Genomic DNA, 72089 nt, shown 5'->3' with positions numbered 1-72089 from the left:
AGATTAAACATAAATTTGTGGGAACACAATTAGGACCATAACAATAAATAAAATTGCCACATATGAGTTCAGGGGAAAACATGGCTGAATAATGAGTCATCAAACATTTTCCCAAAGAATCTGTTCATTCAATGAAATGCAGTTCTTGAAGACAAATACACTTAATGCAGCTCCTAATAAGTGAATGCCTAGTATAGAAATATACAGTATGAGGATAATTCTTAGTGAAAATAATCCTGTCATTCTAAAAGGCATTTTATAGAAAAGATGTTTATTTTATAAGATAAAATGGAAAGCATGCTTATTACATGCTTATGAGTTAAACTATGAATGCCAAGGCAAAATGACTACAGAATGGTCTGTAGAGCCTGTCTGAGCTTTGCATGAATATGTTAACTTTACCAGGTGATTCTGCTGCACTAGTCATTGAATGCAATGAAAAATAGAAAAATCAACCAAATCAGGAATTTGACATTTAAAAATTGATATAAATAAGCAGGAAGCCTATTCATTGATCTGGCAACAGAATGAGTTGACAAATAATTGAATCAAGTAATTGATTTAAGCCTTTGTAATTCCAGCACCTAAGAAAAGGGTAAAGCTTCCAAGGTCAAGTTGGTGAAAGAAATGCATGGGTTGCAGATGGAAGGTCTTGCTTGCTGAATCCTATTTGATTAGCAGAATACCAACCAAGAGCTAGCCACTCTTTAGGCACTTTTCACATGGAATTGCTTTTGATGTAACTACAAATTGAAGAGGCAGGTATCATTGGACGAGGACTCTGGGCAAAAGATTGTTGCTCGCCAGGCTCTTCTCAGCCACATTTCATGTAGAATAGATGAAACTGAGCCCAAGATCTTGCTATTTCTACTAAAGCACACACTGTGCTGGGGTGTAAGTGTAAGCTACAATGGCATCTGTTGACATGTGTAGTTAACAGTAAGGGAGAAAAACTGATAGGTCAGATCCCATGATGACTAGATGAGGCCAGGATCCCATGCCCAGGGTCTATTAGTTTTCTTTTGTTTTAGAAAATACACATGGAAATACATGGCCTTTACTTGTTTACTTTTGCTATTTTTAAATTTTTGTTATTCTCTTGGTTTGTAAAAGCAAAACATCCAAAAATCCTCATTGTATAGAAACAAAAATAGCAATTATCTGCTTCATTTCTGGCCAGTCCTTTGTCCCACTCCCCAGAGGTAATAATTCCCTTCACTTTTAACTTTCACTTTTCGTCTGTTATTTCAAAACAATTTCTAAGTAATATGTTTATGACACTATTTTTTGATTTAATTATTTAGACATCAATTTACACCTTATAATGTTGTATGAGGATTTTTAGCTCTCTTTAAACTCCCCATCTATCCCACTTCTTCTATATATAAGTAATTAATTATTTTTTAAAGTATTTTTTATTTTTTTTAGTTTTATTGCTTCAAGTATTACAAAGGGTATTACATATGTCTAGTATTTTCTTTTTTAAAAATATGTATTTTAATGTTTTTTACAGAGAGGAAGGGAGGCATAGAGAGTTAGAAACATCGATGAGAGAGTAACATGGATCAGCAGCCTTCTGCACACCCCCTACTGGGGATATGCCCACAACCAAAGTACATGCCCTTGGTGGAGTCCAACCTGGGACCCTTCAGTCCGCAGGCTGACACTCTATCCACTGAGCCAAACCGGTGAGGGCTAAGTAATTAATTCTTAATCAATATGATGACTAGATGAGTACGCAGCTGTTTCATTCTTGAGCCAGGTAGTGCATAGTGAATACATTTTCCTTCCTGTACAGTTCTTGTTTTATTTTGTTTTGCTTCATTTCAACCTCTGAATTGTTTTCTTTAATTCTGTGAAAGTTAGTCAGGTGCTAGATTCCCCACTTTGTGCTGGTGTGTATCCTGCAAGAGGCCCTCTCCCCACTGCTGTGGTCAGGACTGGGGGGCGCTGTCCTGGCATTTCTTTGCTTTTCCCTGGGTCAAATGCCATTTTTTATGAACACAGGTGTTTATTTTGCTGTAACAGACCTACCAACAGCTCTTGGGGGAAGAGGGAAATGGTACGAATATAAGAGATACATTATTTGAGGCCAGGGAAATCTGAAAAATATCTCTACTGTATCTTCATCCTTAATTGGTAATAATCAAGTTATAAACTTCCAGAATGAAAAAAAAAAAAAGCATCTCCTTTCAGAATTTTGGAAGTGATATTTCACTGTATTGTTACTTCCAGTACCTTATTTGAGAGTTTTGTTGCCATTTTTATTTCAGCTCCTTATGTGATATTTGGTATTTTCCCCAAATTCCATAATAATTTGGGATTTTTGTCTCTGGTCATTTGAAGTTATGTGATTATGACCTTAGAGTTATTTTTTAATGTATTGGATGAGTCCTTGATGGACCCCCTTAATCTAGAAACACATGTCTGTTTGGGAAAATTTCTTTTTCTACTATACTATAACATTTCCCTTGCCTCTGTTTCTAGAGGCATGGCATTTATGAACTACTATTAAACATGGAATTTATTAACTGCTAGTAGGTGGATGATGTACTTTCTAAATCAACCCAACAATTGTCTTATCTTTTCCACTTATAACATCGACCTGTTAGTTTTTAGGTCTCAGGAAAGTCAAGGAATGTAGGTATTTACCTACCAAATCTTTTACTTTTTAAAATGTTATCATGGTTTTACTTCACAAGAACTATTTCTTATTTTCTGATTTTAGTAGCATTCCATTATCATGGTATAAATGATATATATATATATATATATATATATATATATATATATATATATTTTTTTTTTTTTTTTTCTTTCAAAGAGTATCAATGACAGTATATGGAACTTTTCTTCTGTTCTCTACATTGTCTCTACATACAATTCTGTTTCTTTTATTGACCTCTGATTTCTTGCTAGAGCCTATCTTCAAAAACCTTGCTATTCTTATTGTCCATTCATATTTTTGAGTGTTAAACAAAATTTCAGAATATGTTAAAACTTTTGAATAGTAGGATAGTCAGGTGGTTGGCTGGATTATGTTGTAAATTGCAAAATATTATATTATTACTTTATACAATCCATCATATTTAGAGTCCCATGGGTAATGCAGATCTTATACCACGAAGGGTGGAAAATCTTGGGGGCCATTTTAGGATTGTGTCTACCACAAGGAATAATGCAAAAATCACATCTTATTCATTTTTATTAAACATATATTTGGAGCTATTTTTAAACTTATAGAAAACACCCCCAAATATCCTATATTCCACATGTCACTCATCAAACCTCCCCAAATTTGGCATCTTACAGAACTATAATAGAATCATTAGAACCAAGAAATTAACCTTGGAAAATACCTTGGTCACCCCTTTATGTCACAAAGAGCTTGCAATGTCATCTCCATACTTTCCTTCCTTTTAAAATTCTTACTACTCTTAAGCATTATCACAAAATTTTCCTGCCGGGAAGGCTCATTCTCCATCCTCTGAATACTGCATGCCTCTCTTCAAATGCTTGTATTCTAGCACTTACACAAATAATGACAGAATGATATATACATTTATTTAAGTATCTATAATGTGCATTTATTCATCATATATTTATTAAGGTTCAACATGCCACACAGGGAGCCACCAAAGAGAAAAAAAATACAAATTTTTCACTCTCTCTTTATCTAGTTGTAACTCTTGAACATTATATGCTATTCATTAATATTTGGTTGAATAAATAAGGTGTAAGATTAGAATATTGTGAAAACTGTGATTAAAAGTCCTTTGGGCCTCAATATTTATTGAAATAACATATTTGTATATTAATATACACAGTATATATTTTTTTAAAAGAGCTTTGGGTGTTATTTATTTTTTCATATATATATATGGTGTGCACATTTTATTTGTCTGATATGGGTAATAAATAGCAATTTATATAGTTATGTGCCTTTTTAGCCCATGCATATTCTCACAGACCCTTTTATAAAATTAATGAAGCCTTTTCTTTTTTATTTCTATATTCTAAAAATGGTTCTCTTGATAATAATGTTTTTAAATTCATTGACTAGGCCCTCGAAAGTCAAAGCCTGGCAGATATCTCTGGGTAGTAAATGAAAATGCACGACTGCAGGATGAGGACATAATTCCATGACATTCCACTCTTCTGTGCATAAACAAAACGATGGAATGATGCTGGTCTCTGCCAAAGACAGAGCAGGGAAAGGGGTGCCCATTAGACCTCCGTCCTGTAAGGCAGGAATGCTCATCAGGAAAGATGTAGGAGCTGAAGGGCACTTTCTTGAGTAGCATATGGAGAACATCACATAGCCAGCAGGACAAATTAATGACCCCACAATAAAATATGTTTCACATGCTATTAAAGCTGTTGTCACACTTCATTGCACCGATGACTGGAAGCTCATGGTGATGGAAGGTGAGGTCAGCTTCCTAAGCCTGCCTGAGTTATGAGTGGCAGTTCTTTCCCGTAAAGTCCCCTGGAACTTGGGGAGTTCTCTGCATTCAGTTTGGCCACTTTTTTGTTAACAGGAAGTAGGTAATTGCCCTTCCACACATAGACTTGGAAATAGAGGTGCCAGATGGTCCTTCTGGGTAGGCACTGGTAACTGGGGTTCCATCTAGATGACATAAACAGAAAGGTGACGAAATCCCCTGTAGCAAGATTCCTTGCTTACTTATGGAGTGTCTGGATTATGGAAGATGGCTTAAAGTTTCTGTGAAAGAGAGAATGAATTGACACTCTAGACACTAATGGCCTCCAATATATATTGCATTAGTATTCCTTGCAAAAGTAATCTACATGGTAGACCACTAAAGCATTTCAGCAAAGGGTTCAACTTGTTCTGTGCAATGATTACTTAGTAACTTAGTTAGCTAGCAGCATATTTTCCACTACCTGATGATGTTTGGTTGTAGAGGTTACACATTTCGGGAGAGTCAAACAATAAAAATAAGATGGTGCCTTACTCAACTTTTTTTTTTTTTTTTTTTACTACATAATAGTTACTTAGTAATATTGGATATTTTTATGTGGGGATGGCAGAAACAAGGACATCTGAAAGGGTAGTAATGACTGTCTTGGGAATCAGAAATCTTTGATGCCAACACTGGGTCTGCATCTACCTTTCCGTGTCACCCTAGACAATCATCTCATCTTTCAGAATCATGCTTATTTCATATTTTGAAACGAGAGGACTACACACGGTAAACTCTCAACTTCCTTCCATCTCAAAAATTCCATGATCTTTCCAGGACATGAGCTGATAGAGTTCCAATATACTAAAAGTGTCATAAATAATAAAGTGACAATTATAAATACGGACATTATCATTATAAACAGTATCTCATCACCGCTTTATCGTCTGTCCTTGATTTCAGGATTCTTTACTCTGCTTTTGATAAAGTGCAGACCCGTGAGTCCCCAAGCTTGTCTGGTTCCAGGGCTAAATTCTTGTCTTGTCTGACATAGATCACAACAACTGCAGTTGGCCCAGCACACAATTAATCACTGTAAAAGGAGGAGGTAAACCCACAGGGAAGAGAGGGAAGCTCCCCTATGCATTCCAAGCATTAACAGCTTTTGCTCTTTGCATCTGCTTTCTGACAGTAAAGCCTCTTCTCTCTTTTACTCATCTAAGACTCCATTTCCTGAACCTAATCTTATAGATGTCTGCATTCACCTGTGACGAGATTGTGAAAGTATTACAAGGTCGCGTTATCAGCGGTCAAAGTATAAGATGACAGGCTGAAAAATCCGAGTGGGTTCGCAGACCGATGTGTAGTTAATGGCACCATTACTGTGGACCCTGCACGGTTGTCCAACACAAGGACATAAAAACCAAAGGAACAATAAGAAAAGTGTTTAGATTTTATTAGGCTGCGGTAATGTTTTCTTACAATACAAGTGGAATGCAGTGTTTATTTCTGCACACACAAATGTCATGCATTTGAAGGCACAAGGTCATGCTCCCCAACCTTAAATTTTGTAGCATTCTATAGGTTCTCAAATTAAATAAGAAAATCTTCTATTTTTCCTATTTCAAAAAGTCTAATAGTCATGAATATAAAATAAAGAACACAGATGGCCAAACAAATAAAATTCCTACTGGTGCTTAAAGACCTGCAAATTAAAATAACCTAGAAATTATAAGGTTTGGGTCTTGGACAATATGGCAATATGGCATTCAAATACACAATGTTGAGGATATAGCAAATGGGCACATCTCTACTTTCTCATCCTCAAACATTATTCCACTAATGGTAATGGATTTGGAAACATGTTGATTTTATTAAGAAGACCTATAAAATCAAAAACATATGTAACATATAAACATTCATAAAAACAAGTATATACAAAAGTCACATCATTGATAATTTCTTAATGACATGCAGCTCGTTAGATAAACAGAACATAAAAGAAAAATGCACTCAGAATGTTCAGAAGTAAGAAGGATCAAATCATGAATCTAAGAAGAAAATTCAAAAGCAACCTAAGAGAAGGTCAGTTATCACAAATTAAATTATCATTTTCTCTGTGTAAGTTCTGCCTTCTGCCCCTCTGTTCTGGTGAAATGGGCTAGTCTCATCTCCTTTGTTACTCTCTGTACCCCAAACCTCTATCCTAGCTCCAGATATAATCTAGAAAATATCCTTTATATGTCTAGCTCTCCAAATTAAGTGGGATCTTCCAAGGGTTGGATCAAAACTTATTTGTCTGTTTCCCAGTACTTGGCAGAGTGCATCCCAACTTCTGTAGTCAAAGGAATCCTCTGAATTGCGTGTTAAAAATACATATTTGAAGTTGATGCAGCCTGCATCTGAATCCCTGGGAAGGCATCCAGGGATCTGTATTATATCAAGCATCCCAGGTAATTCTTAAGTTCAGGTTAATTGGAAAAATAGTATCATATTAGGCCAGAGGTATACACATTGAGTGAAATGTCATGCAATGTAAATTTGAGACAAATAAAGCACTTTCAGGAGAATTGATCTTTAAGTGACTTGGCATCAGTTTACTTGATAGCAAGATGGATCAGCTTTTAGGTACAGTATATTGTTTATTCTGTTTTTTATTTTTAATGATTTCACAGAAGAAGGGAAAGGGAGAGAGAGTTACAAACATCAATGATGAGAGAGAATCATTGATCAGCTACCTCCTGTATGCCCACAATCTGAGCATGTGCCTTGACCAGGAATCGAACCGTGACCTCCTGATCATAGGTCAATGCTCAACCACGGAGCCATGCAGGCCAGGCTAGGTGCATTATATTGTATCCAAATGTCTTTAGGAGAAGTGATTTGGTGGAAGAGGACTGCTCTGACATTCTGTCCCCCCAAGCTATGTTCCGTGTCGTTGTTGATATGCTGGGACAGTTTTTGGTGGGTGGCTATCTCTGGGTTACATTCCTCTCTTGTTCACCCATTTTTGTCAGAGTGAGTACAGAGGCTGATAGCACCCTCTGGATCCCAGCTTCTGGAGTAGCATTTCAGATGGGATCAATGCTGCCCTCTGATGTGGTTTGGTGCCAGTCAGCCGCTGATAGCAAAAGAGATATCCTCTGTCCATGATGGCGAGTCTGCCTCTGATAAAGTGCCTCCAAGGAGTGAGCATGTCCCTCTCCGCTCCGTGAAAGGAGCAGCTCCAATCCCACCTATCTCCTTTCTTGTTTTTAAGCCATTACATTTTCTTGACTTTACACAACTGATTTTGGAGCCTTTTCTTTGTAAAAGAATTCCATTGCACTGGCTCTTTGCTGAAATGCTCTGCACAACTAGAGAGGCACCAGAATCCTTGCTTGATGAGTTATTCTGGGAGTAGCTCCCTGCATAATTCCCATCTGTTATTCTGTATTAGGACCTTTAGCAAATTAAAACCTGTAGATTTTAAGCATTGATCTTAATTAATTTTTCATTTGAGTTACTGGGAAATAGAGGTTTGGGTTAAGTATGAGACTACTGAGGGAAAAGAAAATTAACTGATTTTCTTTTCAGAAAGAAACTTAACTAAAGAATGAGTTCTTTTTTAAAAAATATATTTTATTGATTTTTTTACAGAGAGGAAGGGAGAGGGATAGAGAGTTAGAGACATCGATGAGAGAGAGAAACATCAATCAGCTGCCTCCTGCACACCCCCTACTGGGGATATGCCCGCAACCAAGGTACATGCCCTTGACCAGAATCAAACCTGGGACCTTTCAGTCTGCAGGCCGATGCTCTATCCACTGAGCAAAACCAGCTAGGGCAAGAATGAGTTCTTTAATTCACGACATCACATAAACAGTTACACATTTTTTGTTTGCTCATATTTTCTATAGTTCATATGAATAATTGTTTTTTCTGAAGTCTCTTTCTCCTGTTAAATCTTACAGAAGAAAAAAAAAACTTGATTTCTTTGAAAAATACTCCTTTTATTAGCATTATTATTCAATATATAAAGTATTTTTTACTCAGATGATTCCCATCACATATCAGAACCCAGTGACCATATAATTATATGTTCCAGTTGTCTTTTCTTACAAAAAATTCAACATTAGGTTAGTGCTTATATAAATATATTTTAATTTGCCAACTGATAATTGAGTATCTCCAGTACTTAAGATCATGAATTCCAAGGGACATTCTTCCCAGCAGAATTTTACACAATTTCAGCCAAAAATACCACAAATGCATTGGCAAAATAATGCCTTTCCCAAGCACATATTCCTGTAATTGCTGTCACTTCCACACTTTGCTCATCCTGCTATTAAACAAAGTTCAGGTTGTGCTTCTCAGCCCTCTCTGATGCCACCCACCATTCCGTAGAAAAAATTATAAGGGGAATTAAATCAAATATTTGCACACACCCCAATCATTATGGGTGATTAATTTTCTTCTCCAGACTCTATTAAAGGCCTTCAATGATATTCTTACCAGAGGCTGCGGTCTCTAATTTATTTCTCTTCCCCCTCCTCACAACACCCCCTTTTAATGGTTCAGGATCGTGCTGGGATGCTCATTAGTTCAGCCAAGCAGCTTCTGAGGCCTCAGTGTCATCTCAGACATCATTAACGTAACTGGCGCTGCAATCTTCACCTGCCAAGCACAGAGTAATCATTTAGAGACCGAAATCTGTTCCTCCATAAATGAGCATTTGGGGGGACAGAGAAGTAGAGAGGGAAAGCTTGTGGGTTGCATTTATTTTCTCTGAATAAATGGAATTTCAATAACTGAGATGAGAAGCCAGATGTTCACAAGCATCCCGGTCATTGGGAAACAGAAATGGTTGGGTGTGGAGGGGGTATGACGTCCTTGTGGCTAAGGAAAAAGACATTATGAGACACTGAGGGCCACGGGATGTCTGGTCACATTGGTGATTTTCGAGGGCTGCCCTTCATTTCCAATGTGTTCATACATGATGGTAGCATCTATTTTCTGCTGTTTTGCGATGATGCTGTTCTTAGTAAGGACATGGAAAACCCATTCAACTTCCAATCAAAGAAGAATGCTCATGCATCTATGCCTATATGGTTTGTAGGTGTTATGGTTAAAGACCTAACTGCTGGCTTTGTTTCTAAGCCATCATTCAAAATTGTCTTCTGTGCTCAGGATATATATGAGGATTGCTGACCTTAAAATACAGATTTTCTAAGAGAAAACAACAACAACCACAAAAGGGTCAGCCAACACAGAGTGACTGCCTTATTAAATGCATAGAAAGTATAAATCTTGAATGAAAAAAACAACAGATGCTCTGCTCTGTGTACAGGTGTTTCTGTGGACAAGAGCTCTCCCCTCTCCCCACCTCTGTGAACATCAGGAGCATTTAATCTGCCCTGTGTGGTCAGCCTGGTTTAGTTCTTCTGCCCATGGCATTGAGGATCCTGGTGTGGTGGAGCCAAGGGGGCTCTGTGTGTCAGAGGCCAAGACAGAAGCTGTAATGCTTAGTTCCTAAAAATATGGACTGCAGGGTCCCATGCATCAAAGATGAGGGTTCATTCAATAACTGGGTATCTTACTGTATCTAGCATGTTTCTTTATTCATGAAATTTGGCTAATCATAGTTTTTCAACAAAGTTATTATAATGGTTGAATGCTGTTGTTAATTCATATAAGCATTTAACACTGTTACTTGGCATATACTAAGCAATCAGTGAATAGTAACCAGAGCCGGCTACCTTGCTAGGCCTAGTGCAATTTGAAAATGTGGAGTCTCTTTTCCAAACACAGAGGGAAATATGGTGCTTAAACCATTATTTTTTTTAAGTTTGTCTTTATTTCTGGGGTTTCTGCAACATAGGTTGATGTTCACTTGCTATTTAATGTCATACTCTCAATCACCAGGACACTCACCAAGCAAGTGCAACACCTCCTAGGGGCCCGAGAGTGCTCCCGACCACTGAGGAGCAAAGCACAGGTTCAGGATCTCCCAGGATGCCCCTTTCCAACAGCTGACACACCAAATCATCTCTTCTCAGAGATCTGCTGCCCCAGTGCGTGCGGGCAGGCCTGTGAACATCTAGAGGTTGCAATTCCTGCATTGGGGTGAGCGTGGGGGTGGGCAAGAGGCCTGTCCCTGCTGAGTTGCCTGTTAAATACAATAAGGCTCTGCCAGCCCTGCCTGGTTTGGCTCAATGGATAGCGTGTCAGCCTGCAGAATGAAGGGTCCCAGGTTCAATTCCAGTCAAGAGCACATGCCCAGGTTGCGGACTTGATTCCCAGTAGGGGGTGTGCAGGAGGAAGCTGATCAATAATTCTCTCTCATCATTGATGTTTCTATTTCTCCCTCTCTCTCTATCCCTCTCCCTTCCTCTCTGAAATCAATAAAAATATTTTTAAAAAATAAGGCTCTGCCAACCTGGGGTGGAGAAGGTAGCCCCCATACCCAGGCCAGAAGCACAGTATGGGATATACACATTTCCTTGACCCTTATCCTGTCCCCACCCAGCTCCCTTCCAGGATTGAAGTGCAAGGGAAGAACTATACAGGGGAAGGGACAGGCAGGAGGGAGGCTGGTTCCCATAGTCCCCTGGGGGCAGGCAATTGGCAGCTGAGAATAAATCGAAGGAAAGTGAGGTCTGTTTCTAACCATAGCACAGGCTCCCTTGTCCCCTAGGATTTCACTACAAAACACCATTTAAAGATAAATTGTTAAGTATTTGAAGACATCAGTCACGGGGCATCAAATCCCAAATGTGGGGTCCTGAGAGCAGCGCCCTCTGCACTGGTCACACACCCATGATGCTGAGGGTAGCCTATGACCACCACCACCCTTATTGCCAGCTGCTGACCCTGTTTTGCCAAAAAGGAGTCAGAGGAGTTCGGGGAAGGCATGTGGTTGTTCTGGTTGGAGCCTCAGTCTTACTGAGATACAATTGACTTGTAACATTGTGTAAATTTAAGGCGATGTTTTGATAAACATATATTGTGTAATAATTACCACAATAAGATTAGTTAACACATCCATAACCTCACATAGTAACCACTTTGTGTGTGTGTGTGTGTGTGTGTGTGTGTGTGTGTGTGTGTGGTGAGAACAATGAAGTTGTAATCTCCTCGCAAATTTCAAGTATGCAATACCAGAGTATTCCCTATAGTCTCCATGCTGTGCATTAGATCTTCAGAACTTACTCATTTCCATATTGAAAATTTGACTGACATCACCCCCAACTCACAACCCCTGCCCCTGGAAACCACCAGTCTACTCTCTATCTCTATGAGTTCAACTTTTGTAAATTCCACCTATAAGTGATGCCATACAGTATTTGTCTTTCTGTGTCTGACTTATTTCAGTTAGCATAAACTCCGCAAGGTTCATCCCCAGTGCTGCAAATGGCAGGGTTTCCTTTTTATGACTGAATAATATTCCATAGTGGCTGCACCAGTTTATATTCCCACCAGTGGTGTGCAAGGATTTCCTTTATCTTTGTCCTCATTGACATTTATTTATTATCCTGTACTTTGGGTGATAGACATCCTAACACGTGTGAGGTGATTTTTTTCATTGTGGATTGGATTTTAAGAAGGTTTACTTAAGGGCAGAGACTATCCTGTAATTATTCTTATAAACCTCATAGTCTGATCGCAATAAAGATATGCAGCAAATGCATGCTGATTTATGCTGTTATAGCTCTTATTTCTGTAGCAAGATCTTAACTTCTGTGAGAGAAAAGCCACGACTTAAATACCTCTTCAGGGAGGCAGTTTTATGTAACAATAAGAAAAGGACCCTGGAATTCACTAATATGAGTATGTCCTTGTCTATTACCCACTAGCTGAGTGATTTAGAAACAAAACTCTGAGCTTCTATTTTCTGCATTTGTAAAATAATAATAATAATAATAATAATAATAATAATAATAATAATAAAATGCCTATTATATAGAGCCGTTTACAGATTTAACAAGTTAATACATATTAGGTATTTTTATGTTGTCAGGTGAGTGTTTCAAAAATAGCTATTCTCTTGTTAAAGCCTAGCTACTGTATAGAAATTGACTTCATCTGAGTTAACAACGACATAAACCTTGATATTATTGTCTCAGCTATTTTATTTGTATAACTGGCTTAACCATTGTGTTCCTGTTCAGATAACTTGGATGGAGCCTGAATAAAAGGACTTTGTTACTAAATTCACTCTGGTATCCTTGGCAGCCACTTGGGGTTTAGTTCAGTGTCAAGTTCTAAAGCTGTTTCATGTCCTGTTGATGTCAAACGGTGGGTATTTCTGAGACTTCATGCACAGGTAGGATTGAAAATCACATAAGGAAAGCTTGGCCAGATGCCTTTGTGTGATCACTCATCTGGCCTTGTAGTTTCTTCCCACACTCTTTGACCAAAGTTTCTTTAAGAAGTCCTTCCCCATGCACGTCACAGAGAGCCATTATCCTGAAACTCCAAGGAGTTCTTCAGGTCAAGGAAGGGCCAAGCCAATAATTGACAAACCACTCTCTCCTACGTCTTTTCTTCTCATCTCGGATCAGATGCTGGCTACTCAGTAAAACAGTTATCCCCATAGTGACATACCTGACAGCAACATGGCCTGGGTGATGGATGGAGAAGCTAGATGAGGGTTTCCAGATCTGCAGGCGGTGATGTCTATGAAGTTATTTTCTGGCTGTGCAGGTGCTAAGGTGTTCAGGCCACCAGCGTTGTGTGAAGAATGCTTGCGGACCTTCCTCTTAACCTTGCCATTTACTGTCTGCTTTGGCTCACAAGAGCACCAGGCTGTTTGCACACCCCCCCTGCAATGATATATTATTGACTTCTCCCGCAGTCTCATTAGAGAGGAAGCCACAGGGAAGCCAAGCCCTGTCTATAGAGTCCCTCATTTATGACATTCTTATTGATTAATTTAGTCCCTGGCACAAGACATTTAGGAAGGAAGGAGTGAAGGATGGTGGAGAAGAATATGAAGTTTTTCATTCATCTTTCAAGAGACTCAACTGTGGTTTTTATGAAGCAGATGGACTTTGTCTAAAGCTAGGAATAGGTTTGACTACTTTCTCTATTTAGTATAGTAAATGCAGTTGATGCCTATGAAAAAAGTACTGTACAAAAAGCGGCGATGCCCTACTCCCGATGCCCTTTACAAATGAATTGCAACACAGCCATATGGACAGATAAACTTCATCACTTTGTTCAAAATCCAGGTCGAATGTTGTGTGGATGCCATGTTGGATATAAAAAGCACAGTTGAAGACTCGAGGGACTTTTAGTTTATTGCAGAATCCTTGCTTGTGAAAAATTAACTATGGCTTAACTGTGCTTTATCGTCTTCTTCTGCAAGTATATTGGTAGTTAGCAAGCAAGTATTGAGCTGGGGGAGGTACAAGGAACTAGACTGAACACAAAGGGAGAAGGCAAAGTAACAAGAAGGAAAAAAATGATTGTAAAGAGCTTTCTAGATGGATGTAAGTAAAGGTTGATGAAATGATAAGCATTTTTGGTACAGAAAAGAAATAATGCCAGCCAGGCTGGATTCTTATCTCTCAGGTATCAATATGTTCCTTTTGGCCATGCATACATGATGAGTGGTGTATGTGCTTGTGTGTGTGTGGGGGGGGGGCACACACGCACACGCCATATAAGCTTAATGACTCAACTGGACAGGTTTTTACCATTATTGGGTTTGAATATGGGAAAGTCACGAGGTGGCAGGAATCCTTCTACATTGGGAATGGATATCCCTTAGGCTCAGTGATATTATGCAATAGTAAGAAAAAACGCTGCTGTAAATAATGAACAGATTATTTTCTTAAGAGCATTAGGTAAGTGTTCTGCCAGCCTCTGGGGCAGGATCCCTTGGATAGCTTTTGCATTCTGCTGAGTCTGCAGGCAGCACGTGGCCCTGTGGTTATGTTGAGGTTATTCCGTGGGCAATGACATTGGGTTGTCAGAGATGGAAATACAGGGAATCAGATCAAAACATTGAGACCACAAATTAAGTGCCTCATCTACACATTTATGAAGACTGTGAAAAGAGTGAAAATCCTCACAGGCTTGCTCTTTTTCTGAGGGTGGTTTCTGCTGTTTTTATCCTTTATCTTTTATTTTTTTCCTCCCGGAAGGCAATGAATAACGCTCCAGGAATGTGTGTCCCTCTTCTCCCTAGCGTGAATCAGTGGAGCTAACTGCTATTCTGTTACTATTAAGCAATTCCCACCATGGCTAATAGAAGGGCACTCCAACACAGTAAACATTAAAGCAGGAAATGCTATGCAACTAAAATGCATGAAGTTAAGTTGAAATGCTTTTGGTAATACAGAATCCAGACAAGAGTATGAGATCTAAAAATATCTGTAAATACCTGTATGGTAAGTTATATATATATATATATATATATATATATATATATATATATATATATATATATATATATGCTAATCACATAAAAAGGAATTCTAAAAAAATTTAAAGAAAATTGGAAAATGACTTCCCCCTTCAATTTGAGAGATGATAAGACACAAACCCTTTTACCACAGATCTTGATAACTTCCTTTCTTCCTTCCGTCCTTCCTTTCTCCATTCCTTTTTTTCTTTCTTTGCATCTGACTACCCATCATGACATATTAATCTAAATCTATTATGGATCAGTCACTTGACTAGGTCCTTAAGACACAAATATTAATAAACCCAAAATCCTTACACTTGAGGATCTCAGAGTCTCTGCTAGATATCATGAAATCACTGTCTGTTTCTTTATTGTTCAGTATTTTTAAGCTTATGACTGAATTGTTCAAGAGCAAAGCCTTTTCTGTAATTTCGCTACCTGTTCATAGATGTACCAGGGAGTTTAACAAAGGTCCTGGAAAAGCTCAATTAGGTTAACCTGAGCTGAAGATACGGGGACAATTGATTGTCTGAGAACCAGTCTACTGGAAGATGTATTTATGCCTAGTCCAAAGCCATGTGACACCCTCAGTCCTTGTCCTTTAATTCTGAATATTAATCCATCCCAAGATAGGCCAAGTGCGTAATTGGATAGCCCTTCTGGAGAGACAACCCTGGCATCCACCAGCAGAGGACCTAGTTATCCATCTGAGAGGCAGTATATACCATGACTTGGCCACTCCACAACTACTTAATTTATTTCTTGCAGGCCTCAGTTTCTTCATGTGCCAAATTGTTATGGTCGTATTAATATCTACCTTATTTTGAGAATTATTCAAGCAAAAATTAATAAAATCAATAGAACAGTGTCTGACTTATAATAAACCCTATGTAAGTGTTTGTGTTAAATATCGTCCACCACATAAGAGAATAGTCACCTGGATATATTTCAAGAGCACTTTACTCTTCTTGTTGGTCTGTATTTTTTCAATAATGGTTAAATCAATTACTGAATCCAAAAAGTAAATACCAACTGAACTATTTGAGGGGGAAAAAGTTTGCCTGATAACTCTAGCTGAATCATATTTAGAATGTGTTATAGAGAGGTAAGATGGACATAGTATTAAAAAAAAAATCTAACAATATCAGCATCCTAGCAGAACTGACTGTATTTGATGAAAAGCATCCCAATATATTTCTTAGAAAAAACTAAGGTTCAGATTAAGAGACTGTGCTTTAAAGACAATGCTTGGATATGGTTTCACACATAAATTCTGGACCCAGTTTACCTACTTTGAATATACTAGGATAGTTGAAGAAAGAAAAAGGAGGAGAGGGAAGAGGAGATGGAAGGAGAGGAAGAGGAAGAAAAACCATATATATATATATATATATATATATATATATATATATATATATGGCATATATATATGTAATATTAACAATATTTTATTTTAAAACTATACCTTGCCTCATTTACCTTCTCAGTTACCTGAAGTCTTTATTTTTCCAGATTAGTCTTCTAGATATAATTTAAAGATGAAGTTATTTAAAGAACTAGAATTAGAAATAGCCAAGTAAGTACAAATGACTTTTTAAGTCTAAAAATAATATATGATAGATATTGTAAATATTATGACCTTTTTTTGAAATCTTTGTTGTGTAAGAAGAAGGTAGGTTAAACATGTATTGCAGAAGAAAAGAATTTACCTATAAATCTTTGAAGAATTCACTTAGAATAAATGGCCCTACAGACTTGCAGTGAAATAAACCTAATTATTTATTGAAATAATAGAAAAATAATGAATAAAGTCATAATTCAGAAAGAAGATAATGGTATCATAGAAAACAAGTAGCATGAGACTATAGCTAATAAATCATGTTATAGCAAGTTCACAATGCTGCCGAAATTAATAAGATAATAAATACAAAAAGAGCAGTGTTAATATTGCATGTGATTTTTGCATTTAAGAAAGCATTTTGCATTGTAAGAAAGCAATTGAGGATGCCCAAGTGTGTTCTAATTGTAGCATATTATTTGGAACAAGTTATTAGTTTTTACCTTATTGATAACAGGTTTATGTGATACATATAGGAATGGAATGAAATAATAAATACAACACATTGATGAAAATAGTCACACTCTAATGCATTCACATGCAAATTGGGAACTAGAACATGAATGACTTGGGTTCCTTCTGGGCTGTACACTCAAGAGATATGTAAAGATGATTATATGGAAGCTTTTTTCTGAATCTAATAATGCTATATAGTTTATAATTCACTCATCCCTTAAGTTCTAGCACCTATCTCCACTTTTTCATTATCAGTCCCATTTTATAGTCCATGGTGAATGCAGATAAGAAAATTGGCCCTTCATGATGTGAGGTTTGAGTCCATCAGATATATTCAACTCAATTCACCAATCATCCTTCTTAAAAATCTCTTTTTTTCTTGTTCATCATTCTTATGAGATTAATACTTATTTTATACTAGTGGCCTGATGCAGGAAATTTGTGCACTGGGGGGTGTCCCTCAGCCAAGTCTATATCCTCTCCAATCTGGGACCCCTTGGGGGATGTCCGACTGCTAGTTTAGGCCAAATCCCTGTGGGTGACCGGGCCTAAACCGGCAGTCAGACATCCCTCTAGCAATCCAGGACTGCTGGCTCCTAACTGCTCACTTGCCTGCCTACCTGATCACCCTTAACTGCCCCTGCCTGCTTGCCTGATTGCCCCTAACTCCTCTGCCTGCCTGCCTGATCGCCCCCAAACTGACCCCCCGCCGGCCTGCTTGCCCCAAAATTGCGTCCCCCCTGCTGGCCTGCTCTCCCCCAACTGGCCCCCCCTGTCGGCCTGATTACCCCCAACTGCCCTCCCCTCCTGGCCTGATCACCCCTAACCGCCTCTGCCTTGGCCCCACCACCATGGCTTTGTCTCCCGGTGTAATTAGCATATTACCCTTTTATTAGTATAGATTAATTTTATTGTAGTTCTGTACCATAAAATTCATTTCTTAATCTGTAAACTTCAGTGTTTCTCTTACATTCACAAATTTGTGCAACCATCATAACTACCTAATTTAAAACATTTTCATCACTCCAAAAGGAGACCCTATACTCATTAGAGTCACTCCCCATTAGCCTCTGCCCCAAGTTCCCTGCAAACACTATTTTTTTCTCTTTCTGTATTGTTTTGCCTATTATGAATATTTCATACAAATGAAATAATACAATGTGATCTTTTCTGAATGGCTCCTTTTACTTAGCATAATATTTTCTAGGTTCATTCATATTATAGCACGTATCCTTTATTTTTTTCTCATTACTTAATAATATTCCATTAAATGAATATACCTTATCATATTCAATTTGCCCATTCATCAAGTTTACATACTGCTATGAACATTAATGTATAATTTTATGGAAATACGTTTTTATTCTCATGGATATGTATGTAGGAGTCTAGTTTCTGGGTCATATGATAAATATATGTTTAACAGTTTTAGGAACCATCAAACTATTCTCCATTGTTGCTGAAACATTTTACAATCCCACCTGCTACAAGGTTCTAATTACTTCACATCCTCCACACCACTTGTTATAGTCTAGCCGTTCTAGAGGGTGTGATGTGGTATCTCATAGTTTTAATTTGCATTTCCCTAATGATTATTAAGGCATTTCAGGTGCTTACTGGTCACTTGAAAAAAATTTTTGGAGAAGTATCTATTTAAATCTTTTGTTTTTTTAAAAAATCAGGTTGTTTTTTTATTGTTGAGTAATGTGTTCTTTATATATTCTGGTGCTAGTTTTCTGCTAAGATATGAGATTTGAAAAATTGTTTTTTATTTTTATAAGTTATTTCATTTTGTAAAGTTGTGTCTTTAGAAGCACACAATTTTAAAATTTTGATGGATTCTAATGTACTAATTTTTGTTGTTGCTGATTGCACTTTTGTTGTCACAGAAACCATTGCTGAACCAGTATCACAAAGATTTACTCCGATGCTTTGTCCTCGGAGTGTTATAGTTGTATTGTCTATATTTAGATCTATGATCCATTTTGAGTTAGCTATTGATTTTAGGTAGGGGTCCAACTGCATTCTTTTACTTTTGGATATCAGTTTTTCTGGCAATATTTGTTTAAAAGTCCATTTATTCATTGAATTGTCTCAGCACCCATGCCAAAAATCATTTAATCATAAATATAGGGTTTACATACTAGTATGTGTTGCCAATTGGAGTCCAATGATCTTTTGCTTATATGTATGCCAGTGCTGCACTGTCTTGTTCACTGTATATCTGTAATAAGTTTTAAAATCAGGAAGTTTGAATCATCCAACTTTTTTTTAAGATTATTAGGCTATTTTGAACTCATTTCATTTCTGTTTGAAATTTTATAATGTTAGTAAATTCCTAAAAAAAACAACCAGGATTTTGACATGGATTGTGTTGTATCTATTGATCAATTTAGGGAGTCTTGCTGTCCTAACAATATTAAATATCCTGATGTATGAACATGAGGTGCATTTTCCATTTATTTCCTTAATGCTTTAATTTCCTTCAGTAATGATTTGTGCTTTTCAGTGTACAAGTCCTATACATCCATCTGTTGTTTAAATCTTTTAATATTTTGGTGCTAATAGAATTGTGTTCTTGATTTGCTTTTCAAGTTGTAAATTAACTTAATATGAATACTGTGCTCAGTCCTAAAATATCGAAGTAGTTAGAAGCATATAATTCACAATATTTCTTAATTTGAATATAATAGTTAACAACTTGTGTATCATTTATTATGTGTCTGGCATTGTTCTAAATATGTCACATATATTCATTAATGTTACTTTTATAGACACAGTATAAGGCATCATTTTACAAATGTGACATAAAGAGGTTAAGTGATAGTTTCTTATTAAAACAGCAATATAGTCCTTTATATCTCTCAGAATACCAATTATAGTTTTATAATTGTTTTCTGCTCCCTGTAGTCTCTGTTTCCCATGAGGTCACTTTTTCTTCTTCGCCAATGTTAGATTTTGCTTTTCATGTCTTATGAGGCCTGTCTCTTGATTGGAACTCTTTGTGCAAGTGTAGGACGTGCTAGCTGGTGGACTTCAGTGTAGGGAGATGCTGGCTTTTCATGGGGAAGCCCCCTCACCCCAGACAAAGCTGCCTATGGTTTTTCTCCTTTGGTTCCTCAGCCTCTTCAAGGACAGATCTGTTGCTCTCCTGTTGGAGGGTGTGTGAGGACAGACTAGGAGAAAAGGATATGAGCTGTCATTGTTTTATGAATAATAGATTTTCACTGGGTACTCATTTTCTGTGTAAAGCTTCACCTGAACCCCCTGTTTTGCTTGAGTCCCTGAATTTGAAAGCTTTAGAATGCTTTTTATTAAGTGAAGAAATGAATTCACTAAATGGGAGGAAATGGGGGCAAAATGAAAGTTACCTGAGTTACTTTGTGGAGCATCTTTTTCTTATAGATTTTAACATCGTCCTCTGATGTTATCATGATGTATCTTCCTCAAATTCTAAAGTCCTTGTACTTTCAAATTCTAAGCCTTCCTGCTCTATTGACATAAATCAATATGTATGACTGAGAGTCCACGCTGTTCGGGGAGTTAACTTTCAGCCTTTTCAGATGTGTTGTAAGTTATTTGGCTTCCACATGTTTATCACTCCTCCAAAAATAAATTCACACTTCTCATTCACAGTGCTTCCCCCTTCCATTCTTTACATCCTAGTGGGCTTGCATAGTTTACTCTTAAGCACTCTCATTTTAGTAGTGTTTAAAGAGATCGTAGAGGTCAATACATGTAATCCATCCACTACAAGTGATCCATCCACTGCCATCATGATGAAACCATCACAATGCTTGGCACATAGCAGGTGATTAATAAAATATTGACAAAAGCAATTGAATCAAAGAGAATTGAATGGGACATAGTTGGGCAAATAATATGCAATTAAAGTAACAAAACATTAGTATTTAGTACAATTACTATAGAATCACTTGTAAAGTACATATTTTTGCCCAAATTATATAAATTAACTGCTAATATAGCCAAAATATTTGGAGTAAGAAAGCCCCTGGAAATACTCTAGTCAATAAAATCTAGAAACTTATGACAGTAATCACTAGATATTCATGTTGCCTTCCTTGTGGTACGACTGTTAATAGCTTGAAAGCCACAGTCCAGATTGAATAGATTTCAATGTTCGTGTATCCCAGTTGAGACATTGAGACCCAGTACTAAACAATAGCGTATAGAGTGAATCAATATATAGTACAGCCAATCTTGGCCCATAAAATAAATACATCACTTCTTTTAAGTATATTTTAAGGTCCAGGAAAAGTACATGTTGAAATTTGGGGAGCCTATGTCAGGCTTGGTCCATAAGGAGAGCAAGGAAGAGAATGCCCTCATCCCTGACTTCTGTATCCATTAGTTGTCATAGCAATAAGAAGTTAACCTATGTTATATATGACACTAGGGTGTGAGAGTTTATTTGTTACTAGCATTGTATCCTATATAATAAAAGGCTAATATGCAAATGGTCATCATGCCCTCACATGTAATGGCTGATCTGCAGGAGGCTGCGTGTACAGCAGGCGCGCATGGGTGGGCGGGGCTGTATGCTTGACTGGTCACCAGAAGATCCATGGAGCACCTCTAGGTGCCTCCCTCCACCCCGCCGCTCCAAGGGTGGTGGCAGCGGCTCCCTCCCGCCTCCCTCCCGTGAAAGCAGTGTGGGTCCCACCAGCTCCTGCAAGCACGCTGCAGCTCCCACCAGCTTCCGTGGAAGTGACGGGTGGTCTAGTGTGTGCCATTTCACATGCTGGGCCACTAGTTAATAATAAAAGAGCAAAGAAATATAAAGCCACCACTCTGTTATTAATAGGAAACAAATAAGAATTGTGTTTTACAATATAACATGAGCCCTAGCTTGTTTGGCTCAGTGGATAGAGTGTAGGCCAGCAGCCTGGGCCCTGGCCAGGGCCTGTGCAGGAGGCAACCAATTGATGTGCTTCTCTCACATCGATATTTCTCTCTGTCTTTCCTTCTCTCTTCTACTCTCTCTAAAACTCAATGAAAAAATATCCTCAAGTGAGGATTAAAAAAAATAAAAATAAAATATAACATGATTTTTGGATATTCAGTAAAGCCCATCCACCTTTACTAATAATTATTGTATTAAGAAATTCTTTACAGTGAATCATTTTTATATCATATTTAAAATACATATTTGTGTTTACTTCCCTATGTGTGTATGTGTGTTCTTTCCATAATGTAGTTTTCTTTTTTTCATCTAAAAAGACAAGTTCTTTACTCAATGATTAAGTCTTTCCATAAGGTAAAGTCACAAGTTATTGGCCCCAAATACAGATATAGACTCTAGTTATTGTTTAATTGAGTAAAATTGAAAAACAAGTAACTTCACATAGAAATGGAATTTTCTTCTGCTGACCATCAGAAGATCAGAGGGGCCATTTTCAGCTGGGGCATTTTCAGGCTTCTGCTTTGATGAGGTGTCTGTTCTCAATCCCCCTTAGTTGCAATCACTCTCCCACTCTATACATGCTTCCTTCTACCCACCTCATTTATGTTACCTGTCTGGTCTCAATAGGAATTTGGATCAACACCATTTTGGCAGTGATACAAAAAGACTGGATCGTTTACTCATAAAACTAAATATATTGAGTTTGTTTTGTGGCATTTGAATTTTGTAAGTTTTACACAGATTCAGCATCATGTAAAGTGCTTGAATCCGTGATTATCTTTGCTGAGTCTCAGACAGGTAGATTACTATGATTACCTTACCTTCACATGTGACTTTATTTTTTAAAGATATGTTAGTTACATTTGGTCCTATCTACTTATTTGCTAGGAGGAAAGATGAAGCAGTGGTTGTGTTTCATCTTGAAACAGAGAGTAATTTAAGAAATATAAACTGTTATCCATATGTTAACCTACGTGAGTCTAATAGGAAGAATGTGTATCTTACGGATCAGACTTCCAAAGGTATTTGGAAGAAGTTGTCATCAACTCACACACCATAGACCCAGATTTCCAAATAGTCTTAATAACAATTTCAGATGTAAACTTGGGTAAATCAGTGTTCTCTTAAAATGTTTTAGTGCTTAAAATAGAAATGCCATTTATTTATGCATTTATTAATTTATTTATTGGCTGCCCGGGACTTGAGGCATTCTCCATTGTATTAGTAAGAATGTGTGAAGTTTCATGTAATAAAAAACTTGAATTCAAACAGGGGTTTCTTTTTCCTACATCACAGAAGTCTGTACCTTGTTTTTGCTGGCATGGGGACAATAGCTAGAGTGTTATCAGTGTTTGCATCTCTGCAATTCTCCCTTCTCCTAAGAGTCAAAGGTGACGGATGGGCCTCCCATCCTCAGGCCCACATACAAAGCAGAGGAAGGGGGCCAGAGGAGAGATGACATCAAGTTAAAACCTAGATCATTAGGAAAAGCAAAAATATCCCCAGAAACTCAGCAACATAATTCAACATATGTCTCATTGGCCAGAAGGATTTCAGATGGCCACTTTTAACTCAAAAAGAAGCTTGGGTTGAAAATATTTAGAGGAGATGGTCAAGGGAAAAGGGACAGAAATGAGTGTCAGTTAGCCAACCATCTGTGTATGCCCATTAACCATATGGGTAATGACAGGGAATCACATATTCTCTTCTACTACAGAATTGAAAAACACCAGACACTAACTTACTCAGACACTCTCTCTAAGTAACTACTCCACTACAGACTTCCCACTGGATGTTTGCTAAGGAGCAAAGCTGGCGGAGCAGTAACATAGAAATTCTAGGGCCAGCAGTGTCAAAGATGTAGAGGCAGTGAATGATAAAAGCAGTTCAGGCTTTGGCAGATAGTAATCAGTGTCTTCAGTACGAATGAGGCTGGTTTATGGCATGGTTTTGTTGTGGTCCTGGCTATTGTCCAGCCTACCTCATCTCTGCCCATTCCCCATGCCTGATTCTGTCAATTTCCCAGAATATTTTGAATTACCAACATTCTTTTGTTAAGTCCCTTATCTATTTCATGTACCTAACACAAACATTGGTATAAGTAGGTTGTTGTAAGCCAATGACATTCAAAGTGATAAAACCAGAGAGATAATAATCACTATGACAACGCTTATAAATGGAGAAGCTTGAACTAGAATACGTGGTTCAGAATCCATATCAATTTTTCCACCATATGACATTACGAACCTAGTGACAAATTGAAAATCAATGCAATTGACGATATATTAAACTCTTACATTTTTGATAGCTTTGTCATGTGAAAGTTTTCCAAAGGTTTTCTTGAAATGAAACATTAGGATATTCATGACTTATGGGACAGATATGATTAACATAATTTTTGTAAATGGTTTCATGTCCCCTCTCTCTTCCTGGATTGGAAGACTGGAAGCTGTAAAAGGGTTTATACTTTGGCCATAAGGAGAGATGTTGCTTTCAATTCACTCCTTCATAATGGACTACACAGCTTTGATTTTTCTCTAATTCAAAATCATCCATGTCATACTGTTTCAGAAGTTATTTTAAAAAGGACATAGCAACTAGTGTTTTAGATAAACTTTCCCTGGAATTGTCACATAAAATCACTTCATGGTCCACCTGTCATATTTCCCCCTAAAGTGTTTATTATGAGGCAAGGTTTTAGTTCATATTGTGGATGCAAGAACCTCTTGTTCATCTCCCATTTTTTTTTTATTTTAGTATCAAAATCCAGGAAACAAAATAAACCCTATCCTTATATCCAAATTCTGGAGCACACATTGTATTAAGCTCTGTGATTCAATACAGGTATCTAGGTCAATATTAATGAAATAATAAAGTTAAATGTGCTCTAATGTGCTTATTCTCAAAATAAAAAAGCTAAAGACATTTTGTTATAAAGTAAATAACAAGCAAAATAAAAATTCATAAGCAAGAATGCTTCATCTCTCCTTTAGAACAGTCCCTTTTCCATTTCAATTGACACAAATATAAAATGCTTTTCTTTAACTGAGTATCCATATTGATTTTGCTTTATGATCCATGTATCTTCTCTGTGACTTCATTCCCCTCACTAATACCACAAATAAGTCAAAATCTATCTATTCTCTGGAGTAGTTTCAATTTTCATGATAGATCAACACAGGTTTTGACCTGAATACCAACAGTAATTCTCTCCTTTGTCTCTTTTGACAAGTCATTGTATTAGCTCTATAAAAACAACCCTCATTAATCCCCATTGTTCTTTCAAAACCAGAGGCTTAAGATTTTATGTTAGATGTTGACTGACCATGCATCTCAAATACCCTGTTATTATCTTGAAAAGGTTCAGAGGATGTTACTCATAAATGAACACCGTAGCTTAGAAAACAATGTGGTTAAAAAGATAGCATAGAGTCTGGGTGAGACCTGAATTAACTAGGCGTTTTGAGAGTCCTGAACATTTACATTTTCAGCACATCTAATTAAGCTTGCAGGTATTATATTCCAGTCGATTTGGGGAAACTCATACACATGCATGAAAATAGTATTGCCACAATGAAATGATGTTTTACACTTATACCCCTAAAGGCAGTTCTCTTTTTGCAAAATTAAATATGCATCAAGCTGTGTGTTAGAATCCACTTGAAAATTTCCCAATACTTGTTCTACTTTCTTCATGTCTTTTTATTTTTAACTCCTAGTGTGGATGGGAAATGGGAACTGTAAGAACCAGAGAGGAAAAATTATGGCCATATTCTCAACCACACATATAAAGAAAACATTGTATATAGTCTTCACAGGACTTTATTTACATCAAATTTAGTCCCTTACCAACCCACTCCTCCATTTCTAATCTAGGAAGCAATACCCAATGTTCATTTTAATGAGTACAATTTTCGTAGTAAAAGCTTTACCCTGCAATTTCAACATAGAGTGCAAATAGCATCATTGCATGCTTATAGGAAGCTCTGTTCATAATCTGGTACTTCCTAAATTGAGTTTTGAAACGGTAACTGACCATTTTAAAAAGTCTTCCCATGTGCACTCTATACTTTTAAAGTCAACTTGGAGTTCAAAATCAGACTTAATAATAATAACACTCATGGTTTCCCTTCTAAAAAATATATGTATATATTTTCATTGATTTCAGAGAGAAAGGGAGATGGGGAGAGAGATAGAAACATCAATGATGAGAGAGAATCATTGACTAACTGCCTCCTGCACACCCCGCACTAAGGATTGAACCCACAACCCAAGCATGTGTCCTGACTTGGAATTGAACTGTGACCTCCTGGTCCATAGGTCAACCACTGAGCCATGCTGGCTGGGCACTCATGATTTCTTATATCATGAATTCCAGACCACAAGGAAACAGTACTAAGACTGTATATGAAACTATTGAGTTCAGCATGCAAGTAATTAAAAATAAATCAATTTCAAATTAAAAATAAACTTGATTTCTTCAAGCTAAAACAATAGTGCAAAAATCACTCTAAACGTGTTTGATATTTTAAATGACCAACTCAGTACAATTGCATGACCAATTCCACTGGCTATATAAAAATTTGTCAGTAAGATGGTCAAAAAGGCTTAACTACAAAAGGTATCATTTGTGGGATACACAGCCTCATCCTATGCTGACTCAATAGCATATAAGCGGATTTCTGCATGAAGAAAGTACAGAATTTGCACATACACAGAAAAAAGGGCACCACTTCCTGAAGACTCATTTGTTGTTCTTAACATGTATTCATTTTACCGAGGTTCTGGTGTTGCTGTTTTATTATTCTTTATTCTGGTGGTTTTGGTTTCATTTGACTGTAACTAGGGACTATTCACCTATTAGATTACTTACATGTTAGTCCTGAAGCTAACATCATGTTTTTTATGCCTTAAAGATTCCAGGAATAAACATATGATGTTAACATTTTTCTGAGACAGTGACTCACACACATACTTTAAGATAGAAGCAAACAAGCAAACAAATAAACAAGCAAACAAAAAAGAACAGAAATAAAGAAGACAGGAGAGATTGTGTAAAACTGAAAGCAAGCAAGAATTCTCCCCAATCATTGTGGACAAATATTCTATCTCCTCTAATTTTAGACACATACACACACAAACATATCTATGAGGGAAGCTATGTTGGTTTAATCTCTTTGGCAGCTGTTTTGTCTTTCTCCTGTCTTCTCTGTTTTTCTAAGGTAGGTCCAGTGTGCAAATCAGAAAAGCAAAAACTATACTCTGCAGATACCAGATTACACACACAGCACTTTGTATGATAATTTTTTCTTGATTGCAATTTACTCTTAAAAATGCAAATTGTATAATTACTGCAAACAAATGTTCCTGTGTAACAATGAAAAAAGATGCATAAAAGTGCTATAAATTTTGCAGAATAATGGGTTTACAGATGAAAAAAGAAGTGTATTCTATTAGACAAGACTTTCATGGAAGAAAAACACACTAGGTTGAAAATCCCTAGAGTGAGAAATCTCTAGGTTCTTGTTGATCATTGCCCAGAGCCCCACCCCAACTCTTTCAAAAACTGTCATAGAAAGTATGTGTTGATGTGTTTCTCTCACATGGATGTTTCTCTCTGACTTTCCCTCTCTCTTTCACTCTCCCTAAAAAATCAATGGAAAGAATATCCTTGGTTGAAGATTAAATTAAGTAGTCAAACCTGTAATTATCTGAAACATAGGCAATAAAGCATCAGAAAAATCAGATATAGGCTTATAATTAATTATATAAAAAGTTGAAAATATAGACTTTAATAAATACACATCGTATATACTCTCTGCATATATCGTTTTCTTGACAATTTTTTACTAGAAAGAAGCATAATAATTAATTTCTCTAAAGCAGAGTGTCCTATAAGCACTAAAGTTTGTAATATAAAAGCTATACTTTTCTGAGTACCTGCTATGTGCCAAGCTATGTGTTGTAAAGGACAGAGCCTTTACAATTCCCAATCAGAAGGCATGACTAGCATTTCTTTATACAGATAAGAAGTTGAAGCACAAAGATGGTAATCAAGAGTTAAGTCACACAGCTCAGATTTAACTGTACATATCTGATCCCACAACCTACCCCATACTGTTCTACCTAATTCCTCCCCTAGGTAACTATCAGACCCAGTTACCAGTTGACTTGGCTGGGCATGCTAATTATTTGGCATGTGTCTCAGTCACTTACATCTGATAATTAGAAAAGTTAATTAATTCGTTTGCCTAATTCATGAAGAAAATGTGAAACATGTGAGCTTTGAAAATTGATGTATTATGTAAATATATACTATAGAAACTTTTTCAAATGATTATTTTTGATGCATGAACTTTAAAGGATTTAGCAGTGAATATAATAAAAAATATTGTCTTTAAAAATCAAACATATGTCATCAAATTCTGAATTGATCACTTAATACCTAAGTAATTATGTGTGGGATCTTTAAACCTAATGAGACTAGTTTTCATCTTTTGTAAAATGGGATAGATAGCATTACAAGATTATTGCAAGAACTAAAACAATGCATAGAAAACTAATTATCATATGGTAGTTACTAAAAAAAAGTCATACTTATTATTATTTTGAGTCCAAAAAATATCTGAGTACCAAATCAATACGTGAAATCTTGTATGCCTTCCATATTTGCATATTGCTTTTATTTGTAAGACCATCTGTTGAATGAGTAAAAGAGAACCCCTTTCTTATTTTAATAAGAAAGTAAATAAAAAGCCTTCCCCCAATATCAAATATGATTATACCTGGTTAACCATATTAAAGAAAGCTATTCAGGTTATTACAAATTTGTAACATGTCTTCTTGAGCAAAATTTATATTGTATGCATATATGTTAAGATATGACTTGCTTGGTTCAGTTTCATGTGAGTGAGCAAGGGAATAAGACATATCGTATTGCCACATATGTGTTGCCAGATCATCTAGGCTGGGACTTGAAAAGAAGTTATGAAAAAAACCCAAGCAGTTACATGACACGTTAATGACCATCATTCACACTTCTAGCCTATAGGTGTTAGAGAAGTTGAAAAACTAAAAGTAGATTAAGAAGAGAATGCTTTGGAGAGAGATGTGGGTGCCGGCCCTCCTTTGTGGCAGAGTGGTGACAGTGTTATTCCCACTGCATGTCTAACAAGAAAAGCTTCAAAGTAACCAGGCAAAAACTTTGATATTTGTTCCCTACAGTTGTGGGCATAGGAGACTCATGTTTGATTGATACCTAAGGAAGATAAGGCCCAGAGGCTTGCTTGATGATATTCACAGGTCAAAGGCACAGGGTTCCTGTGGACCATATGTAGGTCCTGTGAGCAAGAATCAGCCTGGGCATGTCTTGCATTCTGTTCAAGAAGGTCATCTTGTAGATAACAGAGAACTCATATCACAGATGCAGCCACCTTCCTCCTGGTCTGAGGACAATGCCAGCAAACAGGATCTATAGAACTGTAGAACCAAGAGAATGACCAAGGAGTCAAGCTAAGATGGTGACACGCTGCTCCCTATGCCTGCTTAACCTGCAGGCTTCTGTTCATATAAAAAATTAAATATTTTTATTACCGAAGCCAGAATTTGCTTCTTATTGTCAAAAGCATCATAAGTACTACAATATCTAATCTACAGAATCAGTGTAATTTTGGAAATTTATGAAATGCCATTAGTAAGTTTTTTTAACATAGTTGAAAGGCACTGGATAAATAGCAGTTGTTCTCTTCAGTAAACTATTTGATAGAAGGAGGGAGACAAGAAATGGGGAAGATGTAAATAAATTGAAATATACTAAAGAAGATAAAATATATATATACAGAAGTATGTAATAAACAGTATAATGTGTTAAATGCTACATAAATCTATGAGTTTTCAGAGGAATTATTTCCAGTTGAGGATATATTTGAAGACATTATTTGAGAGGACATTTTCTTTCTTGCTTTTCCCAAGCAAGTTTCAGCTCACAGATGTGTTTGTCCATATATTAAACAGGGTTCATTTAGAGAAGCAGAACTCTACTGGTTACACAGAATAAGGAATTTGTTACGGAGGTTCAACTTTACACACCCATGGGAGGTGATGGAAAGATCTATGAAAGGCTATGGGCACTGCATCTGGGGTTGGATCGAAGTTGCAATAGGTCAGCCAGGAGAGCATTTGAAGAAAGTTGGACCCGAAGTGTGTTAAAATAATGAAATACTGGCATTCCTGTTGATGAACAGAAACACACAAGGGCAAACTGAAATGTGTGTCTGTCTCCCTCTCTCCAAACCTTCTATGGTAGCTGGCGCCTTTGACCACAAACTGGCACATACACTAGGTTCTAGACTTGAAGCTTTTGAAGATCTAGTGTGAGTTGGAGGAGACAGAAGTCTGAACACTGTCCTATGCCAAGCACATGAGCTCACAGGTAATACTTATTATGCCAGATCAGCAAGGAGGCCAGCGTTCAGAAACTAAAATTGACTACTGCTTCACTTTCAACTTCCAAATCTCACACAAAGTTCACTAATATAGAGCCACATAGGAAAGGGCATTCTGAGAAATGTAGTTGCAGCTAACTAAGTGTCAAAGCCACTGCAACTAATGTATTTCTTAATAGTATCATTTAATAGCGTTTAAATATTAAAGGATTTCACATAAATGATTAAATATTTGCTCATTAAAAGAAATTGGTCATTAAAATTATGATCACTAGCCCAACTGGTGTGGCTCAGTGGTTGAGTGTCGACCCAGGAACCAAAAGGTCACCAGTTTGAATCCTGCTCAGGGCACATGCCTGGGTTGCATGCTCAGTCCCCAGTGATGGGCATGCAGGAGGCAGCCAGTTGATGATGTTCCTCTCTCTCATTGATGTTTCTATCTCAGTATCCCTCTTCCTTCCTCTCTCTAAAAATCAATAAGAACATACATTTCAAAAAAAAAATATATAATCACTAAAAGAAAAGGATCATGTAGATAAAAACAAACAAATTCTAAAGTTTACATGAAGAGGCAAAGACCCAGAAAAGCCAACACAATATTGAAGGAGAGGAACAGAGTTGGAAGAGTGATACTACCTGGCTTCAAGATTTACTATAAATCTAAAATAATTAAGATAGTGTATTAATGGTGAAAGAATAAATACATAGACCAATGGAGCAGAATAGAGAGCCCATAAGTAGACCTGCATAAATATGGTTAACTGGTCTTTGACAAATGAGCAAAGCCAATACAATGGACTTTCAACAAATGATGCTGGAACAATGGGAAAACTACATGCAAAAACAAACAAATAAACAAACAAAAGACAAAACAAAAACAAAAATCATGAGAATTTAGACACATATCTTTATACCTTCCACAAAAATTAACTCAAACAAATTATACCCTTCACAAAATTTAGATCACACACCTAAATGTAAAACAAAAAATAAAAAACTAGATGACTTTGGATATAAAGATGACTTTCTATATATAAAACCAAAACATGATCCATGAAAAAAATAATTGATGAGGTAGACTTCATTAAAATTGTCTGATCCTGGCCAGTGTTGCTCAGTTGGTTGAAGCATTGCCCCATACATTGAAATGTGGTGGGTTCAATTTCCAGTCAGAGCACATCCCAGGTTGTTAGTTCTTTCCCGGTAGGGGCACGTGCAGGAGGCAATTGATAAATACTTATCCCTCACATCTCTCTTCTCTCTCTCTCTCTCTCTTTCTCTCTCTCTCTCCCCCTCTCTTCCCCCCTTCCTTTCTAAAATCAATTCAAAAAATATTTTTAAAAATTAAATTTGTCTGCTATGTGAAAGACAATGTCAATAGAGTCCAAAGACAAGCCACAAGCTGGAAGAAAATATTTGCAAAATACAAGTCAGAAAAACGATCATGGTCCAAATTATGGGAAGAAGCCTTCAAAGTGAACAATATGAAAACAAACTACTCAATTAAAAAATAGGCCAACGACTTTATCAGATGCTCCACTGAAAAAGATATAGAGATGACAAGTATATGAAAAGAACTTTACATCGTATATTATCAATAAAAATAAAATGCAAATTAAAATGCAAAATAGCCCTAACCGGTTTGGCTCAGTGGATAGAGCATCATCCTGCAGACTCAAGGGTCCCAGGTTCTATTCCAGTCAAGGGCATGTACCTTGGTTGCAGGCACATCCCCAGGACTGTGCAGGAGGCAGCTGATAGATGTTTCTCTCTCATCAATGTTTTTAACTCTCTATCCCTCTCCCTTCCTCTCTGTAAAAAATCAATAAAATATATTTAAATTTTTTTTAAAAAATAAAATGCAATGAGCTAGCATTACACCCCGATTAGAATGGCCAATAGGAACTCTCATTCACTGCTGATGGGAATGCAAAATGGTTGTTCAAATGGGTTGATAAATTGTGTCCACACATAAAACTTCTGGAAACAGATGTTTATGTCAGCTTTATTCATAATTGTCAAAATGTGAGCACAACCAAGATATTCTTCATTATGTGACTTTATTACTGTCTAAAGACCAGAAGAACACCCTCCCTAGAACCTGACTTTCTGGCACCCTGATTTTAGATTTTAAGCATCAAAAACTATAAAAAATAAATTTATCTTGTGTAAACTACTCAGTTTGTGATATTTGTTATAGCAGCTCAACCTAAGAAAACCATCATGCTTTTTAATATTTTTTATCTTATTTTAATTTAATTTATTGGAGTGACATTGGTTATTACAATTTTACAGGTTTCAGGTGTACAGTTCTATAATACATCACCTGTTTATTGTATTAGGTGTTTACCACCCCAAGTTAAGTGTCCTTCTGTTACCATTTGTTCCCCGCTTTATTATCATTTACCTCCCCCAACCCCTGGTTCTCTCTGCTAATCACCATACTGATGTCTATCTATGAGTTTTTGTTTATGCTTAATCTCTTCACCTTTTTACTCAGCTCTCCAATCCCCCTCCCTTCATGCTTTTTTTTTTTTTTAATCCATTAAACCTGGATTCTGAAGAGTTTTGCATTTGGTACCCCATATACTAAAGAAGTCATTGAATTGAATGTCTGAGGTAAGTTTGCGGTTGACCAAAAAAAGTGACAGATATTTTCAAGAAGAATGATTGAAATATAATTTTAAACTCATGAGCAGTCTTAGGCTTGGTGATGTTTGAACGGTGAAAGAGAATTTGGCGAGAGGTGGTAGTTAGAAAGTAGTTTGGGGCCAGATGGCAAGGGATCTGGATTGCTGGTTTTATTTAGTAGACATCGGGAAGCAATTGAAGCATTTTAAAGAGGTGAGGGAAATGACCACAGCTATGGTATAGGAAAATCAATCTAGAAGTTGTATAATAGTGAGTTATGTGGGAGCAGAGACAGTGATGGGAAGTATCTGTTGTAATGCAGCAGTTTTTACTTTATCCTCAGTCTGGTTATTCTCATTGCCATTGAGCCATTGTCTTTGTCCCATTTTAATATGTCACAGAATTTGAAGCTCTAGGTTTATTTATCACTGTGGCTGATGTGTAGAACTCCAAGTTTTGTTTTGTTTAAAGGAAACACATTCAAGCTGGTATTCAAGTTCATATCCAAGTTCCCCAGGCAGCTTGGTTGCCAAGACTGTTCTGGAAATCTTGCAAACAACTGTTCTGTGGCATTTTAGCATTGCTGCTTTCAATTTTGGCTGGAAACTATAAAAATAATATTTCATTCATTATGCTGTAGAAGAGGTCCTTAGAGCTTCATAGAGGGGATTTTATGAAGGTGGCATCACATTCCTGTGCATCGCAAGGCACCAGATTGACAAAGAGTTAGTTATCACTTAGGGGATATCAAAGAAATGGTGATATTACTTTATCACCAAAAAATTATGAAGTGTCAGATACATCCCCTAAGTGACTGATTGAGAGAGAAATTATTTAAGTTTATCAGACTGGGAAGACACTTTAGTTCCTCTCTGGGCACCCCGGTGCTTACTCTGAATAATAAATGGAGTTGTGTCTTTCAGGAGAAACTCCCAAATTACAGTGAACCCAGGGATGTTACTGCATTGATTATATTTCAGAAAATAGACATCATGTCATGTTTGTACTGTGTGCATATCTGGTTTGATTTCATTGAGAGAACCTTGGCATTATATGGCAGAACCACAGTTAAAAGGTCAATAGATTTGCTAAAAATTAGAAGGCTTTGTTCTTTATGAAATAAAAACAGGCCTGCCGGGGTCCAACCCCAGCAGGTCCAGGGGTCCCCAAAGGTGTGGATGGAATCAGCGAAGAAGGAATGACACGGAGACAGCGTTCAGTTGATCAGCAGCCTAGCCAGGATCTCTAGCCAGGTTCTCCAGCCAAGTTCTGGTCTGGATCTCCAGTGAAGTTCTGGTTAGGATCTCCAGCCAGGTTCTGTGTCCATGTTCCCTCGCTAGGTTTTCCAGCCAGGTTCTGTCCAGGTTCTCCAGCCAGGTTCAGTCACCAGGTTCTAGTCAGGTTCTCTTGCCATGTTCTATCCAGGTTCTGTAGCCAGGTTCTGTCTCTAGGTTCTTCAGCCAGGTTCTCTCGCTAGGTTCTGTCTCTAGGTTCTGAGGCCAGTTTCTGTCCAGGATCTTTTGCCATGTTCTCTCCAGCAAAGTTCTTCTGTCTCTAGGTTCTGTGTAGGTTCTGTGTCTAGGTTCTATGTCCTGTTGTCTTGTTACATCTGTATTTATACCAGTTGATTCCAATCCTATCAATCTCTATTTCAAAGGTTAGGGCGTTTCTTATCTCCATTCCAGGGAGTAAAGATTATGTAGCTTAAGCATGACTGTTCATAGTTAAAGTGATTAATTACCCACCTGGCACTTAGTTAAGGGGTTTTATTCCCTCCCTAACTTCAGGGGAAAATCCCTAACTGGGGAAACAACCTTTCTCAGAGACCTTGGTTAAAACACATAGTGCCTAGAAGGTGAGCAAACATATTAAGAACAGTATGCCATATATGCCAGGTCCCTTGAAACAGCAAGCATGGACCAGCTCCCGGCAAATTCCCCCTTTTTTATTTTTTAAAAGCAGGCATTAAAAAGAAAACCCGGAAATGCTCTCTTGTATCCATTTTAAGAGTAGGATTGGCGCTTTCCGCTATTACCTGAGTCCTGATCTATCACCCCAGGTGCCGGGATCCGACCCCAGCAGGTCCAGGGGTCCCCAAAGGTGTGGACGGAGTCGGCGAAGAAGGAATGACACGGAGACAGGGTTCAGTTGATCAGCAGCCTAGCCAGAATCTCTAGCCAAGTTCTGGTCAGGATCTCCAGTGAAGTTCTGGTTAGGATCTCCAGCCAGGTTCTGTGTCCATGTTGTCTTGCTAGGTTCTCCAGCCAGGTTCTGTCCAGGTTCTCCAGCCAGATTCAGTCACCAGGTTCTAGTCAGGTTCTCTTGCCAATTTCTGTAGTCAGGTTCAGTCCAGGATCTTTTGCCATGTTCTCTCGCTAGGTTCTGTCTCTAGGTTCTGAGGCCAGTTTCTCTCCAGAATCTTTTGCCATGTTCTCTCCAGCGAAGTTCTTCTGTCTCTAGAGAACGTTCTGTGTAGGTTCTGTGCCAATTTCTGTCTCTCTCTCTGTCTTCTTACATCTGTATTTATACCAGTTGATTCCAATCCTATCAATCTCTATTTCAAAGGTTAGGGCGTTTCTTATCTCCATTCCAGGGAGTGAAGATTATGTAGCTTAAGCATGATTGTTCGTAGTTAAAGTGATTAATTTCCCACCTGGCACTTAATTAAGAGGTTTTATTCCCTCCCTAACTTCAGGGGAAAATCCCTACCTGGGGAAACAACCTTTCTCAGAGACCTTGGTTAAAACACATAGTGCCAAGAAGGTGAGCAAACATATTAAGAACAGTATGCCATATATGCCAGGTCCCTTGAAACAGCAAGCATGGACCGGCTCCCGGCAAATTCCCCCTTTTTTTATTTTTTAAAAGCGGGCATTAAAAAGAAAACCCGGAAATGCTCTCTTGTATCCATTTTAAGAGTAGGATTGGCACTTTCCGCTATTACCTGAGTCCTGATCTATCACCCCAGGGAGAGCTTGCCAATCCTGTACTTTCCTGGGGTTGAAAGGCTGCAGTGGGGTTAAGGATAAGGCTCCTTGGGCCTACCTCCTCCCATGCCTTTACATTTACCTTTCCTTCCTCAGAAAGCATGGACATACTTCTTGTATAAAACGTTCTGTCTGACTGGGAGTAACCTTAATTCCTCTGCTAGCAAGCATATGTGTTAAAAGATCAATACAGTCTTATTTCTTTAGACTCAGTATGGCACATCTTCTTAATCTAAAGATCAATGCAGAGTCTTCTTTCTTTGGACTCAGTATGGCACATCTTCTCAATCTAAGAATCAATACAGAGTCTTCTTTCTTTGGACTCAGTATGGCACATCTTCTCAATCTAAGTTCTGTACTATCCACCTTCTTACCCTACTTATCCTCTATAGGGGGGTCTGCAGTACCCTGGTGGAGTACTATCCATCCCTAGTGTGGGGTTCTCAATGGGGGTGGGGGGGGCTTACCTAGGGGAATCCTGTTCCAGGGGTTCCCAAAGGTGTGGATGGAGTCGGCGAAGACTATCCACCCTCTTCCAATGGTGGAGTCCTATCCATCCCGAGTGCGGGGGGGCTTTCCTAAGGGGTCCCTGTTCGGGCACCATATGCTGGAGTCCAACCCCAGCAGGTCCAGGGGTCCCCAAAGGTGTGGACGGAGTTGGCAAAGAAGGAATGACACGCAGACAGCGTTCAGTTGATCAGCAGCCTAGCCAGGATCTCTCGCCAGGTTCTCCAGCCAAGTTCTGGTCTCGATCTCCAGAGAGGTTCTGCTGTTTATTGTCTTGTTACATCCATATTTATATCAGTTGATTTTAATCCTGTCAATTTCTATTACAAAGGTTAGGGCGTTTCTTATCTCCATTCCAGGGAGTAAAGATTATGTAGCTTAAGCATGATTGTTTGTAGTTAAAATGATTAACTACCCGCCTGGCACTTAGTTAAGGAGTTTCATCCCCTCCCTAACTTCAGGGAAAAATCCCTACCTGGGGAAACAGCCTTTCTCGGAGAGGTGACCTTGGTTAAAACACACAGCGCTAAGGGGAGCAAACATATTAAGAACAGTATGCTATATACGCCAGGTCCCTTGAAACATATGCTGTGCAGATGTTTCTATCCTGCAGCGACTGTGTCAAGCAGCAAGGATGGACCGGCTTCCGGCAAAATGTCACAGGCCCACGTTAGGGTAGGCTACCTCCCAAGAGGTCCCCTCACTGCAGCTCTCTGCTGCCTCCTTTGGCCATTCTGAGCCCTTACTCCTTTGAGGGAATAGTACCTGCCAGGTCTCATCTCCTACAGAAAAGAGCAATTTCCAGAAGGAACAGAGACCTTACCCTATAACCAATGCCAATTTCCGTTTATTTCACTTTTGTGTAAGCCAACCTAATAGTACAAGTCTATTCTGTAGCTTCCTGGTCTTGAGTCTATTTGCTTTTTCCTATCCTCACACCTGGTCAATTTGAACCACAAATCCTGATCAATTAATGATTTATAATTAGTGTATCGATCAGCTGAGGCTATCACAACACCCTAAGGCTGTATGGCTTAAACAACAGAAATTTGTGGTGGAAACTGGAAAGTTCAATGTCAAGAAGCTGGCCAGTATGATTTCTGCTGAAGGCCCTCTTCTTGGCCCGTAAATGGCTCCTTCTCAGTGTCCTCAATGCAGGGTGTGCGGGGGTTGGGGGTGGGGGGGTGGGGAAGAGAGCAATGTTTCTATTCTTGTAAGACCACCAATTATTCTAGAATGGGGTCACACCCTTATGAGCACATTTCACCTTAATCACCTCCTAAAAGCTCTATCTCCAAATACAATCACATTGGCTTCAAAATATTCATTTTGAGGCACACACTTCAGTTCATAACACACAGGAAACAACTTCTAAACCTCAATGCCATCATGTTGAACATCAAGATAATTTCTTTTTCAAATGGCTGTTGTCCAGAACAAGTCAGATTGTACATTTTCACAACGTAACAGCTGCACAACATATCAAAGCTCCCCTATGGCTAGATGCCCATTCTACTCCCGGACCTGTACTTTGACCACATCCCTGCCTCTGTCCTCCTGACAGCCTTGCTTCCTTGGCCGGCATGTCCAAGCCCATAACTGCCAGATTCAGACTTCTGGATGCCTACCCAAGTCCCTTGTGCCAAGAACTCTTTACTTGTTTACTGATTTTTTAAAATATGCCCTTAAACCCCCACTATAGATGAAATATATAGACATAGATGTGATCTATAGAACTATCAATATGCATATGAAATCCCTGATCTCACCTAGATAGAGTTTGTACATTTCCTCACCTATTCAGGAGCCACTTCAAGCAAGTTCTGGAGACAGATTACAGAGGGCTAATAAAAATATATTTTTAAAGAAAGATATAAATATACTTAATTCAGGGCATTCTGTCTACTCACCTGTCCCTGTCTTGCTTTTTATCAGATCTCTATCAGAGATTTTCAACTGGTGTGCCACAAGAATTTTTAAAACATGCAACACCTGACTATTTAGTCAGGGGCACTGATCTCCTTCCCTCAGATTGCCAAATAAAATAAAATGACAACAGCCAACACAACAATAGCCATTTGCTGTGAATGCCCTGTCTTGAACCATAAATATATAGGTCATAAAGTAGAGTTGCATCTTATTGGTCATGGTTACATAATAAGGTTGCATATAATTGGTTAATATTTGGTACCAGAAATCCTTATATACAAGTATTAACACATGATTTTTAATTATTTTTATTATCTTTGAAAGTATTGCAAATATCTCCTCCTACCCATTATCTACCCCCTCCTTGCTCCCGACCCCTCCCCAGGCCTTCACTGCACTACCTAATTTTTACAAAAGTCATGTTGGAACAAAATGGTAAGTAATCACTATTATCTTTTTGGAAATCAAACAAAATAGTACATTTTTCCCTCAGATCAGCTATATCAGATATATTTTTGGTGCATTACAGAATTTTAGTAATTGTTTATGTATGTCACACGATGAAAAAGGCTAAAATCACTGCTCTAGATCGACAGTTCTTTATTGACAACATAAGGATGAATGGCATTAGTTGTTCTGGAAATGTTTTATGCAGCCCCAACATTAATGCTTTATTTGTGAAGTAAACATAAAATTCCTTTCTATTCCCAAGAACGTCTATGCATTGTGCACTGTTGATGCTCTCACCTTTCCTACTGACACACTGTGATGCCTGATAGAGCAATCACTTTCCAGTTCCAAAGGCATAGGCGATCCCATCTCATCCTCACAGAAGCCCAGACGGGCACTGAAGCACAGACAGGTGACCTGCCCAAGGTCATGCAGCTAGACAGTGGGGGAGCCAGAATTTGGACTCAAGCCCTCTATCTTCAGAAGCCACGCTTAACCACTGTGCAGGATGAGGTTGAGTCAGAAGGAAATTGGAGTCATGTAGCCAGTACTCATGGAATTGTCCATAACCTTGGCTGTCTTCCTCTGGGATGGCAAGCCACCTGTCACCTGTCATGTCAGCCCCTGAAGAAGGAGTGGTCAAGGCAACTACTTTACATTCTTGCTGGAAAGCTTTCAGCTGATAGAAAAGGATGCTAAGAGCATATTCACCATAAGTCAGGTTTCTGCTTCATGGGTTAGATCTGACCAAAAGTAGCAGATTATAAAAATCCTCTCCACAAAGCCTGCACCTTCCTGTCATTTAAAAATATATATTTTTTCAGAGAAATGAGTTTTATAAAAATGCCTTCAATCTGATGTATTTAGAAAAAGACTCAATGTCTGTATTTGGGCTTTAAACTTATATGATATAAACAAAATGGAGAATTAGCCTGTTACTTTTGCAGTCACTTGAGAAAAGAAGGTATTCTTTTCCTCTTAGGTCTCAGACAGATGGGCCACTAGAGCGATCTTAGATTCACTAGTGATTAGGCAGATCTGCATTGGAATTAAGCCCCAGGATGCTCAGACTGAGAGAATGCTGCTTTGTAGAACTGCAGGCAGATAGGAAAAGGGGAAAATGAGAGACGCGATGCAAATAGCATCTTGCTTCAGTTTTTCAGAATCTTTCTTACTCACACAAAATTCCTCTGAGGATTGTCATTTGTCTTCTTATTGAAAGAAACACATAATTGCAAAAGGAAAAGACTGCTTTAAAATATTTTTAGGGGAAAATACAACATAGAGATCTGAAGTCGGCTTTATCTAGGTGTCATTTTTAAGTCATTAATATGATGGAAATGCCCACCACTATATGAAAAATAAAGAAAAGTAGTATAATATGGTAGAAAATATATGGGTGCTGCAAATCCTCATGCTCAGGGAGAGATAGCCTAGTGTAGATTGAGAGCAAGGACTTGGGAGATAGACCGCGTTCAAATCATTCCTTGTTCGCTTATTAGCTGTGGGAATTCAGGAAAGCTGATCTATCACCCTAGCCCTATAAATTGGAATTGATAATAATCATGCCTACCATATAGGATTATTATGAGGATTTAATGATTAACTAATTGGAAGTGGTTGAAACAGTGCCCAGAACAAAGTTCTGACAACTAACTAGTATGTTGGCTATTAAGAGCCTGACATTTATTTCTTTACTCCAATTCCAGAAACAGCATTCCGTTTTTGCTTTCAGAAATGTCACCACCTGTCTTTGAATGCAGTCTTACTGATGCAGTCAATCCAGGTGCTTCGTCCAGTCCTGGCTGAGCGGTGGGAATGAGACCTGAGCTAATCAGATATGCTCTCCCTGGAATTTGATTTATAAGCAGATACTGCAGACAAGATTGCAATTTACTCATCTTGACTCTGGCACCCTAAAGATACACTCCATGAATCCCTCACTTCAAGATTTCCAAGGTTGCTTAAGTGTCTGTCCACTTTGGGAACTATTTCTTCAGCTTATTCCTAAATTTCTTGAGCTCACCTCGCGCCTTCTAATAAATCAGCCCCTATTCCATACTTTGCTTTCTTCAATCTGTTTCTGTTACTTTTAGTCAAATACCCCCAAATTTGTAAAATAGGTGCACAATACATTTTATTCATTATTAAAATTGGAGTAATCGTCCTAAATTGTTCTTCTATTATATACTGAGATTAATTCATTAGTTGTACAAAAATTTAGTTTTATCAGCATGAAACCAGTATATGTTTGTGGTTACTTAAACTCTGGTAAATTATTTCATTCTATATCACCTTAATTCCCATCCATGGCAAGCAAAAAGTTATCCTATATAATAAAAGCCTATGCTAAGTGTCCGGTCATCTGGACAGCCGTTCAACCAGTCAAAGCATAATATGCTAATGATATGCTAAGGTCTCTCAACCACTCTCTATCATGTGCACTAACCACCAGGGGGCAGATGCTCCAACCGGTAGGTTAGCTTGCTGCTGGGGTCCGGCTGATCAGGACTGAGCTAGATAGGCTGGACATGTCCTGGAGCTCTCCTGCAGTCCCTCCCCACTAGCCAACCTCTCATGTCCTTCCCTGGCCTCAATCGCACACTGGTAGGGTCCCTCAGCCTGGTCTGTGCCCTCTCGCAATCTGGAACCCCTCTGGGAATGTCGGAGAACTGGTTTCGGCCTGACAAAGGAATGACCAGTTGCTATGACATTCACTGACCACCAGGGGGCAGATGCTCAATGCAGAAGCTTCCCCCTGGTGGTCAGTGCACTCCCACAGGGGGAGTGCTGCTCAGCTGGAAGCTGGGCTCACAGCTGGCGAGCACAGCGGGGTGGTGGGAGCCTCTCCCACCTCCGCAGCATCACTAAGGATGTTTGACTGATGGCTTAGGCCTGCTTACCCGCTCCCCGCCCCCCCCCCCGGCCTAAGCCATCAGTTGGACATCCCCCAAGGGCTCCCGGAATGCAAGAGGGCACAGGCTGGGCTGAGGGACCCCCTGGAGTGTACAAATTTCATGCACTGGACCTCTAGTGTAATTGTAGTCTGATGTGGGTTGGAAATGTGTATGACCGGAGAGGGTTGTCTCCTTGGTGACAAGTCCTAATGATGGGATGTAAGAAATGAGCCTGGCCAATTAGACCAAGAATTGGCTCTTTAGGGGCCCATAAAAATAAATAAAAGTTGAGAGATGAGAAAGAGTAAAATCATCGATACCACATATGTTCTTGGTTTTTCCACTATGACTCTTCTCTCACTGCTAAAGGATAAAGGAAAAATAGCAGAGAACAAAATGTAACTTGTCTAAATAGTTTGATAATGGATAATTGGACTTTGAAATATACATATACACAGCAAAATAAATTTCTAATTGCTAATATTCCAGATTCTATGATAAAGTAAATAACTTCATATGGAGAAATTAGAGATCATTCAGTGGACTGTTTAAATCATTTATCAAAAATTATAAGCAAATCTATAGAGACAGAAAGTACATTAGTGGTTGCCTAGGGCTGGGCAATGGTGACATGGAAAATGATGGCTAATGGGTATACAGTTGCTTTGAGGGATGATGAAAACGTTATAAAATTAGATTATGATGATAGTTACACAGCCATAAATATACTAACAATCATTGAATTCTACACTTTAAATAGGTAAACTTTATAGCTTGCAAATTAGTCCTTAATAAGCTACTGAATTCTCATCTTTTCAGTGATTAGAAAGCTCCAGAAAGCTTGAATGAAAGTTAGCAGGCTTGGGTTGGGGTTGTCCAGAACAGGGTGGAAAACAAAAAATCAGTAAAAGCCACATGATTTAAAATCCATGTTCAGATCCTGTAGGTCAGTAGCAGACAGCTAAAAGAAACCAGGAGTTGGATTACAAAAGAGAAATGAAGCTGAATTAGGAAGGAAATGCACATTGGACCAAGGAGAAACAAGTTCAATGTAACTTGTCACTGTTATCAACTAGGTGTCATGGTCAAGTGAGCATGTCTCAAGGAGACCTAGTCCCTCTATATTACCTATTTGTGTTATATAAAGTCTAAGAACCTTTCAGAAAAAAAGTCCCCAGGATTTTTACCAGCATTCTTCACAGTTTTCTTATTTCCTTACCTCAGTCTTAGTAAGTGCTCTCAGGCTGTTACCTGCAGTGAACATGTTATCTACACATGGCTTCTTAGACCATACCATTATAGACCATACAGAATCATAGGGGCAACCAGGTGTTTGGCTATCCAATTAATATCTGAGGGAAATTGATAAGGGTCTTCTTTCCTTTACTTTACGAAGTGTGCATGACTAGCAGCTCTTCTAGTGAAAAGACAAAACCCTGGTGATGAGATACAAAGTATGTATTTGTCACATACTGAATGGACCCTAAGAAAGAAAACAAATGAGAATTTAAACTAACTGATATTCATGAAGAAAATAGTTGAAATTAGAATGTCCGATTTTCCTATGTGATTTTGTAAGTTAGACTACTCATTAGACTTTCTTTCAGAGTTTATGGAAGATTCAAACACAGTCCACTCCAAAAGACTTTTAGCTATTTTTTCTACTAGTACACTTGTGACTTTTTTCTGCTAGTAGCTAATACAACTCACATTTTATGAAATATGTGCAGATAAGCTACAGGGTGTAGGAAATTCCCATTTCTTCACCATTCAAGGAAGTGTGCCAGTTGGAAGAAGACTGAGTAATATCATAGAAATACTCTAAACAAACATACAGTAAAATATAAATCATTAACAAACGTGAACTATCAGTGAAAATATGTCACAATTGATTTTTACACACACAAACCAATGCCATTGAAAGCACTTCACAGAACTTCCAAAATGGCTCCCTCTAATACATCTATAGATGAAAGAAAAAAAAAAAAGATTCAGAAAGTTTAGGCATTTTGCTCAAATATTATCAATCTAAATTAAAGTTGACTCTTCTCAATATTAAAGACAACTCCCATTGCACAATCTCTTCCCCGTTTAGTCCAGTGCACCTCAAAATTGAATGTGCATATGAAACTTGGGTATCTTGTCAAAATCCAGAATCTTATTTTGAGTTGTAAGGTTGTACCTGCATTTAAAAGCATCTTTATATTTGCAAAGCATTTTACATAAGGTAACAGCATTTTTGCTACAATGACACCTATGAAAAAACTAAATTAAAAATACAGTCTTATAAATGAGAATCTAATATACCTTTGTTGTACAGTAAATGATAGATCAAGAATTCAAACTAGAATCTTATGTCCTTTTCCCCTGACCATTTTTCCTTGGTAGAAACACATGTTCTATGAATATGTCTCTCTTAAATCTAAAAGGAGACCATAACTGTAACTTTCCTAAATGTCCCATTTTTTTTTCATTATCTGTCTGAGATTTTTCTTGACATGTTTTCTGTTTTAAAATATGATTGCATTGTAACTTTCCTATCAGTCTCTACCATGGACCCTTTCAAGGTAAAGTTGTCTTATTTCCTCTAGGTTATTTACATATTTCTACACTGGTTTCAAATCTCCTCTATAGTCAGTTCTTTAGTGACAGTGCATTATACACATTATATTTTTATATTTTATTTCTACCTATTCATTTGCTATTTAATCATATTTACCGGTTCCCTAGAACTTCCCTGAACTTTTCAGCCCCATCTTTGCACCAGAGTAATTGAAAGGTACATAAGTACTTACAGTCCCAAATTTTCTACATTTGAATCAATGTAGCAAAAACATTTCTTTGCTCTTTTCAAGGACTCTTTTAAAAATAATAATAAAAATCAAAGGGCTCCAAAATAAATTTTTTGGTTATTTTTTTACTTTGAGATCAAGAAGTAATAGAGGGAAAGCAAGAGGAAACACATTTGGAAGGATGACTTACTAGAATTACAAGATATTTAGTTACATGTTATTTCATTAGGAGCTTGGAAAAATATAAAGGATACACCACAGCTGATTTTTTCATGTGGCGTTCTTAAAAATTTATAGCATCTATATTTGTTAACAAAGACTTTCCTATTATTTGTAATAAAAATATTTAGCCATCCCATTAATGATAAAATGTGGCACTTTCTTTTTCTATTATAAGAGTAAAAGAACGCTGAGTGGAAAAATAATCATTCAAGAAAACCCAGGAATGTAAAACATTTCTAGATTTGGGAACCATGTTTTCTTTCTGATTAAATTTTCTAAAATGATATGAAACATAATTTGCACCATCCATTCTAATTATGCCTGGCTAGCTAATTTGGACCTGTGTCTTTGATTTCTCCATTTAGGGTGGGAAGACAGGAAACCTGAAACAGAAGAAATATAAATACCTCAGAGAGGCGATCCATTCTGTAGATATCCAGTAAGTTATTTCACCACATTTTTGTGTTTAAATACTTGCCATGGAGGAGGCCAGCTCTAACTGTACCACAGTATGTAGGGCTAATAGATTCAAGCACACAAGCCTCTGATTTTGAGGAAGTTTGTATTCAATGCCGATGAGAGATCAGAAGAGTGCACTGTGGAGACATGCAAAGTAGTGGTAGAGCAGGTATGTCTTCCTTCCACGTAACCCTTCTTAGATCTAGGATACGATGCTGAGGACACATGACTGCTGAGGACTACTCCCTGGATTGGGCTGTGAGTTTGCAAGAGAATTCACATTCCTCCCAGATTTGCATAATTCCTTTACTTTTCTGGCGATGTAAAAAGGACCCCAACCTTGTAAACGCAGGAACAAATCCCTTCAAGAAGGGAGACTCTAGGAGCCAGGACAGTGATTCTCAATGTAGGCTGCATATGAGAAGAGACGAAAAAATGTTTTATTATTTTGTTATTTTTTAATATATTTTGTTGACTTTTTACAGAGAGGAAGGAAGAGGGATAGAGAGTTAGAAACATCGAGCTGCCTCCTGCACAATTCATACTGGGGATGTGCCTGCAACCAAGGTACATGCCCTTGTCCGGAATTGAACCTGGGACCCTTTAGTCCGCAGGCCGACACTATATCCACTGAGCCAAACCGGTTACGGCCAAAAAAATGTTTTAAAACTGCAAGTGCCCAGGTCCCAACCTTGGACCAGTTAAATAGGATCATCTGGGGAAGAAGTTCTAAAGCCTTATATCTTCTTAAATGATTTTAATGTGCACCAACCAGTTTTGGAGGCTACTTTGAAGACAATCTAGGGGTATAGTTAAAAAATAAAAATAAATGCAAAATAAATTGTCAACAGAGTTAGGAGGACTCCTTTCTAATCAAGAACTCTTTTTGCTCCAAAGAGAATTACTGCAAATAAATTTTAAAGAGGATACACATTAAATGACTATTTAGCCAATTGCAACCGAAGAAGGCATGAGTATATGTTTCGGTAAGGTACGGCAATAGAAATCAAATTTAAAACCCCAAGGGGAGGAAATCACTAGGGTCAGTGAGAGTTTGTAGCCGGGGTAGATTATGTCACATATTTACATTATTATTTAATTGTATGTTAAACAGGATTTGTAAAATGAACTACAAATCCAAATACCCCCATGGAGGTAGAGTGCTAAACACTTTCATCTCAGGCTGACATGGATTAGAGATTTGAAAACCCACTTCTCCCTTTACCATGTCAAATTATAAAAGAAAAAAAAAATGCTGATCTGAGTCTCTAATGAAAGGTAACTGTGCAGTTATTGGAAACATACTTTCACTGCAAAAGCGGATCTGATTACAGCACGGAGCTGGGCCTGCCTCTCCCTACCTTCAGGTTTCGATGGTGCGATGGCTGTTTATTTTCATCTGGTTTTCATTTGAAAAATCCCATCTGTGCTGAGCCTGGAAGAATTGTAAAACTACTAAAGTTACAAGCGTTTAAGTAAGGTGAACAGAATTTCCTGGGTTTACTTTGCTAAAATGATGTTTAAAGAAGATTTGGGTGATGTAGGCTGTGAGACCACTATAATATACCTGCTACAACTAATTATGTGTCTGAGATGAGATGCAAAGCAGAACTTCAACCCCACAGGGGAGGGGAGAGATATCCTGGCAGCTTTATGCACTTGTACTAAGTATGGACATTTTCAAAAGTGAACGTATTCTACTTAAACAAATTATGCAAAACTTTGGACGATAGCATACTTATCTGCCATTTTATATTATAATCCAAACACTTTTTGCTACACACATAAAAGATGGAAATAATGGTGTGGGGAGAGAATGTTTCCACGTTTCAAAAGAACTAAAAATCAAGTCAAATCAAATAAACCAGAAAGTTCTCCTTTTATATATTACCCACAAAGGATCAGGTTTGCTATGAGAAAACAGTGTGTAGCTTGGTTACTCTGGCACCAGCAGATGAAGCGCACCTCACAGAAAAGAGGAGATACGAGAGAAGTGGGAATGTCAATGTTAGATATGAATGTTTTAAAAGACATCTTGGGACCAGTCATTATAGAAGCAAAGAAGTGTCTGGTTCATCCATGACAACTGGGCCAGTAAGACACAGTATTATCCACCCACTCCCAACCCAGGTACATCATTTCTATTAATGGGAATGATCCAGGCCAGATATTTGAAAAGATTACTTAGATTTTTCTAAAAAGCCCTTTCCAGAGTTCAAAGGAGGCACTAAGCAACCATCTGGCCTTTGCCCAACTTTGGATGATCACTCATTGAGTGTTCAAATGAAGTTCAGACCAGACATTGGTCCAAGAAACAACACCTACTAGTATGTTTTGGTGATTTTTAACTGCAGCTATTCCAAATCCTGTGCAAGCTCTGCAATATTGAATGGTTGCCTCCACATGTCTTTGTTCTAGCCCAATGAGAACTTCTGAAAAAGACCAAATGCAATCTCTCATTCTCACCCTGTTGTACAGTTTAGAATTCACAGAAGTTCCTCACGTCATCTCATCGCTCCCGTGGTCGTCACCTCTGTGAAGAATGATTCCAAAAAATGAAAAACAAAACATTGAAACTGCACTGAAAGTTCATAGCCAAATCAGGGGCTCTGCTTTCTTACAGTCTGGACATTGGAAGTGAGGTCATCTTTGACATTTTTCTTCTCTGCCTGCTGCTTCTTACCAGGCGAGACTCGGTTGGGGCATAACCTCCAGGGACCCTTCCTTGACCTCCTGATACTGATAGATTCTGATGTGCATATTCCCATTGTGTTTTCATAATGCTATGTGCATTTAAAATAAATCTTGTGACACTCCTAGAGGGCAGACATGCTATCTTGATTCACAAGTCGGCATCGATAAATATTTTGTAAATAAATCAAGATGTGAATGAATATTTAAGTTGTATTGATTATACAGATGTGTAATTTATTATATCTATTTGCAAGGACTTTGGGGTCTTCAAATATCCAGTGAAATGTTCAGAATTTTCATTCTTTCTATGGTCTTATTTCAATTATTTCAGATTAATGCTTAATAACTTTTATAACAGACTATTTTGGGGGGCAGTTCTAGACTAATAGAAAAAATGAATAGAAGGCACAGAGATATATTCCTTTCCCCACACATGGACAGAGTCTCCCATTATGAATATTTCATACCATGATGTTATATTGTTAGACTTGATTAGCTTACAATGACACATCGTAATCACCCAAAGTCTATAGTTTACTTTGGGTTTAATTCTTGGTGTTGTACATTTTATTGGTTTTTAAAACTGTATAGTAGCATGCACCCATCATTATAGTATCAAACAGGTTAGTTTCACTGCCTTAAAAATCCTGCCTGCTTTGCCTACTCATCTCTCCTTCCCCCAGCTCCTGGCATTCACTGGTCTGGTCACTGTCTCCATAGTTTTGCCTTTTTCAGAAGGTCATGTGGTTGGAATCATACAGATGTTGCCATTTCAAATTGACTTTTTTTTTCACTAAGTAATATATATTAAAATTTCCTTTATTCCCTTTCATAGCTTAATAGCTCACTTTTTAGTACTGTATAATATTGCATTATCTAGATGTGCCATTATTTATCCCTTCACTTACTGAAAAGTATTTTGGTTGCTTCCAAGTATTTTGGTTGCTTCCAAGTTTTATAAAGCTGACATAAACACCTGTTTATAGCAGTATTTGTACAGACATACAAATACATTTTCAATTTATTTGGGTAAATACAAAGAAACACAATTGCTGGATCAGATGGTAAGGGTATGTTTAGTTTTGTAAGAAATCGCCAAACTGTCTTCCAAAGTGACTATATCACTGCATTCCCACTAGCAATGAATGAGAGTACTTGCTGCTCCACACCCTCATCAGCATTGAATGGTGCCAGTGTTTTGAATTGTGGCCATTCTAATAGGGGTGTACTGGCATCTTGTTGTTTTAACTGCCTGATGACATATGCCATGTGTACTTTCATATGCTTCTTTGAAAATCTGCATACCTTCTCTGGTGAAGTGTCTGATTAGGTCTCTTGCACATTTTTAAAAATCCAGTTGCTCATTTTTGATCGTTAAGTTAAATTGTTTAATTTGTAAAATTTATCTGAAAAAAATTATCAAAATTTTAATCAAATAAACTGCTCAACAACAGTTCTCAGAGATACCGATCAGTGGCTCTTAAGTTTAATTTTCAGTTTAAATATTTACAATCTGTACCTACAATTTTGTCTAGACTCACATTTTATTGCCAAACATTGTTTAAATAGGAGTCACACTGAACAGAGTTTCTAATGACAGGTATCCTGCACTCTCATATGCTAGAGAAAATAAAACTTTTAGAAAAATAATAAATAAACCAAAAAAAGTATTATAAAGAATTGTTTAATTTACTTTAAAAAAATAAATATATACTAGATGGATTCAAATCCAGACAAAAAACAATGTGTAATCAAATGGAGTGTTGTCACAAAAGCACACATTTCCCAGCTTTATTGCCAGCATTATGATATCTCAAGAAATATCCAGAAAGATAAAACTTTGACAATATTTGATACCTGCATTTAGTCACTCTCTCAGATTTATAAAGGTTATTTCAGGTAATTTTAATAAAGTACAAAAGCATAATAAGAGAACTTTTATTACAATTGGCCACTTCCCATCCTCAGATCTCAGTCTTTTAGATTTCCAAATAATGTACCTGCAGGGTAAGCAAGCCCTTCTTGCCGTGATGAACTTTCTGGTACAACAGCTTGTTACAGAACAAAAATGGAATTGCAATTAGAAATCTATACATGATGTGCAAGTTACGTCTAGCTGGGCAAATGAGAGAGACAGAAAATAGAAATGTGTTCCATTTACATAAAACAAAAAGATTTTTCTCTCTAGGATACGTATTAAAGCAGGACTCTGCTCAACCAATTTGAGATTTTTGCAAATCCAAATAAGCCAAGTGTCAGAGATTTCTAGAACCCAGTCCCTCTGATTTCTGAATATGGAATTTAGGGTTTTTTTTTTAAGTAGAAAAATAATCAAATTATGTATTTTTAAACTTTTGTTTTATTTGTATGTGTTTTTATTTATTTCAAAGAGAGGGAGAGAAAGATAGAAATATCAATGATGAGAGAGAATCACTGATCGGCTGCCTCCTGCAGATCCCCTACTGGGAATCGAGCCTGTAACTTGGGGATGTGCCCTGACTGGTAATTGAACTGTGACCTCCTGGCTCATGGTCACACTGGCCAGGCTCAAATTATATCTTTAATAAGAGTTTTTAGATTCTCTGTAGCTTAGGAAGTTCTTTATATGTTAAATCATGCTTTATTAGTTAATGCAAGGTAATTTAGGAAGTTTTCAAGGTATCGATCATCTTATCACAATTTATGTATTTTTACAAATTGCCAACCACTATTTTTTGTATTTTTTCCAGAGCATGTAGAAATAACGCTGAAATATTAACATTGATGAAAGGAAATGCTTCCACCCTGTGAATAAGGCTGAAACCCAACATCTCAACCCCTCAATGCTGACATTGCTCAGGTAAGCTCTGGGTTTCATGAGCTCCATGTGGTGGATGTGTTGTTGCCATTTTACAGATAGACAAACAAGAGCTCAGAGCCCAAGTTCTCATAGTTAGTTGTGCTGCAATTCAAAGGCAAAATGCCACGCTACCAAAGCCAATCATCAATTTCACATACTTTTCTGTCAGCTACCCTTAAACTTCCAAAAGAGGCTTCCTCTTCACCTTTTCCATTTTTATAAAATAAAATTGCTTTTTTTCTTTGCGTTTAAAGTTCTCTATATTAGTGACAGTAACCTTGGTATATTTTTAGGCTATAAGACCTTTAGTGGAAATCAGAACAAAAAATTAAGTCATTTATCAAATAGTTAATAACATTCAGTATGTAGCCAAGATACATTTTTGTTTGGTGAACATGTTGAGCACCTTCATTTTCTGCAATGGAAATACACTCTAGGGTGAATAAGTGCCCATAACAATAAAACAATAACAACAGAAGTAATAGAAATTGTTTTGTTATTATTGTTTTACTCTACAGTGTTCCCAAAGAAGAAATGTATTCGGATGATGTTTTGGTGTCAGACAATTAAAAATAATATATTGGTGGAAATGCCAATATAATTTAGTGATTAGGTTTAATCAAATCTCTGAATGTATGAAGGACAACAGCTGAGTAGAAACATGTCATAGAATTAAAGATGGTCAATAAGCATTCTGTGGTGGTGAGCTTAGTGGGTGCTTAGGAGAAAACCCTCCCAGGCACACAGCTTTAGAGGGGCCTGTGCCTACTGATGAGGCTCAATAAGTTAGGCTACAGCCAAGAAAGTGCTGGTAAAATGTATTGACTGCACATTCTACAACGTGTTCCCTGTTTTTAAAAGAGTACTTATTTTAAAAGTTAACAATTTAGCTATTCAAGGAATATTTACTAAACACATTAATTAATGATTTGGCAAGTGTTTTTACAGCACTTACTGTGTGCCAAGAATTGTCCTAAGGTTTTTATTTCACAAATATGAACTATTTATTTCTCTTAACAGCCCATTAGTCCTATTTATTCCTCTTAATTTCTTTACTTCTCTTAGCAATATGTACATGGTTACTCCGTTTTACAATTGTGGAAACTGAGGCACAACAAAGATAAAAGACAGCCATGGTTAGATATCAATCAGCAAAAATCTGACCCAAGAATTCATACCATTAACTATTATACTATGTGCCTCTTGGTTATTAAGGAAATGGTCTAGATTATGAAGCCCTGAAGAAGTAGTGTGTTGGGGATCCAATGTTTGTTATGGTACAATAAAAGAAGAAAAATTTATAGCATCATTTAAAAAATTCACAAGAAAAATAATGTATTGGGTCATATACAAAATATGTATGTCCTTAAAAATGTAATGACCTAAGAGTCAGACCCAGTTGTTCAGAAAAACATGAAAAATCCTGCACTGCCTCTCAGGCACAGAAATGCTAATATCTGGGCATGATTTTGGGGGGAAATTAATAGGAAGACTACATTGTACTGTAATTTTTAGTTTGAAATTAAACTGTGTGCATTTTGCATAGCTCAGTAGACATACACCACCATGTATGTAAGTTCTATCACTGCAGATTTCAGAAGATGAAAGCCTCGGTTGGTGAAATTGTCTGTAGCGTTGTCTCCATTCTCCATTTCCCTGGTAACAACGTGGGCTGGAAACTGTAATAAACACTTGCAAGAAGACATTCTAGCTGACACTGTGTGCCATTTCCCGTCTGCGCTCATAGTTAAAGCAGAGGTGCCATTAGTGGGAATTGCTTTACAAATCAGGGGAACAGATCATCGTTTCCATGTATTACACTAGAAAGACACGATAGCAGTGTTACAAGTTAGATGAGCCTGTGAGGAGGCCGGTCATGCTTGACTTGAACCCTATTATTCTATTGAGATTGTTGCATATGAAAAATACATATTTCTTTGTGTTGTGAAATTATCCCAAAGTCTGGATTTTCACAGTATCTTTCCAGTTGAATCTGTCTACAAAAATCATATAATTTGCACAAAATTCAGATCAGTTATCTTGAGCCCACCCTTCTCTTTGGAACTCCCAAATCTGTGGTTAATTTCCTCAGCCGTAAAGCAGAGTCAGTTTCTGAAAATGGCATCTTGTTTTATTTACACAAATAGACATGTTCCTTATAAAAATTTCCATAACATTCAAAATGGGAAATGACTACTTTCGCACCCAATATTACTGTCAAAAATTATATTCAGAGGGTTAGATTTCTAGGCCAAGCATTTTAAATAATGTATAGCACATGTGAGTACCATAAACAAAAATATATTTGAAGTACATGAATAACATATTAGTTTTTTCTTATTGTTTTTTTCTTTTTGAAGATGGAACAAGTAAAATAAACCACGTTTCAATCTGAGAGAATTAAATATCTCTTATTTGTAGAAACCAAGCAATTTGGCTGATCACATTTAATCAAATTATTCATGTGTGAGGGCTGGCATGTTTTCTTTATGGGAGCAACAAGCTGTATAGAAATGAGCCATAATCATAAAGATTCTGTATGGTCATACTCTGTGTGGTTATTATATTGTCTTCTACTTGTTGACCAGGGAAGACAAACAGACATCTTTAAAGTACTCATTGCCTACTAATTTCAGGCTTTCCTTAGCTATTCTCCTCTCCTGCTTTCTTCTCCTCACTTGAGAGTGATGGAGGACAGGCCAGATTTTTGACAGGAATGTGAAGCGAAAATGTGTTCTTAAATATACCCTTTAAAGACATTCCAGTGGTAAGTGTAATCACATCGTGGTAAAAAAATTCCCTTTCTCAACAATTTCTAATTTATTTAATAGCAATTGGCGTTCTCACTTTCTCTTTCCTTCCGCCCCTCCACCTCAGCCCTGGAGACCTGATTCTTTTCAAACTGGTTTGCCACAGAAAGGGAGATAACAATTTTGGATTCAACTGAAAAAGATGGTGGGAAGTGCTCAGCTGTGAAATCTCTGAATGTTGTAATAGGTATCAGATGAGCAAGTGACATCACTATGGCCCAGTGACTGCTTTGGCAAAAATCTGTTCTCAATTTTTGAGTTGCCTAGAAGCAAAAATAATATTGAAGCAAAATGGGTTATAAAACCAGTGTGTGCTCATTGCTATCATGTAATTCAGTTATTTTATCACTTTAAATATCCAAAAAACATTCATGTACATTAAGGAGACACTAGAATTGAGAGCAGAGAACAGGACATAAAAATAAATAGAGAAGAGTCAATGTCCTCATGATTCATGTGTTTGGAAGGGTCAAGGCCATAGCTAGCTCCTCAAATAGCCATTTATAATGTGCCTTGAATATGGCAAGACAGGGAGCATGAAATGCTTTCTTTATTCTTCAATAATATCTTTAATTAGTCATAAGAATTCTTTATTTCTTGGATTAAAAATGTTATCAATTTTTTGGACATTCTCATAGTTTCTCTCCATTGTTGAGTTACTAAACATCTACTAGTCTGGTTGAATTCAATACTTTCATCTCCAACCTGGCTGCTTGTGCCTAATGCCAGATCTATTTTGGTGCCTAAGAATGAGTGTTCTTAAGCCAGCTCTTGGGTAAGACTCCTTATGGCAGTGTCCCCCTGACCTCACCCAGCTTCAATACCTGTCCTTCAATATGATCACTCGCCGTCTTTTGCTGATGTGAGCTGCTCACCAGGTAGTCAGCCTTGTGGGTAAGTTAGCAGCCAGAGAAGGAATGCTGAGCTTTCTGCTATAGTGTCCATTGGACCTCAAGGGAGACTCAGTCATCTTTGCCAAAAAAAGAAATTAAAAATTAAAAAATGTGTAAGTATTGTTGGCTTTATTGCTGATGTCCCCTCTTTGTGCACAAGTATCTCTTTCTAGACTCTATCCTAGATCAGGTAGGTGCAGAAAGAATAAACAAGGTTAATACCTAAGCGGAAACCCCGCCTGGGAAGGACATAGCACGCTTCCCTTCTTGCAGAACCCACCATATATACAGGTGGTTTTCTTGGTGCCACCTCACTGGATATGGCAGTAGTTAGCATCTTCTTGCCTGTGGGGATTAGAGGGAAAGCCCAAGCACTCCTCAATTCAGTGCCTCTCAAATCTGATAATTCCACCCTGCTGATGTGGCTCAGTAGTTGAGCATCCACCCATGAACCAGGAGGTCACGGTTCGATTCCTTGTCAGGGCACATGCCCAGGTTTCTGGCTCAATCCCCAGGAGGGGTGTTCTGGAGACAGCCGATCACCTATCAAAGATTATCTCATCATCATTGATGTTTCTATCTCTCTCTTGCTGTCTCTGAAATAAATAAAAGCATATTTAAACATATGAAGATTCCCTCTATTATTAACCGTATGAAGAAAGTGTAGGAAGGCAGAGGCTGCAGTGAGGCGTAAGGCACAGAACTTGTTCTTACCAAACGCTGAGGGAGGTGTCTGGCTCTCAAGTTAGGTATCTCCCTCTTTAGTGCATGGGCCACTTTAGGTTCACTTACTCTGCACTTTAAGCGATAGTCCTCAATTCCAGGAAGTGTAGAAAGGCATTTTTTAAGAATGATGTTATGCTAGCTTAGCATAACCTGCTATTATCACCTTATATGAGGAGTAATTCTCAATAATGGAACCAACAAAAAGTACTATTAAACACTGTAAGCTAAATGAAAGTACTGTTTTAATTTTGAGTTGTTTTATAAATAGAAAGTGAACAAATGCCAGATTCTCTCTCATTCTGGTCATCCATACTTAGTTCCTTCTTTTTCCTCTATATATTCCAAGTTAAAGAGAAGAATAATTCATTTCATGATGCTTGGAGTTTTTTCCATCCACCTCCAGTAAGTAGGACAGTTCAAACATGAACGAAGTCCCTTTTATCTATGTAACACCAGAGTTCTGGAAACACAATGGGTGTTTATCAAGGCTCCTGCTGTAGAAATAATCAAGAAGACTGAAGAATCCGGGCTCATCAATTCATTTACGTGGATATGATCAAGATGACAAGAGTAAAAAAGTAACACATGAGAATGAAAAGAGAGATAACTTTTCCTCCAAGAGTTAAAGCCTTTGTGGAAGTTATTATGCTTATTACGTATGGAATAGTATTTCATTAAAGATAAGCACTATCATTTCCATATTTCATGGGTTTGCAGTTTGACAAATTGATGTGCACAGTGGCTTATTCCGGTGCTCATAACCTCAGCGGCTAAGGAAGCCAAATACAAGACTTGAGCTTTTTGGAATTTCAGGCTTGGCTGCATGGGCTCTGCTCAAAGTGAGGGCTCCTGACATCCTCCTGTGACCGTTCCTGCTTAACATCAGAATCCTTTATCCTAGAGAGCCCTGGCACATTCAGGAACCTCAAATTGCATGGAAATAACCTAGGACGGCTTATTGTGGCCATTCATATCAAATGCAAACCCAATGAGGTCGGTGAGCTGTGTGAAATAGCACTGCTGTGTCCTAGCCACGGAGATGATGATCTGTATGCATGGTTAGTTGACTGTGTCACGCCAAACCTCAAATATGTATCATGCTACTTTCACTCAAGTCATCAGGGTTCAGAGCTCTTCCAACATAGCATAAGGTACCGTGAAAGTGGAAGCCACACATAAACCCCACACTCAGCCCATTTCCAACCATACTCAGGCATTCGTTACCTGCTGAGGCAGACTCTTCCGAAGACAGCATCTTGGGCTGGGCTTTCCCTGTCTGTGTGTAAGAAGTGATGTTGAAATAAACCATGTCTCAAAACACAGGAGGAGGCTCTGACAGGACACGTAGTTATCTTCTGCCAGGATTATCTAGAGGACTTTTACAGCTTGGCTTCTGTAAAAGAGCAGTCGAATGTACAGCACGTGATGGAGCTGTAATGCTTTCTGAGCAAGGAGAAAATTTGCCTTAAAAGGCATGGAACTCTGTTCGTGCACACAAGCATGAGTGTGGACCACTGATGCATAGGTTGACAAATGTGATGTTCCTGTCTTTGTTTTTAGTGCTGGAACAGAATTTGGCCAACACATTATAAACATTACTTTCTTCACTTTCAAATTTTTTATTTGTTTTAAAACACAAGCAGCATAATGATATCTGGTAAGGATAAATGGGAATAGTATTTTTTTTCTGTATCTTGTGTTTTTATTTTTTAAATATAGTTTTATTGATTTCAGAGAGGAAGGGAGAGGGAGTGAGAGATAGAAACATCAATGATAGAAACATCCATGATGAGAAAGAACCATTGATTGGCTGCCTCCTACATGCCCCCTACAGGGGATAAAGCCTGCAACCCAGGCATGTGCCCTTGAAAGGAATCGAACCCAGGACCCTTCAGTCCGCAGGCTGATGCTCTATCCACCAAGCCAAACCAGTGAGGGCTGTATCTTGTGTTTTTAAATTCCACATCTCCCGCCAAAACCGGTTTGGCTCAGTGGATAGAGCGTCGGCCTGCGGACTGAAAGGTCGCAGGTTCGATTCCGGTCAAGGGCTTATAACTGGGTTGCGGGCATATCCCCAGTGGGATATGTGCAGGAGGCAGCTGATTGATGTTTCTCTCTCATCTATGTTTCTAGCTCTCTATCCCTCACCCTTCCTCTCTGTAAAAAATCAATAAAATATATTTTAAAAAAAATTCCACATCTCCCACCTCGATCTTGGTAAAAATAAACAGGCCCTTCATTTTTGCAGTTACATCAGATGGCAGTATGACAGGCAACATTCTGCCACCTGACAAAGAACTGTATCGATTTTTTGCTATTAGTTCCAGTTCTTTTGGCAACTTATCCTGGGGAAAAACTTGCTCTGCACTGATGCAGCCAGTGTTCTATCCAGAGCCGAACAAATTGTCTTTCTTGCTGGTGCTGATTCCTTCAACAAGCTCTGGAACTTGTCAAGGACGAGGAGGGTCAGGAATAGCTTTCCCATTTTAAGCTACATGACAAAATAGCATCAAGTGTCCCATTTCAGCGAGTCTGCATGAAGTTTATTCCTGTCATTGGTGCAATCAAATCAAATCTGTTCACCAGAAGTCAAATGCATTAGACCGTTCTCCTGTATATCTCAGGAATTAGAGAGCCATCTACTGGTCTTATCTTTCTAAGTAGTTTCCGAACAGATAGGGCATTACCATGCAGAATGGCATTACAGGCCAATACTTTAAGCCAAACAAAATACATGTACTTACCTTTCCTATTGTATTTGAAGAAAGGAAGTACATATTCTCCTCTTCTGAAACTAAAGAATGAAGTTGCACTTCTAATGGGCAAATTCGATAAAGTGGAAACTATCATATAAGTAAAATGAAATGATAATTTATATTAATTAACCAGTTAATCAGCAAGTAGTTGTTAAAAATAAGCTCGTGTTTCGTTTCTTTTTTTCTGGAGTAATTATGAGACAGGATAACTCTTGTCAGAGAAGTTGTGATCTAATTTAAATAAAAGGAAAAAAATAAGACACTGAATGGACCATAGAACAATTTGGCATGAAAATAAATGCACAGGATTTGAAGTTAAAATACCTGAGTCTAAATGTTGCAACTCCATTTGTTAGCCTGACAATTTGGGGCAGCTCACATCACCTCAGTTTTTCTGTCTGAAATTTGAGGAATATAAATAATTTCTGCCTCGCCAATGCATCATAATACTATGCTCTAAATTATAAAAAAGCGATATGTATGCAGGGTATAAAATGAAATGACAAAATTTAATGAAATGAATAGAATGCTGAAATCTAAACGCTGCAAAAGGAGCAGTTAAGAGTAGAGTACTTATGGGGGGTGTTGCTGACAGGGCCTGAATAATAGATAACGTGTTCACAGGTGGGAGTGAGTGGGGTGGGCCTGGTTTAAAACATGTAAGTAATCACAACGTAGGACACATTCATCTGAGGAGGGAAAATGCATGAACAAACGTAATTCCCTCATGGCTGCTAGTTTAGTTTCTAGAGAAGTGTTTGGAGGATGGGAGAGAGGATAAGTTAAACTAAAATTTAATCTCTACCTTGGTGAACATACATTCTAAAAAAGTAGCAAAGGAGAGAATAATATATCAAGTATAAATAAAATGAACAAAGGAAGATAATGCAGGTACAGGTTTCTAGGAATCATTAAGCTGAAAAGGGAACTTTCATAAAAGATGAGTGAAAACTTGAGTTAAATTAACTTGGAGGACCCTGGCCGGTGTGGCTCAATAGTTTGAGCACTGAAAGATTGCTGGTTCAATTCCAGGTCAGGGCTCATGCCTAGGTTTTGGGCTCCATTCCCAGTAGGGGGCATGCAGGAGGCAGCCCATCTATGTTTCTCTCTCTCCCTCTCATTTCCCCTCTCTCTAAAAATCAATAAAAATATTAATAAAAAAAGTCCTCGAAACAAAGGACTCCGTGTATTCCCCTTCAAAAAGATTAACTCGGAGAGCAGGGGAAAAAAGATGATACTAATAACTAAAATTTGGAGGGTTTCTAAAGGATGTAGATAAGTGTTAGAACTCTAAGATGAGCTTATCCATTACAGAAATCTGCCAGTCTTGTGTCACTGCTGAGTCATGAAATGACTCCTAGAATAACACTGCCCTCTTTTTTCACTGCACACTGTACATCAGAAATTTGCAGCCCCCAAGACAAGGGGTCTGAGAGTCCCAAGAAGAGTTTTTTGCAAACGGAATTCTAAAGCCACCTGCACTTCAAGTAGTAAACAAAGGTATAAATGTTTTGGGGTGTTTTTCCTTTGTATGTCTTCATCTGAAAACATATATTTTTTCAGAATGTAATAATAAAAAAAATTACATCATCATCTTTTTAAGGATTGCATAATGAGAGTGAGTAATACAGCTACTGTTCATTTTTAGACAATGAAGGGAAATTAATACTGGGCACACTTGTGTATTTTCCAAAACCTATCACATTTTTAGTACCAATTAAAATGAGTATTTTCCTCTTCAATATTTCTATTTAAAAAGAACACAATGCATTAACTATGATTTATATTAACCTCAATCGAATGAATGAAAATTGCTTAGAATGCGAAATCCTTAAATTCTATTTTGTTGATAAAACTTTTAACCACCTACTGTTTCTATATCTGTAATTCAGAATTTAAATATAAATTCCATTCTCTCTCACACATACCATCTTTAAAGGCCCAATTTACAAGATAACTTCTTCCTGAAGCCGTTAATCCCCTGTTCTGTAAAAGTCTGAAGGTGAAACTCACAAGTTCTTAAAGCACACCCAGCTTATTTAAAGGATCATTGCCTGCTAAAATGAACTAAACTCATGAGTCCGTGTCTCTTATTTTGCTTCCATTCCTTTCTCAATTGCATTGCAAAATATCTCTTTTGTACATGAACCTTTATTTCATCTCTCAAATGAAAATCCCTTCTTCCCTTCAAAGCTCCAGAGGTTTTATGCATTCAAACTTAATGGATTCCTCACTTATGGTAGTTCTTTTTCCCTTGCAATTTATTTATTGTTATCGTTATTAATGGATCTTAGCATAAAGTGTTGCTCAAAATAGGTGTTACCCTCCGGGAGGAGTCAATAGATTGAAGGGTTACCATCTCTCCAATACAAACCACAAATGCACACTCATACATCTCTTAGCCCATAGCAGGGATGTGGTTGTGGCAAGAGCAAGAACAGGGTACATCGCCCTAACCGGTTTGGCTCAGTGGATAGAGCATCGGCCTGCAGACTGAAGGGTCCCAGGTTTGATTCTGGTCAAGGGCATGTACCTTGGTTGTGGGCACATCCCCAGTGGGGGGTGTTCAGGAGGCAGCTGATCTGATCAATGTTTCTGACTCTTTGTCCCTCTCCCTTCCTCTCTGTAAAATAATCGATAAAATATATTTTTAAAACACTAAAGAAGAGAATACTGTGTTTTTTTTAAAAAAATAAAGAACAGGGTACATCAACCACTGCAGTCCTGCTATATTGATTAGGCCATTTATGCTAGAGGTGGAGTCACTGTAGCTGATTAATGCCTTTAGGACAGTGGTTCTCAACCTTCCTAATGCCGCGACCCTTTAATACAGTTCCTCATGTTGTGGTGACCCCCAACCATTAAATTATTTTCGTTGCTACTTCATAACTGTAATTTTGCTACTATTATGTATCGTAATGTAAATATCTGATATGCAGGATGTATTTTCATTGTTACAAATGGAACATAATTAAAGCATAGTGATGAATCACAAAAACAATATGTAATTATATATGAGTTTTCCGATGGTCTTAGTTTTCCGACGTGGGTCGCGACCCACAGGTTGAGAACCGCTGCTTTAGGCAGTGCTTGCCAAAGCTAGCTAGATATCAACATTACCAAGGAGCTTAAAATAAATAAGTAAATAAAAGATCTTACCTAGATCCTATTTTAGAAGTTCTGAATTTTAGTTCCCCAGGATTTAACCATATAAATCGTTTTTGGGGGTTTTTTCTTTGAATTTATGGAGGTGCCATCTGTTCACAAAACCATACAAATTTCAAGTGTACAATTCAACAGAACGTCACCTGCACATGGCGTTGTGTATCTGTTGCCCCAAGCAACGCCACTTTCCGTTCCCATCCTCCTCCCCTTTGCCCACCTCCACCTGCCCTCCACTCCCTTTCCCTCTGGCTATCACCACACTGTTGTCTGTGTCTATGTGTTAAGCAGACATGTTTTTTGGTTTATCCCTTCATCTTCTTTCATCCAGTCCTCCAACCCCCATCCCCTCTGACAGCTGTCAGTCTGTTCCATGTATCCAGCCTGTTTCTATTTTATTTGTCAGTTTATTTTGTTCATTATATTCCACATATAAGTGAGATCATATGGTAAATGTCTTTCTCTAATTAGTTTATTTCACTTAGCATAACAATCTCCTTGTCCATCTAGGCTGTCCCGAAAGGTAAGATTTCCTTTTTTAATGGCCAAGTAGTATTTCATTGTGTAAATGCACCACAGCTTTTTTTATCAGCTCATCTACTGATGGTCACTTGGGCTGTTTCCAAATCTTGGCTATTATTAAATTGTGATTTTTTTTTCATTTTTTAATAAATCCTTAGAGATTTTTATGTGACAATCTTGGAATTAGCTTCTGTAATCAGTAGCTAGTTCAAAAACACTTATCAAATAAGCTAAATCCTGAGATACAGATTTACATTATTTTGAGGTATTTATACTCTACTCTCTAACATAACCAACTAGAATTTTTTATAGGGCTTAGGACTCAAGTCCCATTTAATTTTTATTTGCCTTCCTTTGCCTTGTATGTTTGTATATGTCTATCTCAACAACCATTTGAGGAAGGATAAATTTTTGCAAGCAGAATTCTGGATACTATATTCAAGACTTTCTGGCATTATCTAAATTCCCAAGTGCCACTCCAGTATCCCCCATACTTCTAATATTTATAACTTTATATGGGCTTAATAGGTTGAATTGAATTAAAAGTCAGTTTAGAATTTGAGGAATAGCCATCAAATCCTTAAGGTCCACTTTTTAATAGGGATAAATTGATTACGGGCCCCTAAATCAAGCCACATTTAATAGTCTTGGAAGTCTTTGAAATGGTGTGGCTAAGCGTGGATTTTCACATCAAACCATTGGAATTCAAAAGTCATCTTCCATTTTCTTGGTTTCATCATGCTGATGTTGTATATCTTTCCAAGATTCAGTTTTATAATCTGTCAAATAGTGACACATATATAGTATATATATGATGTCATGAGGTTGACATGACATAATCCATGTAATGTAGTTAGCACAGTGTCTGGAAAATAAGTACTAACTACCTGCTAGTTAACACTACATTTTCTATGATTATTATTATCATCCTATTGTAAATTTAATAATAGGTATCCTTAGCAATTCTAGAAATTAAACTGAATTCTTTCATTTTGCTCAACCCTCCCAAGTACCCTTCTCAAGCTAATCCTTGGTATTGTAACGTCTGGGGTGAAATTTACCACAAGTGGGTGCTAATTGTATCATTGTCTCCTACAATGTAATGGATGCTGGAGCATGTGTCCCTCATGAGTCCCTGTTTTACCTCTAATTCTCTCTCTTTCTCTCTTTTTTTTTTTTCTCACTGAAATATGTTTCTTGCACATGAATTCCAGAGACACAAAATAAGCTATGAGAGGTTGGGAGTTGTAATTGCAGCATCAGAGACTTACCTTGGGATCATGGGAAAGTTATTTAATCTCTCTTCTTCTCATCCAGTCTCTAAAACAGATAAAGAAATCTGTCCAGAGCTTCAGTATCCCTATCAGGAAAAAGATCAGTGCAGAATCAGGCAATTATAAATACTGAAGACAATTCCACTTTGAGATAAACTGATGAAAAGCCAAACCTTCAAGGAAAAAGGATTAAGTATGTGTCTAATGACCATGATTTTTACCTCTATCACCTGACTGGTTTTAATCTCTGACTCCTTCATTGTCGTTGATGGAATAAATTGATCTCTTCTCTGTGAGAGTCACATTCTGTACCTGAGACAGTACCTGGTTTTCTGTGTTTATGTTCACTGCAGCATGCTGTTTTCTGAACATATTCGTGCCTTTGAAAATGACCTCAGTATGAGCTGTTTAATGCTATTGGATTTGGTCAATATTCCATGGGAGGTGGTAAATACAGCTTAAGGGAGTCACCTGACCAGTCCCTGCAGTTAAGGATTTTATTTATCACACCTCCCAGACAAAGGAATACAAATAAAGTACCACTTACACCCACGTTATATAATATGTCTGTGCATCTAATTCCTCCAGAGGCTGAAGTTGTTGAACCAGCTGGATCATTGGAGAGAACCTTGAATTTTCCTAAATGGAGTATTCATTTAAAGAATTTCCTTCCACACAGTTGTGTCTGAAGGAGATAAGTCTTTTTGCCATCTAACCAGAGCAGTGCTTTAAACAGATATTTAGGCATTTGTCATTGTGACAAAATTTTAACTGTACATGAATGAATCTTTTAGTCTCAAATATAAAAGATTTCTTTAAGCATGAAGCAAACCTCTCTGGATTGACGAGTAAACATTTTTGGAGATATAAGAATTTATGCAAATAAAAGTTCACTAGTCTGCCCAGAACAATTGTCAGGATTTAAAAAAAAAAATTAAAGCAGGTGTTCTGTAAGTTGATATTTTATTAATTGATGGCTTTGGGATGTGTCTGATGTGTCCAAAGGAGACTTTGTTGAAAATATAATATTCGAGAAAGGATTGCAGAGTATAGAATCCCTGGAGTGATTCCCAGAGCCTGCTGTCTCCCTCTGCATGACTTAGGCAAGCTGATCTCTTATCGTAATACTAGAGGCCCGGTGCATGAATTCATGCATGGGTGGGGTCCCTTGGGGTGGCCTGTGGGAATCGGCCCCAAATTGTGCCCCCAGCCTCGCAACTCCACAGTCCCACCTGGCACCCCGCTGTGGCCTGTTGCCGCCCGCTCACCTGCTCCACCATCGCACCATGGTCCCACTCTCATCAGGGCCCATCAGGGCCCATCAGGGCCAGCAGCACTTCTACTGCCACCCAGTGCCAGTGCCATGTTGTTGACACCTGCCATGTTCTGCACTGCCCCCTGGTGGTCAGTGCATGTCAAAGCAAGTGGTCAAACTCCCAGATGAACAATTTGCATATTAGGCTTTTATTATATAGGACTAGAGGCCTGTTGCACTAAGAGATTCATGCAACAGGCCTTCCCTTCTTCTGGCTGCCGGCACCGGTTTTCCTCCAGCACCCGGGACCCAGGCGTTCGCTCCAGCCAGAGCCGCCTTCCGTCTTCGCTGCTCCAGCCAGAGCCGCCTTCAGTCTTCCGTCTTCACTGCCCCAGCTGGAGCCGCCTTCAGTCTTCCATCTTCGCTGCTCCGGCTCACCTTCAGTCTTTGCTCTGCGGCTTGGAGCCTATTTATGCAAATTAACCACCATCTTTGTTGGGTTAATTTACATACTCTTCTGATTGGCTGGTTAGCGCAGCAAAGGTATGGTCAATTTACATGTTTGTCTATTATTAGTTAAGATGAGAAGCATAGAGGAAAGATTACCTGAAAAAATATTAATAATACTGATATTGATGATGATTCCAATAACTATCATTTAATAATTGAAAATTGTATGCAAGTGCTGTTCTATTACTCAATTTTTATGTTTTTTAAAAACAACAAATAAACAAACAAGATCTTTGTTCTAATGACAAGCACACTAAGGGCCTCAGGAATTTGGTCTGTACAAAGGGGCTTTAATAACAGCCTCAAAGCATCTAAAATGAAGGAAGTCAATGGCTTATCTCTCTTACCTGTCACCGAATAAATCCTACATACTCAGCATGGCATATAAAACCCTAGGCATTATCTGCCCTTTGACCTCTCCCTTCAGTGTCTTCTCAACTATTCTAATTACTATGACCCAGTTTTCAGGTCTTTGTTTTGTTGGCAGTATTCCTTGTGTGCGCAGTGCGTCTTGGCCAGTCTGTCCCTGTGTCTGGTGGATTTTCCGTTTCCCTCTTGAAGACCTGCCCAGCTCCCCTTTGGCCTTTCTTTAAACACCAGAGCAGGTATTTGCTTCATGTGTGCAAACTTTTCCGCAGGGATGGGAGGAAGGTGAGGCAACTGAGACTTCCCACCAGGCAAGCTCGGGATTTCTTGGACTCTATCTTCTTTGCTTCCTTCTGGCATCATTTTTATTATTTTTCTTCTTTTTTATTGAGATATAATTTACATATAACACTGTGTACATTTCAGGTATATAACATGTTGATTGGATACATTTGTATATCATGTTATGATTACCACATGGTAGCATTAGCTAGCACCTCTATCACATAATTATCATTTCTTTTCTGTGATAAAAACATTTAAGATCTGGTCTCTTAACAACTTTGAAAACTAGAATCACAATGCTGTGTATTAGATCCTCAAGAATTTGCCATCTTCCAACTGCAAATTTATATACTTGGCCAATATCTCCCCATTTCCTCCACCCCACAGCTCCTGGCAACTACCATTCTCTCTACTCTGTCTCCCTGACTTCTGCTTTCATAGATTCCACATATAAGTGAGATCATGCAGTAGGTGTCTTTCTCTGTCTGACTAATCTCACTTAGCACAATACCCTCAAGATTCCTCTGTGTTATATTGTCACAAAGAGCAAGGTTTTCTTCTTTTCATAAATGGACAATATTCTACTGTGAGTATATGCACATCAATCACATTTTCTTTACCCATTCATCTGCTGACAGACACTTAGGTTGTTCCCATGTCTTGACTATTGTGAATAACACTAAAATGAGCATAAAAATACAGATATGTATTTGGTATCTTTATTTTATTTCCTTGGTGTACATACCCAGAAGTAGGATTGCTGGATAATACAGGAATTCTATTTTTAATCATTTGAGGAACCTTCATACTATTAGTTTAGCTAAAGGTTTGTCCTTCATTTTTTAGTTCCTTAAAGTGTACTGGTAGATTGTTTGAGATCTTTCTTTTTTTCCTTAATATATGCATTTATCTCTTTGACCTTCCCTTTAAGAACAGCTTTAGGACATCCTATAGGTTTTAGTATGCTGTATTTCTATTTGAGTTTGTTTCACAATTATTTTTATTTCTTTTTTTATTTCTTTTTTGATCCACTGATAGTCTTGGAATGTGTTAGTTTGTTTCCACATGTTTATAAATTTTCCAGTTTTCTTCTTGTCATTGATTTTTGGTTTTATGCTACTGTAGTGAAAAAGATACTTGGTATAATTTCAATCTTTTTACATTTGCTAAGACTTATTGTGTGGTCTATTATATCATCTATTCTGGAGAATGTTTTGTGTACACTTTAGAAGAATGAGTAGTCTACTGTTAGATTGAATGGTCTATATATGTTTGTTAGGTTTATTTGATCTAAAGTGTGGTTCAAGTCCAATGTTTCTTGTTGATTTTCTGTCTGGCTGATCTATATCCATTGCTGAAAGTGGTGTATTGACGTCCCCTACTATTATTGTATTGTGTATTACTCTCTTCATATTTGTAGGTATTTGATTAAGATATTTGGGTTAGTATATATTTACAATAATTATATCTTCTTAATGAGTTGACCACTTTATCATTATATAATGACCTTCTTTGTCTCTTGTTACCATTTTTTAAAATATTTTTTTATTGATTTCAAAGAGGCAGGGAGGGAGAGAGATAGAAACATCAATGATGAAAGAGAATCATTGATCAGCTGCCTCCTGCATGCCCCAAACTGGGGATCAAGCCTGAAACCCAGGCACATGCCATGACTGGGAATTGAACCCTGCACTCTTGGTTCATAGGTTGAAGCTCAACCACTGAGCCATGTCAGCTGGGCTCTTGTTACCATTTTTGGCTTAAATTATATTTTGTCTGATATCAGTATAACTATCCTTTCTTTCTTTTGTTTTCTACTTGCATAGAATATATTTTTCCATTTCAGCCTATGTGTGTCCTCAAAGCTGAAGTGATTCTCTTGAAGGCAACATATAGTTGAGTCTTGTTGTTATTCAGCCACTCTGTGCTTTTTGATTAGAAAATTCAACCAATTTACATTTAGAAGATTTATTGCTATGTAAGAACTTACTTTTTACTTTTTTTCTTGTCGCTTTATAGTTCTATTGTTCCTTTTATCCTCTCCAGTTATCTTCCTTTGTTAGGTAGTGATTATTATATACAGTGACATTCTCTGATTCCTTCGTTTTATCTTTTGTCAATTTAATATAGGTTTTTGCTTTGTGATTAACATGAAGCATACAAAACCAAAAACTAAACAACAACAACAAAAAAAACCCCACATATCCATTTAAGGCTGAAAGCAACTTAAATTCAATGACTTGCAAAAACTCTACTCCTTTACTCTCCCCTTTTGTGTTTTTAATGTCACAGTGTCTTGTTTAAGATCTCTTTTTATATTACTTATCATTAAGAAATTATAATAGTTATTTTACCACTCTTTTGTAAAATTTAATAATACAGTCATAGTTAATGCATCATTTGCATTACAGAATTAGAGTTCTCTGAATCAAACTATATATTTGCCTTTACCAATATGCTGTATAATTTTGTATTGTTTTATGTTACTAATTAGCATATTTTCATTTCAGCTTGAAGAGCTCTTTCCAGCATTTCTTATAAGGCAGGTCTAGTGATGAATTCCCTCTGCTTTTGTTTGTCTGGGAGAGTCTATTTATCCTTTATTTCTGAAAAATAACTTTGCCAATAGAGTATTCTTGGTGGGCAATATATTTTATTTCAGTGCTTTGTATACATTATCCTATATTCTCTTGCAAGATTTTTGCTGAGAAATTTGCTGATAGCCCAGTGCGGATTTCTTTGTAGGTTTCAATGCGTTTTCTCTTGTTCCTTTAAGTATTCTCTGTTTGTCTTTGATTTTTGACAGTTTCATTATAATGTGTCCTGGAGAAGATGGTTCAGAATTGAAATAATGGGATGGCCTATTAGATTCATGGACTTGGATGTCCAAATTTCTCCCCAAGTTTCGGATGTTCTTAGCCATTATTTCATGAAATAAGCTTTCTGCCCCCTTTCTACTCTTTTCACCTTCTGGAATTTCAATGATTCTGATATTGGTTCTTTTGATGATATATCACAGTTCATTTTGGCTTTCTTTGCTCTTTTTATTTTTTGTCTTTGTTCTCTGATGGAGTTATTACAAGTTCCTGTTTTCTAATTCACTGGTTCTGTTTTCTGCCTGTCTATTCTGATATTTGTGTTCTTTATTGCAATTTTTACTTTATTAATTAAAATACCCAGTTCCAGGATTTATACTTGGCTTTTTTTTATGATTTGTTTTTTTGTGTTAAATTTCTCATTTTGTTCATGTTTGGTTTTCCTTATTTTTTTAATTGTCTTTCTGTGTTTTCACATAGCTCATTAATTAGCCTCAAAACAGCTACTTTAAATTTCTTATCAGGTAAACCACAGATCTCCCTGTCTTTGGGTTTGAATATTAAGGGTTTATTATGTTCTTTGATTAATGTCATGTTTTCTTGACTCCTCATGTTCCTTGAAGTTTCTCATTGTTGTTTTCACATTTGACCTAGCAGTCACTTCCTCCAATCTTTACTAGCTGCCTCCAGGTCAGAGGTGTTCTTTTTGGTTCTGCTTGTATTTGGGGGCTTTTTCCAACCTTCAATACATATACTCCGTGCTTCTTGTTCTCTTTATGAGAAAGTCTTAAGTTTGTATGTATTTTCTCAATCTTCCGCTGTACCAGGCAGTAACCTGTTTTCCCAAAAGTTACCCAATATCTCATGATTATAATTTCTCCCTTGCCCACAGACTGTCTACATTCTGCATGCACTCCTTGTCTACTTGAATTTCTCTCAATGACACCTTCAGAAGCATACACAAGGAGCTAAACACAGAGTGGGAGAAGTAGGTTTGGTTCTCAGGACATTAGAGGTGCCTACTGGCCAGTTGGAAAGACCCTCACATGAGGTTGTCCCAGTGGCTCATGTGCTACTTCTTCCTGGAGTCTAAATTGAAAATGGCAGGAACCTTGTCCCTTTAGTGCCCTCTGATATTTTTACCTGTCTTTCCTCCAATCACCTCCCCTCTCCCAGACATGGAGCTCTTGCTTTAATACTCTGGATGCTGCCAGAGAGAGATGCATTTTTTTACAGCATCTGGCACAGCTGGGGGAGCTGAGCACTCATTCACTACTCTCTTCCCCTGCAGGATGAGTACCCAGCCTCTGCTTTCTCTAATCTGTGCTGCTTAGGGGAGAAGGGTGATACTGGCAAAGTTTCTCTACCTCCAATGTGTCCAAATTCATATATATTTGCTCTAATGGAATGCTGGAACTTTTCCTCTGGAAACTTGGAGTTCTACAAAGGCTCTCTCAATCATGTGCCTCTGGCCAAGTCAGCATTTTGCAGGTGCTCCGGGGTTTATGGCAAAGAGTATCTGGAGCCGGTTCATAGGTTACTGCCACTTCCACAGCCTATACTGGAGTCAAGCTGTCTATTATCCAACACAGCTGTCCTTTGGTCTATGCTGATGGATCATACAGCACCTACAGACACACTTTTGTCTATGGATAGATGCTGAACTTTAGATGTTAAAAAAAGGAAAATGAGGTATATATTTTGCCATCATGATGTGGATGCCACTCTGAACTCAAACATTTTTCTATTTTGTTCATCATAAATATTTGCGTTAATTTTGTGTTTTAAAATAAATATATTTTACTTTGGTTACTGTGTTTGTTTTTTTAATCCCCCCCTTTAATTTTGTCCTCTTCTATTCCTTTTATGCTGTTATTCTCCTCACCCTAGTCCTGGTCCTGCTTCCCTTATTACTCACCATGTGAGAGAAAAAGAATTACCTTCTCCCTATTATTTTATACAAAATTATATATTTTTTAAAATATATTTTATTGATTTTTTACAGAGAGGAAGGGAGAGACATAGAGAGTTAGAAACATCGATGGGAGAGAAACATCGATCAGCCGCCTCCCGCACATCTCCCACCGGGGATGTGCCCACAACCCAGGTACATGCCCCTGACCAGAATTGAACCTGGGACCCCTCAGTCCGCAGGCCGATGCTCTATCCACTGAGCCAAACCGGTTTCGGCACAAAATTATATTATTACACATATTACACAATGATGTTTACATACCATCAAGCACTGTATATACTCATATTTTAAAAATATGTTTTTATTGATTTATAGAGAGAGAGGGAGGGAGAGAAAGAAACATTGATGAGAGAGACATCAGTCGGCTGCCTTCTGTAGGCGCCCTACTAGGGATGGAGTCTGAAATCCAGGCATGTACCCTGACCCCCTGACCAGAAATAAAACCTCAAACTAGCAACCTCTCAGTGCATGGGACAATTCTCAACCAACTGAGTCACACAGGCCAGGACTACATATACTCATTTAATCCTCAACAAGATTGAAGAGGATTCTATATAAACAAGTTTAAGGTAGATAACATTGTTTTCCCAGTTTCAGAGATGTGAACACTTATATTTGGAGATGATGTGTAATTATCCAAAGCTCAATGCTATATGCTAGTGAGCAGCAGACCAGAGTTGTGGAACCCAATCTAACTAACTGCAAATCCTCCACATTTAAATAGAAGACTGAACACATTTTTAGTCTCTGGCAGTTCCTAAAGGAAGGAGATAATCTAAACTGGCTATTTCTGTTGCTGTTGGGAAAGCTAACTATAAAGTTTGTAGACCCTCCTCCAGCATAAGAAAAATGAACTACCTCTCCATAAGAAAGATGAACTATCTCAAAGGGTAAGACCTGGAGAGTATTAAGCTACGGGAAACAAGCCATCAGAGAAAGACAAGTATCACATGATCTCATTCATATGTGGAATCTAATGAACAAAATAGATCCAGAGACATAGAAGCATGGATCAGACTATGGAATCTCAGAGGGAAGGTGGGGGAGGGTAGGTGGGCGGGAAAAGATCAACTAAAGAACTTGTGTGCATATATGCATAACCCATGGACACAGATAATAGGGTGGTGAAGGCCGGGGGCTGGGGGTGGGGGCCGGCTACCAGAGGTCAATGGGGCAGGGGGGGGGTATGGGAACACATATAATACTTTCAACAATAAATATTTTGTTTTAAAAATAAAACTATTATGAGTTCCATTTTTCAGAAGAGGAAATAGAGGTCCAGAGTAGTTCATTAAATTTGAAAAATAAGTTCTTGCACTATTGTCCTTCCAAAAAGAAAAGGAGTTTCTGTCATATTTTTCCAAATTAAATTATTTTTCCTGGCATACATATTTTTTAAAAAGGAACTATCTCATTTAAAAGTTACAAAACCAGCTCCTACAGATAAACTTAGAAGTCGGCTTCGTCAAGTTTGTGCCCACAGTTGTGGGCTCTTGGAGTATATCTTCCTTAGGATTCTATCTCCTCTTAGTTTTCTAAGAAACATGTAACAAAAGTCAATGTGTACTTTAACTGTCACTGACAAGGAAAGGTAAATTCTTTTTTCCCAATATTTTACAGTAACTTGCTTCTGCAAAATTATTAGGTTTGTGTGACATGTTAGCCAACCTGTATTCAAATAAAGTTATTTCAATATGTAATAGAAGTCTTCCAAGTTCACAACACAAGAAAGACCTTAATTAAATCAATGAAGAAAAAAAAAAATCTGTAAAAACAATTAAGCACTGAAATTGACTCCTTTTAATTTAGGGCCTGAAGGTCTTCATGGGAAATTACTGAATCACTGGGATGATATGGTTTGGCTGCTTTGAATTAAGCTTTGGTGTACTAGAAATAGTCTTTCAGATATTATGTAATGTATAATCCCACAAAGCATTATAGAAAAAATAAAATTCCAAAGAAAAAAACGAAACATTTGAAGAGTTATCTAGTTAGGGGAGTCAGCTATCCTCTAGAGTACATTTTTCAGTTGAAATATTTTATGGGCTGTTTGTTCTAGAATAAAAGCTA

The sequence above is a fragment of the Myotis nattereri genome (assembly GCF_964212035.1).
Source record: "Myotis nattereri genome assembly, chromosome: 1".
In the NCBI taxonomy this organism is placed as follows: Eukaryota; Metazoa; Chordata; class Mammalia; order Chiroptera; family Vespertilionidae; genus Myotis; species Myotis nattereri.
Note: the sequence above shows the minus strand (reverse complement) of the source record.